A 68,362-nucleotide genomic window follows, 5' to 3' on the forward strand; every position below is an offset into this window, starting at 1 on the left:
GGCTATATGATCTGAAATTCCAGACAAGTGTTAATTTCACTAAGTCTGAGATCTGTTTTACCATTTGCGTTTTTGCCATGCTTGTTTGAACCTCCTAATGCATGAATTGGCCATGGCTCAGTGCTAGACTTTTGTTAAGCATCTTGTGTGCATCCCTGCCATGTATTTTGTTGTCATGTTTGGGTGCTGTAGCATGTTCATTTCATTGCATTTAGATGCCTACTTGCTGTAAATCACAGACCGGTGTCATATTTGAATCGCTTGCCATTTCCAAACCGTAACTCCGATTCCGGCGTTCTTTATATCGTTTTCAAGCGATTTCATCTCATCTTTCCAGTGGCACCCTTGTAATTCCAAGTTGAGGACAGGTTCATGCATTTCCTGTCATATCTTGCATTTTGCATCCCGCATCGCATCCCGCATAGCATATCATCTTTGCATCATGTTGCTTGGTCTTGCACGTGGTTGATTGTATCCTTGTTGCTTGTTTGTCTTGTTTGGGTAGAGCCAGGAGACGAGTTCGCTAACGAGGAGCCCGTTGAGTTTGCTCTTGAGGATCTAGTCAACTCTGACAACTGTGCAGGCAAGATGATCATACCCTCGAAATCACTACTATCTTTGCTATGCTAGTTTGCTCGCTCTTTGCTATGCCAATGCTACGATGTCTACCATTTGCTTGTCAGCCTCCCAAATTACCATGTCAAACCTCTAACCCACCATTGTCCTAGCAAACCGTTGATTGGCTATGTTACCGCTTTGCTCAGCCCCTCTTATAACGTTGCTAGTTGCAGGTGAAGATTGGAGGCCGTTCCTTGTTGGAACATTTATTTACTTGTTGGGATATCATTATATTGCTATGTTTTCTTAATGCATCTATATACTTGGTAAAGGGTGGAAGGCTCGGCCTCTCGCCTAGTGTTTTGTTCCACTCTTGCCGCCCTAGTTTCCGTCATATCGGTGTTATGTTCCCGGATTTTGCATTCCTTACGCGGTTGGGTTATAATGGGAACCCCTTGATATTTCGCCTTGATTAAAGCTTTTCCAGCAATACCCAACCTTGGTTTTACCATTTGTCACCTAGCCCTTTTCTTTCCCTTGGGTTCTGCAGACTCAAGGGTCATCTTATTTTAACCCCCCCGGGCCAGTGCTCCTCTGAGTGTTGGTCCACCTGTCAGCTACCGGTGGCCACCAGGGGCAACTCTGGGCTGGCCTACCCGTACCTACATCTGAGTGTGCCCTGAGAAGAGATATGTGCAGCTCCTATCGGGATTTGTCGGCACATTCGGGCGGTGTTGCTGGTCTTGTTTTAACCTGTCGAAGTGTCTTGAAACCGAGATACCGAGTCTGATCGGAACGTCTTGGGAGGAGGTCTATTCCTTCGTTGACCGTGAGAGCTTGTCATGGGCTAAGTTGGGACTCCCCTGCAGGGATTGAACTTTCGAAAGCCGTGCCCGCGGTTATGGGCAGATGGGAATTTGTTAATGTCCGGTTGTAGATAACTTGAACCTTAATTAATTAAAATGAATCAACTGAGTGTGTTACCGTGATGGCCTCTTCTCCGGCGGAGTCCGGGAAGTGGACACGGTGGAGTAATGTTTGCGCAGGTTGCTCTCTAGTTTCTCGCTCGTGCTTTGCCTCCTCTTCTCGCTCTCTTTTGCGAATAAGTTAGCCACCATACTTGCTAGTCGCTTGCTGCAGCTCCACATATTTACCTTGCCTTACCTATAAGCTAAATAGTCTTGATCGCGAGGGTGCGAGATTGCTGAGTCCCTGTGGCTCACAGATTACTATTACACCAGATGCAGGGCCTGATGATTCCGCTCCAGGTGACGCGTATGAGCTCAAGTGGGAGTTCGACGAAGACTCTCAGATACTATGTTTCCTTTCCCGATGATCAGTAGTGGTGCCCAGTTGGGGGTGATTGGGACCGTGGTCGCATGTTGGGTTCTCTTTTATTTTGGCGCCGTAGTCGGGCCATGAGTGTTTGGATGATGTAATGTTATTTATGTTCTTGATTGACGTGGCGAGTGTAAGCCAACTATGTTCTCCCCTTTATTATTCATATTACATGGGATGTTGTGAAGATTGCCTAACTTGCGACATATGCCTTCAATGCGATTATGTCTCTAAGTCGTGCCTCGACACGTGGGAGCTATAGTCGCATCGAGGGTGTGACAGTTGGGTGCGCAGCCCTCCCTCCCCCCTCTTTATATAGGGGTCCAGGGGGTGCCGGCCCCTCTAGATCCCATCTAGATGGGGGCGGCGGCCAAGGGGGGTGGCTTGCCCCCCAAGCCTAGTGGGGCGCCCCCCACCCCTAGGGTTTCCAACCCTAGGCGTAGGGGGATGCCCAAGGGGGGCGCACCAGCCCATCAGGGGCTGGTTCCCCTCCCAATTCAGCCCATGGGGCCCTCCAGGATAGGTGGCCCCACCGGGTGGACCCCCGGGACCCTTCCGGTGGTCCCGATACAATACCGGTGACCCCCGAAACTTTCCCGGTGGCCGAAACTAGACTTCCTACATACAATTCTTCACCTCCGGACCATTCCGGAACTCATCGTGACGTCCGGGATCTCATCCGGGACTCCGAACAACTTTTGGGTTACCGCATACTAATATCTCAACAACCCTAGCATCACCGAACCTTAAGTGTGTAGACCCTACGGGTTCAGGAGACACGCAGACATGACCGAGACGACTCTCCGGTGAATAACCAACAACGGGATCTGGATACCCATGTTGACTCCCACATGCTCCTAGATGATCTCATCGGATGAACCACGATGTCGAGGATTCAATCAATCCCGTATACAATTCCCTTTGTCAATCAGTACGTTACTCGCCCGAGACTCGATCGTCGGTATCCCAATACCTCATTCAATCTCGTTACCGGCAAGTCACTTTACTCGTACCGTAATGCATGATCCCATGATCAACCACTTGGTCACATTGAGCTCATTATGATGATGCATTACCGAGTGGGCCCAGAGATACCTCTCCATCATACGGAGTGACAAATCCCAGTCTCGATTCGTGCCAACCCAACAGACACTTTCGGAGATACCCGTAGTGCACCTTTATAGTCACCCAGTTATGTTGTGATGTTTGGCACACCCAAAGCACTCCTACGGTATCCAGGAGTTGCACAATCTCATGGTCTAAGGAAATGATACTTGACATTCAGAAAAGCTCTAGCAAACGAACTACACGATCTTGTGCTATGCTTAGGATTGGGTCTTGTCCATCACATCATTCTCCTAATGATGTGATCCCGTTATCAACGACATCTAATGTCCATAGGCAGGAAACCATGACTATCTTTTGATCAACGAGCTAGTCAACTAGAGGCTCACTAGGGACGTGTTGTGGTCTATGTATTCACACATGTATTACGATTTCCGGATAACACAATTATAGCATGAACAATACACAATTATCATGAACAAGGAAATATAATAATAACCATTTTATTATTGCCTCTAGGGTATATTTCCAACAGTCTCCCACTTGCACTAGAGTCAATAATCTAGTCACATTGTGATGAATCGAACACCCATAGAGTTCTGGTGTTGATCATGTTTTGCTCTAGGGAGAGGTTTAGTCAACGGATCTGCTACATTCAGGTCCGTATGTACTTTACAAATATCTATGTCTCCATTTTGAACACTTTCACGAATGGAGTTGAAGCGGCGCTTGATATGCCTGGTCTTCCTATGAAACCTGGGCTCCTTGGCAAGGGCAATAGCTCCAGTGTTGTCACAGAAGAGAGTCATCGGGCCCGACGCATTGGGAATGACTCCTAAGTCGGTAATGAACTCCTTCACCCAGATTGCTTCTTGTGCTGCCTCCGAGGCTGCCATGTACTCCACTTCACATGTAGATCCCGCTACAACGCTTTGCTTGCAACTGCACCAGCTTACTGCCCCACCATTCAAAATATACACGTATCCGGTTTGTGACTTAGAGTCATCCAGATCTATGTCGAAGCTAGCATCGACGTAACCCTTTACGACGAGCTCTTCGTCACCTCCATAAACGAGAAACATATCCTTAGTCCTCTTCAGGTACTTCAGGATATTCTTGACCGCTGTCCAGTGTTCCATGCCAGGATTACTTTGGTACCTTCCTACCAAACTTACAGCAAGGTTTACATCAGGTCTGGTACACAGCATGGCATACATAATCGACCCTATGGCCGAGGCATAGGGGACGACACTCATCTTTTCTCTATCTTCTGCCGTGGTCGGGCATTGAGCCGTGCTCAATTGCACACCTTGCAATACAGGCAAGAACCCCTTCTTGGACTGATCCATATTGAACTTCTTCAATATCTTGTCAAGGTACGTACTTTGTGAAAGACCAATGAGGCATCTCGATCTATCTCTATAGATTTTGATGCCTAATATATAAGCAGCTTCTCCAAGGTCCTTCATTGAAAAACACTTGTTCAAGTAGGCCTTTATGCTTTCCAAGAATTCTATATCATTTCCCATCAACAGTATGTCATCCACATATAATATGAGAAATGCTATGGAGCTCCCACTCACTTTCTTGTAAACACGGGCTTCTCCATAAGTCTATGTAAACCCAAATGCTTTGATCATCTCATCAAATCGAATGTTCCAACTCCAAGATGCTTGCACCAGCCCATAGATTGAGCGTTGGAGCTTGCACACCTTGTTAGCATTCTTAGGATCAACAAAACCTTCCGGTTGCATCATATATAATTCTTCCTTAAGAAAGCCGTTAAGGAATGCCGTTTTGACGTCCATTTGCCATATCTCATAATCATAGAATGCGGCAATTGCTAACATGATTCGGACGGACTTCAGCTTCACTACGGGTGAGAAAGTCTCATCGTAGTCAACCCCTTGAACTTGTCGATAACCCTTAGCAACGAGTCAAGCCTTGTAGAAGGTCACATTACCATCTGTGTCTGTCTTCTTTTTAAAGATCCATTTATTTTCTATGGCTCGCCGATCATCGGGAAAGTCAGTCAAAGTCCGTACTTCGTTTTCATACATGGATCCTATCTCGGATTTCATGGCTTCTAGCCATTTGTCGGAATCTGGGCCCGCCATCGCTTCCTCATAGTTCGAAGGTTCACCGTTGTCTAACAACATGATTTCCAAGACAGGGTTGCCGTACCATTCTGGTGTGGAACGTGTCCTTGTGGACCTACGAAGTTCAATAGAAACTTGATCTGAAGTTTCATGATCATCATCATTAACTTCCTCTCTAGTCGGTGCAGGCACCTCAGGAACATTTTCCTGAGTTGTGCCACTTTCCGGTTCAAGAGGTAATACTTCATCAAGTTCTACTTTCCTCCCACTTACTTCTTTCGAGAGAAACTCTTTCTCTAGAAAGGATCCATTCTTGGCAACAAAGATCTTGCCTTCGGATATGAGGTAGAAGGTATACCCAATAGTTTCTTTAGGGTATCCTATGAAGATGCATTTTTCCGACTTGGGTTCGAGCTTTTCAGGTTGAAGTTTCTTGACATAAGCATCGCATCCCCAAACTTTTAGAAACGATAGCTTAGGTTTCTTCCCAAACCATAATTCATACGATGTCGTCTCAACGGATTTCTACGGAGCCCTATTTAAAGTGAATGTGGCAGTCTCTAAAGCATAGCCCCAAAATGACAGTGGTAGATCGGTAAGAGACATCATAGATCGCACCATATCCAATAGAGTGCGATTACGACGTTCGGACACACCATTATGCTGAGGTGTTCCAGGCAGCGTGAGTTGTGAAACTATTCCACATTTCCTTAAGCGCGTGCCAAATTCGTGACTCAAGTATTCTCCCCCATGATCTGATCGCAAGAACTTGATTTTCCTGTCACGTTGATTCTCAACCTCACTCTGAAATTCCTTGAACTTTTCAAAGGTCTCAGACTTGTGTTTCATTAAGTAGACATGCCCATATCTACTCAAGTCATCAGTGAGGGTGAGAACATAACGATAGCCACCGCGAGCCTCAACACTCATTGGACCGCACACATCAGTATGTATGATTTCCAATAAGTTGGTTGCTCGCTCCATTGTTCCTGAGAACGGAGTCATGGTCATTTTACCCATGAGGCATGGTTCGCACGTGTCAAATGATTCGTAATCAAGAGACTCCAAAAGTCCATCTGCATGGAGCTTCTTCATGCGTTTGACACCTATGTGACCAAGGCGGAGTGCCACAAGTATGTGGGACTATCATTATCAACCTTACATCTTTTGCTATTCACACTATGAATATGTGTAACATTACACTCGAGATTCATTAAGAATAAACCATTCACCAGCGGGGCATGACGGTAAACATATCTCTCATATAAATAGAACAACCATTATTCTCGGATTTAAATGAGTAGCCATCTCGAATTAAACGAGATCCTGATACAATGTTTATGCTCAAAGCTGGCACTAAATAACAATTATTGAGGTTTAAAACTAATCCCGTAGGTAAATGTAGAGGTAGCGTGCCGACGGCGATCACATCGACCTTGGAACCATTCCCGACGCGCATCGTCACCTCGTCCTTCGCCAGTCTCCGCTTATTCCGCAGCTCCTGCTTTGAGTTACAAATGTGAGCAACCGCACCGGTATCAAATACTCAAGAGGTACTACGAGTACTAGTAAGGTACACATCAATTACATGTATATCACATATACCTTTAGTGTTGCCGGCCTTCTTGTCCGCTAAGTATTTGGGGCAGTTCCGCTTCCAGTGACCACTTCCCTTGCAATAAAAACACTCAGTCTCGGGCTTGGGTCCATTCTTTGGCTTCTTCCCGGCAGCTTGCTTACCGGTCGCGGCAACCCCCTTGTCGTCCTTCTTGAAGTTCTTCTTACCCTTGCCTTTCTTAAACTTAGTGGTTTTATTCACCATCAACACTTGATGTTCTTTTTTGATCTCCACCTCCGCTGATTTCAGCATTGAATATACCTCAGGAATGGTCTTTTCCATCCCCTGCATATTGAAGTTCATCACAAAGCTCTTGTAGCTCGGTGGAAGCGACTGAAGGATTCTGTCAATGACCGCGTCATCCGGGAGATTAACTCCCAGCTGAGTCAAGCGGTTGTGCAACCCAGACATTTTGAGTATGTGCTCACTGACAGAACTATTTTCCTCCATCTTACAACTGAAGAACTTGTCGGAGACTTCATATCTCTCGACCCGGGCATGAGCTTGGAAAACCATTTTTAGCTCTTCGAACATCTCATATGCTCCGTGTTGCTCAAAACGCTTTTGGAGCCCAAGTTCTAAGCTGTAAAGCATGCCGCACTGAATGAGGGAGTAATCATCAGCACGCTGCTGCCAAGCGTTCATAACGTCTTGCTTCTCTGGGATGGGTGCGTCACCTAGCGGTGCTTCTAGGACATAATCTTTCTTGGCAGCTATGAGGATGATCCTCAGGTTCCAGACCCAGTCCGTATAATTGCTGCCATCATCTTTCAGCTTGGTTTTCTCTAGGAACGCGTTGAAGTTGAGGGCAACATTAGCGTGGGCCATTTGATCTACAAGACATATTGTAAAGATTTTAGACTAAGTTCATGATAATTAAGTTCATCTAATCAAATTATTCAATGAACTCCCACTCAGATAGACATCCCTCTAGTCATCTAAGTGAAACATGATCCGAGTCAACTAGGCCGTGTCTGATCATCACGTGAGATGGACTAGTCAACATCGGTGAACATCTTCATGTTGATCGTATCTTCTATACGACTCATGCTCAACCTTTCGGTCTTCTGTGTTCCGAGGCCATGTCTGTACATGCTAGGCTCGTCAAGTCAACCTAAGTGTATTGCGTGTGTAAATCTGGCTTACACCCGTTGTATTCGAACGTTAGAATCTATCACACCCGATCATCACGTGGTGCTTCGAAACAACGAACCTCACAGTTAGGGGGAACACTTTCTTGAAATTATTGCGAGGGATCATCTTATTTAAGCTACCGTCATTCTAAGCAAATAAGATGTAAAACATGATAAACATCACATGCAATCAAATAGTGACATGATATGGCAAATATCATTTTGCTCCTTATGATCTCCATCTTCGGGGCGCCATGATCATCGTCGTCACCGGCATGACACCATGATCTCCATCATCGTGTCTTCATGAAGTTGTCTCGTCATCTATTACTTCTACTACTATGGCTAATGGTTTAGCAATAAAGTAAAGTAATTACATGACGTTATATGTTGACACGCAGGTCATAAATAAATTAAGACAACTCCTATGGCTCCTGCCGGTTGTCATACTCATCGACATGCAAGTCGTGATTCCTATTACAAGAACATGATCAATCTCATACATCACATATATCATTCATCACATCCTTTTGGCCATATCACATCACACGGCACATGCTGCAAAAACAAGTTAGACGTCCTCTAATTGTTGTTGCAAATTTTTACGTGGCTGATATAGGTTTCTTAGCAAGAACGTTTCTTACCTACGCCAAAACCACAACGTGATATGCCAATTTCTATTTACCCTTCATAAGGACCCTTTTCATCAAATCCGATCTGACTAAAGTGGGAGAGACAGACACCCGCTAGCCACCTTATGCAACTAGTGCATGTCAGTCGGTGGAACCAGTCTCACGTAAGCGTACGTGTAAGGTCGGTCCGGGCCGCTTCATCCCACGATGCCGCCGAATCAAGATAAGACTAGTAACGGTAAGTAAATTGACAAAATCAACGCCCACAACAACTTGTGTTCTACTCGTGCATAGAAACTATGCATAGACCTAGCTCTGATACCACTGTTGGAGAACGTAGCAGAATTTAAAATTTTCTACGCATCACCAAGATCAACCTATGGAGTCTTCTAGCAACGAGAGGAAAGGAGTGCATCTACATACCCTTGTAGATCGCGAGCGGAAGCGTTCAAGAGAACGGGGTTGATAGAGTCGTACTCGTCGTGATCCAAATCACCGATGACCGAGCGCCGAACGGACGGCACCTCCGCGTTCAACACACGTACGGTTGGGAAGACGTCTCCTCCTTCTTGATCCAACAAGGGGGAGGAGAGGTTGACGGAGATCCAGCAGCACGACGGCGTGGTGGTGGAAGCAGCGGGATCTCGGCAGGGCTTCGCCAAGCTCTAACGAGAGGGAGAGGTGTTACGGGGGAAAGAGGCAGGCGCCAGGGGCTTGGGTGCGCAACCCTCCCTCCCCCCTCTTTATATAGGGGTCCAGGGGCGCCGGCCCCTCTAGATCCCATCTAGATGGGGGGGCGGCGGCCAAGGGGGGTGGCTTGCCCCCCAAGCCAAGTGGGGCGCCCCCCACCCCTAGGGTTTCCAACCCTAGGCGCAGGGGGAGACCCAAGGGGGCGCACCAGCCAATCAGGGGCTGGTTCCCCTCCCACTTCAGCCCATGGGGCCCTCCGGGATAGGTGGCCCCACTCGGTGGACCCCCGGGACCCTTCCGGTGGTCCCGGTACAATACCGGTGAACCCCGAAACTTTCTCGGTGGCCGAAACTGGACTTCCTATATACAATTCTTCACCTCCGAACCATTCCGGAACTCCTCGTGACGTTCGGGATCTCATCCGGGACTCCGAACAACTTTCGGGTTACCGCATACTAATATCTCAACAACCCTAGCATCACCGAACCTTAAGTGTGTAGACCCTACGGGTTCGGGAGACACGCAGACATGACCGAGACGACTCTCCGGTCAATAACCAATAGTGGGATCTGGATACCCATGTTGGCTCCCACATGCTCCTCGATGATCTCATCGGATGATCCACGATGTCTAGGATTCAATCAATCCCGTATACAATTCCCTTTGTCAATCGGTACGTTACTCGCCCGAGACTCGATCGTCGGTATCCCAATACCTCGTTCAATCTCGTTACCGGCAAGTCACTTTACTCGTACCGTAATGCATGATCCCGTGATCAAACACTTGGTCACATTGAGCTCATTATGATGATGCATTACCGAGTGGGCCCAGAGATACCTCTCCGTCATACAGAGTGACAAATCCCAGTATCGATTCGTGCCAACCCAACAGACACTTTCAGAGATACCTATAATGTACCTTTATAGTCACCCAGTTATGTTGTGACGTTTGGCACACCCAAGGCACTCCTACGGTGTCCGGGAGTTGCACAATCTCATGGTCTAAGGAAATGATACTTGACATTCAGAAAAGCTACAGCAAACGAACTACACGATCTTTGAGCTATGCTTAGGATTGGGTCTTGTCCATCACATCATTATCCTAATGATGTGATCCCGTTATCAATGACATCCAATGTCCATAGTCAGGAAACCATGACTATCTTTTGATCAACGAGCCAGTCAACTAGAGGCTCACTAGGGACGTGTTGTGGTCTATGTATTCACACATGTATTACGATTTCCGGATAACACAATTATAGCATGAACAATAGACAATTATCATGAACAAGGAAATATAATAATAACCATTTTATTATTGCCTCTAGGGCATATTTCCAACACAAAGTAGCGTAAGTATTTCGCTCAGTTTTTGAGAACCAAGGTATCAATCCAGTAGGAGGCTACGCGCGAGTCCCTCGTACCTAAACAAAACAAATAAATCCTCGCAACCAACGCAAATAGGGGTTGTCAATCCCTATAGGGCCACTTACGAGAGTGAGATCTGATAGATATGATAAGATAATATTTTTGGTATTTTTTATGATAAAGATGCAAAGTAAAATAAATGCAAAGTAAATAGAAAAGCAAATAACTAAGTAGTAGGAGATTGATATGATAAAGATAGACCCGGGGGCCATAGGTTTCACTAGTGGCTTCTCTCGAGAGCATATGTATTCTACGGTGGGTGAACAAATTACTATTGAGCAATTGATAGAATTCAGCATAGTTATGAGAATATCTAGGTATGATCATGTATATAGGCATCACGTCCGAGACAAGTAGACTGACTCCTGCCTGCATCTACTACTATTACTCCACTCATCGACCGCTATCCAGCATGCATCTAGAGATTAAGTAAAAACAGAGTAACGCCTTAAGCAAGATGACATGATGTAGAGGGATAGACTCATGCAATATGAATAAAACCCCATCTTGTTATCCTCGATGGCAACAATACAATACGTGCCTTGCTGCCCTTACTGTCATCGGGAAAGGACACCGCAAGATTGAACCCAAAGCTAAGCACTTCTCCCATTGCAAGAAAGATCAATCTAGTAGGCCAAACCAAACTGATAATTCGAAGAGACTTGCAAAGATAACCAATCATACATAAAAGAATTCAGATAAGATTCAAATATTATTCATAGATAGACTTGATCATAAACCCACAATTCATCGGTCTCAACAAACACACCGCAAAAAGAAGATTACATCGAATAGATCTCCACAAGAGAGGGGGAGAACATTGTATTGAGATCCAAAAAGAGAGAAGAAGCCACCTAGCTACTAACTATGGACCCGTAGGTCTGTAGTAAACTACTCACACTTCATTGGAGAGGCTATGGTGTTGATGTAGAAGCCCTACGTGATCGATGCCCCCTCCGGCGGAGCTCCGGAACAGGCCCCAAGATGGGATCTCGTGGATACAGAAAGTTGCGACGGTGGAATTAGGTTTTTGGCTCCGTATCTGATCGTTTGGGGGTACGTGGTATATAGGAGGAAGAAGTACGTCGGTGGAGCAATAGGGGGCCCACGAGGGTGGGGGCGTGCCTGGTAGGGTAGGGCGCGCCCCCTACCTCGTGGCCTCTTGTTACGTGCCTTGGCGTAGGGTCCAAGTCTCCTGAGTTGTATTCGATGAGAAAATCACGTTCCCGGAGGTTTCATTCCGTTTGGATTCCGTTTGATATTCCTTTTATTCGCTAAAACAGGCAAAAAAACAGCAATTCTGGGTTGGGTCTCCGGTTAATAGGTTAGTCCCAAATATAATATAAAAGTGGATAATAAAGCCCAATAATGTCCAAAATAGTAGATAATATAGCATGGAGCAATCAAAAATTATAGATACGTTGGAGACGTATCAGGCGGAAAGGAGCGTAAGTCCTGAAATGACCATGGTACCAAGATTTGGATGGATGGGGGGATACTGACAGTTTTTGGGTTGGTCCGGGGCGTGAGACGCGTACGTGGCAGCTGTCCAGACGCCCGCAAAGCCCCTTCTAGTCTGTGTCCAATTTGTGGGATTTCAAACATCGTTCATGGACCGACACGTTGAATGGAAAACCGTGTCCGAACATCTGGAGGTATGCATGCATTTTAAGAGTTTGTGTCGAATATGCCCTATGGGGTGTGTGAGTGCCACCATCTAGTGCTCCGAGTCTCTCAATCAAGCTTCAGTCAAGATTTAGTGCTCTTAGGCTAGCCATAGTGGGGGTAACTTAGATAGTAACTTAACACATTCCTAGATAATTTTGCTTATGTGGCACATATTTAATGAGGAAAGAAGTGCTTGTGGTAACATAATATGTTACTGTAACATAGCGCTTCCCGAAATAGAATGAGTCTATGAGCTAATAAATGAAGCCATCTATGACACTACTACTATGTTACTTTGCACTATGGAGGTAGTAACTTAGACTAGTGTCATATGCATGACACTAGTATAAGTTACTCCCCACTATGACCAGCCTTAGCAAATGATATTATTTTTGCTTACATGCATTAATATTTTGTTAATTAATTTTAAGGTCAAAATTGAGAACAAAATGTGAAGGGGCCAATAAACCAGGACAAAGGTAGTACAAAACTAAAACACACTAGTTAAATGCATGTGCGTTGCTACGGGAAAATGATTGTAAATAAATTAAAGGGCACCTAACGTTAGGTGCCTGAAAAATTCTTTGCTTCAATCAAATTTTTTTCCATCAAATATACAATGGTTAGGAGCACGCTGATACGTCTCCAATGTATCTATAATTTTAATTGCTCCGTGCTATATTATCTACTATTGTGGACATTATTGGGCTTTATTATCCACTTTGATATTATTTTTGGGACTAACCTATTAACTGGAGGCCCAGCCCAGAATTGTTGTTTTTTGCCTGTTTTAGGGTTTCGAAGAAAAGGAATATCAAACGGAGTCCAAACGGAATGAAACCTTTGGGAACGTGATTTTCTCACCGAATACAACTCAGGAGACTTGGACCCTACGTCAAGCCAATTAACAGGAGGCCACGAGGTAGGGGGTGCGCCTGCGCCCCCCAATCGCGCCCTCCACCCTCGTGGGCCCCCTGTTGCTCCACCGACGTGCTTCTTCCTCCTATATATATCCACGTACCCCCAAACGATCAGAAACGGAGCCAAAAACCTAATTCCACCGCCGCAACTTTCTGTATCCACGAGATCCCATCTTGGGGCCTGTTTCCAGAGCTCCGCCGGAGAGGGCATCGATCACGGAGGGCTTCTACATCATCATCCAAGCCCCTCCGATGAAGTGTGAGTAGTTTACTTCAAACCTACGGGTCCATAGTTAGTAGCTATATGGCTTCTTCTCTCTTTTTGGATCTCAATACAATGTTCTCCCCCTCTCTCGTGGAGATCTATTCGATGTAATCTTCTTTTTGCAGTGTGTTTGTTGAGACCGATGAATTGTGGGTTTATGATCCAGTCTATCTATGAATAAAGTTTGAATCTTCTCTGAATTCTTTTATGTATGATTGGTTATCTTTGCAAGTCTCTTCGAATTATCAGTTTGGTTTGGCCTACTAGATTGGTTTTTCTTGCCATGGGAGAAGTGCTTAGCTTTGGGTTCGATCTTGCGGTGTCCTTTCCCAGTGACAGAAGGGGCAGCAAGGCACGTATTGTATTGTTGCCATCGAGGATAACAAGATGGGGTTTTTATCATATTGCATGAAACTATCCCTCTACATCATGTCATCTTGCTTAAGGCGTTACTCTGTTTTTAACTTAATACTCTAAATGCATGTTGGATAGCGGTCGATGAGTGGAGTAATAGTAGTAGATGCAGGCAGGAGTCGGTCTACTTTTCTCGGACGTGATGCCTATATACATGATCATACCTAGATATTCTCATAACTATGCTCAATTCTATCAATTGCTCAACAGTAATTTGTTCACCCACCGTAGAATACTTATGCTCTTGAGAGAAGCCACTAGTGAAACCTATGGCCCCCGGGTCTCTTTCTCATCATATCAATCTCCATCACTTTATTATTGTTTTGCTTTTTTACTTTGCCTTTTACTTTTCACTTTGCATCTCTATACCAAAAATACCAAAAATATTATTTATCATCTCTATCAGATCTCACTTTCGTAAGTGACCGTGAAGGGATTGACAACCCCTTAGCGTGTTGGTTGCGTTGAGCTATTGTTTTTGGGTAGGTAGGAGGGACTCGCGCATAGCCTCCTACTGTATTGATACCTTGGTTCTCAAAAACTAAGGGAAATACTTATGCTACTTTGCTGCATCATCCTATCCTCTTCGGGGAAATCCAACGCAGTGCTCAAGAGGTAGCAAGAAGAATTTTTGGCGTTCTTGCCGGGGAGTCTGCGCAAAAGTCAACATACCAAGTACCCATCACAATCCCTATCTCCAGCATTACATTATTTGTCATTTTCCTCTCGTTTTCCTCTCCCCCACTTCACCCTTGCCGTTTTATTCGCCCTCTCTCTCTATCCTCCCTCTCTTTCTTTATTTTCCTCTTTTTGCCTGTTTGCCTTTTGTTTGCTTGTGTGTTGGATTGCTTGTTTGTCGCGATGGAGCACTTCCCTAGAAAGAAAATAAAATTACCTTATGAATCTATTATGAGATCCACTTATGGATTGCCTACCAAAGATGGCAATACCTAGATCTATTGTTGCTTGTTATGCCTAGCTAGGGGCGTTAAACGATAGCGCTTGTTGGGAGGAAACCCAATTTTATTTTTATTCCTTGATTTTTGCTCCTATTTAGTAATAAATAAATTATTTAGCCTCTGTTTTGGTTGTGCTTTTTGTGTTTAATTAGTGTTTGTGCCAAGTAGAACCGTTGGGAAGACTTGGGGAAAGTCTTGTTGAACTTGCTGTAAAAAAACAGAAACTTTAGCACTCACGAGAACTGCTGTTATTTTTATTTGGAAAGTGCTATTTAGTTAATTCTCTATGAAGATGATTAATAGATAAATTCCTCACGTCCAGCAATTTATTTTAGAATTTTTGGGGTTCCAGATATTGCGCTATCTACAGATTACTACAGACTGTTCTGTTTTTGACAGATTCTGTTTTTCGTGTGTTGTTTGCTTATTTTGATGAATCTATGGCTAGTAAAATAGCTTATGAACCATAGAGAAGTTGGAATACAGTATTTATAACACCCATATAAATAAATAATGAGTTCATTACAGTACCTTGAAGTGGTCTTTTGTTTTCTTTCGCTAACGGAACTCACGAGGTTTTCTACTTTAAGTTTTGTGTTGTGAAGTTTTCAAGTTTTGGGTAAAGATTTGATGGATTATGGAACAAGGAGTGGCAAGAGCCTAAGCTTGGGAATGCCCATGGCAACCCCAAGATAATCTAAGGGCACCTAAAAGCCAAAGCTTGGGGATGCCCCGGAAGGCATCACCTCTTTTGTCTACTTCTATCGGTAACTTTACTTGGAGCTATATTTTTATTCACCACATGACATGTGTTTTGCTTGGAGTGTCTTTTATGATTTGAGTCTTTGCTTGTTAGTCTACCACAATCATCCTTGCTGTACACACCTTTTGAGAGAGCCATACATAATTTGGTATTTGATAGAATACTCTATGTGCCTCACATATATCTTTTGAGTTATATAATTTTGCTCTAGTGCTTCACTTATATCTTTTAGAGCACGGTGGTGGATTTGTTTTATAGAAACTATTGATCTCTCATGCTTCACTTAGATTATTTTGAGAGTCTTAATAGCATGGTAATTTTCTTAATAATAATATGCTTGGTATTCAAGATTTGTAAAACTTTCTTTTGAGTGCGTTGAATACTAAGAAAAAAATTGATGCTTGATAATTGTTTTGAGATATGAGGATGGTGATATTAGAGTCGTGCTAGTTGAGTAGTTGTGAATTTGAGAAATGCTTGTGTTAAAGTTTGTGATTCCCGTAGCATGCACGTATGGTGAACCGTTATGTGATGAAGTCAGAGCATGATTTATTTATTGATTGTCTTCCTTATGAGTGGCGGTCGGGGACGAGCGATGGTCTTTTCCTACCAATCTATCCCCCTAGGAGCATGCGCATAATACTTTGCTTTGATAACTTCTAGATTTTTGCAATAAGTATATGAGTTCTTTATGACTAATGTTGAGTCCATGGATTATACGCACTTTCCTCCCTTCCACCATTGCTAGCCTCTCTAATACCGCGTACTTTTCGCCGGTATCATACACCCACCAAATACCTTCCTCAAAACAGCCACCATACCTACCTATCATGGCATTTTCATAGCCATTCCGAGATATATTGCCATGCAACTTTCCACCGTTCCGTCCATTATGACACGCTCCATCATTGTCATATTGCTAGCATGATCTTGTAGTTCACATTGTATTTGTGGCAAAGCCACCGTTCATAACTCTTTCATACATGTCACTCTTGATTCATTGCATATCCCGGTACACCGTCAGAGGCATTCATATAGAGTCATATTTTGTTCTGAGTATTGAGTTGTAATTGTTGAGTTGTAAGAAAAATAAAAATTGTGATGATCATCATTTTTAGAGCATTGTCCCAAGTGAGGAAAGGATGATGGAGACTATGATTCCCCCAGAAGTCGGGATGAGACTCCGGACGAAAAATAAAAATAAAAAAAGAAAAAGAGGCCATAAAAAAGATAAGGCCCAAAAAAATGAGAGAAAAGAGAGAAGGGACAATGTTACTATCCTTTTACCACACTTGTGATTCAAAGTAGCACCATGATCTTCATGATAGAGAGTCTCTCATTCTGTCACTTTCATATACTAGTGGGAATTTTTCATTATAGAACTTGGCTTGTATATTCCAATGATGGGCTTCCCCAAAATGACCTGGGTCTTTGTGAGCAAGCGAGTTGGATGCACACCCACTTAGTTTCTTTTGTTGAGCTTTCATATACTTATAGCTCTAGTGCATCCGTTGCATGGCAATCCCTACTCACTCACATTGATATCTATTGATGGGCATCTCCATAGCTCGTTGTTGATACGCCTATTTGATGTGAGACTATCTTCCCCTCTTTTTGTCTTCTCCACAACCACCATTCTATTCCACATATAGTGCTATATCCATGGCTCACGCTCATGTATTGCATGAAGATCGAAAAAGTTTTGAAATTGTCAAAAGTATGAAACAATTGCTTGGCTTGTCATCAGGGTTGTGCATGATTTAAATACTTTGTGTGGTGAAGATAGAGCATAGCCAGACTATATGATTTTGTAGGGATAGCTTTCTTTGGCCATGTTATTTTGAGAAGACATAATTGCTTTGTTAGTATGCTTGAAGTATTATTATTTTTATATCAACATGAACTTTTGTCTTGAATCTTTTGAATCTGAATATTCATACCACAATTAAGAAGATCTACATTGAAATTATGCCAAGTAGCACTCCGCATCAAAAATTCTGTTTTTATCATTTACCTACTCGAGGACGAGCAGGAATTAAGCTTGGGGATGCTTGATACGTCTCCAACGTATCTATAATTTTTGATTGCTCCATGCTATATTATCTACTGTTTTGGACATTATTGGGCTTTATTATCCACTTTTATATTATTTTTGGGACTAACCTATTAACCGGAGGCCCAGCCCAGAATTGCTGTTTTTTCCTGTTTTAGGGTTTCGAAGAAAAGGAATATCGAACGGAGTCCAAACGGAATGAAACCTTCGGGAACGTGATTTTCTCACCCAATACAACTCAGGAGACTTGGACCCTACGTCAAGCCAATTAACAGGAGGCCATGAGGTAGGGGGTGCGCCTGCCCCCCCCCCCCAGGTGCGCCCTCCACCCTCGTGGGCCCCCTGTTGCTCCACCGACATACTTCTTCCTCCTATATATATCCACGTACCCCCAAACGATCAAAAAGAGCCAAAAACCTAATTCCACCACCGCAACTTTCTGTATCCACGAGATCCCATCTTGGGGCCTGTTCCGGAGCTCCGCCGGAGGGGGCATCGATCACGGAGGGCTTCTACATCATCATCCAAGCCCCTCCGATGAAGTGTGAGTAGTTTACTTCAGACCTACGTTCCATAGTTAGTAGCTAGATGGCTTCTTCTCTCTTTTTGGATCTCAATACAATGTTCTCCCCCTCTCTCGTGGAGATCTATTCGATGTAATCTTCTTTTTGCGGTGTGTTTGTTGAGACCGATGAATTGTGGGTTTATGATCCAGTCTATCTATGAATAATATTTGAATCTTCTCTGAATTCTTTTATGTATGATTGGTTATCTTTGCAAGTCTCTTCGAATTATCAGTTTGGTTTGGCCTACTAGATTGGTTTTTCTTGCCATGGGAGAAGTGCTTAGCTTTGGGTTCGATCTTGCGGTGTCCTTTCCCAGTGACAGAAGGGGCAGCAAGGCACGTATTGTATTGTTGCCATCGAGGATAACAAGATGGGGTTTTTATCATATTGCATGAAACTATCCCTCTACATCATGTCATCTTGCTTAAGGCGTTACTCTTTTTAACTTAATACTCTAGATGCATGCTGGATAGCGGTCGATGAGTGGAGTAATAGTAGTAGATGCAGGCAGGAGTCGGTCTACTTGTCTCGGACGTGATGCCTATATACATGATCATACCTAGATATTCTCATAACTATGCTCAATTCTGTCAATTGCTCAACAGTAATTTGTTCACCCACCGTAGAATACTTATGCTCTTGAGAGAAGCCACTAATGAAACCTATGGCCCCCGGGTATCTTTCTCATCATATCAATCTCCATCACTTTATTATTGTTTTGCTTTTTTACTTTGCCTTTTACTTTTCACTTTGCATCTCTATACCAAAAATACCAAAAATATTATTTATCATCTCTATCAGATCTCACTTTCGTAAGTGACCGTGAAGGGATTGACAACCCCTTAGCGCGTTGGTTGCGTTGAGCTATTGTTTTTGGGTAGGTAGGAGGGACTCGCGCATAGCCTCCTACTGGATTGATACCTTGGTTCTCAAAAAACTGAGGGAAATACTTATGCTACTTTGCTGCATCATCCTATCCTCTTCGGGGAAATCCAACGCAGTGCTCAAGAGGTAGCAAGAAGAATTTTTGGCGTTCTTGCCGGGGAGTCTGCGCAAAAGTCAACATACCAAGTACCCATCACAATCCCTATCTCCAGCATTACATTATTTGTCATTTTCTTCTCGTTTTCCTCTCCCCCACTTCACCCTTGCCGTTTTATTCGCCCTCTCTCTCTATCCTCCCTCTCTTTCTTTATTTGCCTCTTTTTGCCTGTTTGCCTTTTGTTTGCTCGTGTGTTGGATTGCTTGTTTGTCGCGATGGCTCAAGATAATACTAAATTGTGTGACTTCACCAATACCAACAACAATGATTTCCTTAGCACTCCGATTTCTCCTCTTACCGATGCTGAATCTTGTAAATTAATACTGCTTTGCTGAATCTTGTCATGAAAGATCCGTTCTCTGGCCTTCCTAGTGAAGATGCTGCTACCCATCTTAATAGCTTCGTTGATTTGTGTGACATGCAAAAGAAGAAAGATGTCAATAATGATATTGTTAAATTGAAGCTATTTCCTTTTTCACTTAGAGATCGTGCTAAAGCTTGGTTTTCATCTTTGCCTAAAAATAGTATTGATTCATGGAACAAGTGCAAAGATGCTTTTATCTCTAAGTATTTTCCTTCCGCTAAGATCATCTCTCTTAGAAATGATATTATGAATCTTAAGCAACTTGATCATGAACATGTTGCACAAGCTTGGGAGAGAATGAAATTAATGATACGTAATTGCCCTACTCATGGTTTAAATTTGTGGATGATTATACAAAAAAATTATGCCGCATTGAATTTTGCTTCTAGAAATCTTTTATATTCGGCCGCGGGAGGCACTTTTATGGAAATCACTTTAGGAGAAGCTACTAAACTCCTAGATAAAATTATGGTTAATTATTCTGAATGGCATACTGAAAGATCTACTAATAAAAAGGTGCATGGATAGAAGAAATTAATGTTTTGAGTGGAAAGATGGATGAACTTATGAAATTATTTGCTAATAAGAGTGTTTCTTCTGATCCTAATGATGTGCCCTTGTCTACTTTGATTGAGAATAATAATGAATCTATGGATGTGAATTTTGTTGGTAGGAACAATTTTGGTAACAACGTGTGTAGAGGAAATTTCAACCCTAGGCCTTATCCTAGTAATCCCTCTAACAATTATGGTAATTCCTACAACAATTCTTATGGAAATTATAATAAGATGCCCTCTGATTTTGAATCTAATATTAAAGAATTTATTTCTTCGCAAAAGAATTTTAATGCTATGATTGAAGAAAAATTGCTTAAGATTGATGATTTGGCTAGGAACGTTGATAGAATTGCTCTTGATGTTGATTCTTTGAAACTTAGATCTATTCCACCTAAGCATGATATCAATGAGTCTCTCAAAGCCATGAGAATTTCCATTGACGAGTGCAAAGAAAGAACCGCTAGGATGCGTGCTAAGAAAGATGCCTTTACAAAAGCGTGTTCTTCTAGTTCCTATGAAAATAATGATCAAGATCTAAAAGTTATTGATGTGTCCCCTATTAAATCTTTGTTTTGCAATATGAATCTTGATAATGATGGGACTGAATATGATCCACCCTTACCTAGAAGGCGTTCCAAGAATTCTGAATCTTTTGATCTTGATGCTAAATTTGATAAAAGTGGGATTGAAGAAATTAAAACCCTAGATGTTGCTAAACCCACTATTATGGATTTCAAGGAATTTAACTATGAAAATTGCTCTTTGATTGATTGTATTTCCTTGTTGCAATCCGTGCTAAATTCTCCTCACGCTTATAGTCAAAATAAAGCGTTTACTAAACATATCGTTGATGCCTTGATGCACTCTTATGAAGAAAAACTTGAATTGGAAGTTTCTATCCCTAGAAAACTTTATGATGAGTCCAAACGGAATGAAACCTTCGGGAACGTGATTTTCTCACCGAATACAACTCAGGAGACTTGGACCCTACGTCAAGCCAATTAACAGGAAGCCATGAGGTAGGGGGTGCGCCTGCCCCCCCCCCCCCCCGGGGCCCCCCCCCCCCCCCCAGGTGCGCCCTCCACCCTCGTGGGCCCCCTTTGCTCCACCGACGTACTCCTTCCTCCTATATATACCTACGTACCCCCAAACGATCAAAGACGGAGCCAAAAACCTAATTCCACCGCCGCAACTTTCTATACCCATGAGATCCCATCTTGGAGCCTATTCCGGAGCTCTGCCGGAAGGGGAATCCACCACGGAGGGCTTCTACATCATCACCGTAGCCCCTCTGATGAAGTGTGAGTAGTTTACTTCAGACCTTCGGGTCCATAGTTAGTAGCTATATGGCTTCTTCTCTCTTTTTGGATCGCAATACAGTTGTTCTCCCCCTCTCTCGTGGAGATCTATTCGACGTAATCTTCTTTTTGCGGTGTGTTTGTTGTGACCGATGAATTGTGGGTTTATGATCCAGTCTATCTATGAATAATATTTGAATCTTATCTGAATTCTTTTATGTATGATTGGTTATCTTTGCAAGTCTCTTCGAATTATCAGTTTGGTTTGGCCTACTAGATTGGTTTTTCTTGCCATGGGAGAAGTGCTTAGCTTTGGGTTCGATCTTGCGGTGTCCTTTCCCAGTGACAGAAGGGGCAGCAAGGCACGTATTGTATTGTTGCCATCGAGGATAACAAGATGGGTTTTTTATCATATTGCATGAAACTATCCCTCTACATCATGTAATCTTGCTTAAGGCGTTACTCTGTTTTTAACTTAATACTCTAAATGCATGTTGGATAGCGGTCGATGAGTGGAGTAATAGTAGTAGATGCAGGCAGGAGTCGGTCTACTTGTCTCGGACGTGATGCCTATATACATGATCATACCACAATTAAGAAGATTTACATTGAAATTATGCCAAGTAGCACTCCGCATCAAAAATTCTGTTTTTATCATTTACCTACTCGAGGACGAGCAGGAATTAAGCTTGGGGATGCTTGATACGTCTCCAACGTATCTATAATTTTTGATTGCTCCATGCTATATTATCTACTGTTTTGGACATTATTGGGCTTTATTATCCACTTTTATATTATTTTTGGGACTAACCTATTAACCGGAGGCCCAGCCCAGAATTGCTGTTTTTTCCTGTTTTAGGGTTTCGAAGAAAAGGAATATCGAACGGAGTCCAAACGGAATGAAACCTTCGGGAACGTGATTTTCTCACCCAATACAACTCAGGAGACTTGGACCCTACGTCAAGCCAATTAACAGGAGGCCATGAGGTAGGGGGTGCGCCTGCCCCCCCCAGGTGCGCCCTCCACCCTCGTGGGCCCCCTGTTGCTCCACCGACATACTTCTTCCTCCTATATATATCCACGTACCCCCAAACGATCAAAAACGGAGCCAAAAACCTAATTCCACCACCGCAACTTTCTGTATCCACGAGATCCCATCTTGGGGCCTGTTCCGGAGCTCCGCCGGAGGGGCCATCGATCACGGAGGGCTTCTACATCATCATCCAAGCCCCTCCGATGAAGTGTGAGTAGTTTACTTCAGACATACGGGTCCATAGTTAGTAGCTAGATGGCTTCTTCTCTCTTTTTGGATCTCAATACAGTGTTCTCCCCCTCTCTCGTGGAGATCTATTCGACGTAATCTTCTTTTTGCGGTGTGTTTGTTGTGACCGATGAATTGTGGGTTTATGATCCAGTCTATCTATGAATAATATTTGAATCTTATCTGAATTCTTTTATGTATGATTGGTTATCTTTGCAAGTCTCTTCGAATTATCAGTTTGGTTTGGCCTACTAGATTGGTTTTTCTTGCCATGGGAGAAGTGCTTAGCTTTGGGTTCGATCTTGCGGTGTCCTTTCCCAGTGACAGAAGGGGCAGCAAGGCACGTATTGTATTGTTGCCATCGAGGATAACAAGATGGGTTTTTTATCATATTGCATGAAACTATCCCTCTACATCATGTAATCTTGCTTAAGGCGTTACTCTGTTTTTAACTTAATACTCTAGATGCATGCTGGATAGCGGTCGATGAGTGGAGTAATAGTAGTAGATGGAGGAAGGAGTCGGTCTACTTGTCTCGGACGTGATGCCTATATACGTGATCATACCTAGATATTCTCATAACTATGCTCAATTCTGTCAATTGCTCAACAGTAATTTGTTCACCCACCGTAGAATACTTATGCTCTTGAGAGAAGCCACTAATGAAACCTATGGCCCCCGGGTATCTTTCTCATCATATCAATCTCCATCACTTTATTATTGTTTTGCTTTTTTACTTTGCCTTTTACTTTTCACTTTGCATCTCTATACCAAAAATACCAAAAATATTATTTATCATCTCTATCAGATCTCACTTTCGTAAGTGACCGTGAAGGTATTGACAACCCCTAAGTGCATTGGTTGCGTTGAGCTATTGTTTTTGTGTAGGTACGAGGGACTCGCGCATAGCCTCCTACTGGATTCATACCTTGGTTCTCAAAAACTGAGGGAAATACTTACGCTACTTTGCTGCATCATCCTCTCCTCTTCAGGGAAATCCAACACAATGCTCAAGAGGTAGCACATGCCCCCACATGTTCATCTTCTTACTCCTCACCCGCGACGATTTCTCCTCCGCCGTGGCCTACCCAGGCCTAACCGCCTGCATCCAACCACTCCCGCCAGCTATCACCGGCTCGCCCTCGCCGTGGTCGGCACTCCTCATGTCGTCCACATCTTCGGCCTCGTGCAAAGCAGAAAGTTGCTCACGCAACAAAATAATTCATGCCCATGAGATTTAGCAAAACTGATAAATCAAAGATTAAGCGGATTATACTTGATTCAGACACATACTTCATCGCACATTTACCATACATCAATCATAGAATAGTCCCTTGTCATTTTCTTTACCAAATCAATTACATCCAATGTTCCTAGAAAAAACGAAAGTGATTGTACAGATCCAGTTATCCCTTCTAGGTCACTCTGTCTAATGCGTGTGCACGACATATTGTTCCTTCATTCAACATAAGTAGTGAATTTGATCTTGGTCTATCCTATTTCTTCGTTTGACTTGATGGGACGAAAAAATGGAAGTGATTGTACAAATCTAGTATACCTATGAGACTCATCCCCACTATCTATTTATCTTAACATGCACCCTGTCCACCTCAGCATAGTTGCCACATCACCAGTCCCATTTGCAATGGATCATTTCCTTTCCAACCCTAAAAAACATAACGACCAATCTTTCCCCCGTGGGAAAAATCTACCTCGCGAGGCGCAACCATCTCACCGCGATTCACTTCCTTCCCCACTTCATTTTCTCCAGCAGATTCGCTCCCAATCATGGATGATCATTCACTTCATTCCTTACAAGGATGTGCGCTAAAAAATATCATGGCTTATAGTACCAATTCAACAACTCCAAATGTTTTTATCATTCTTTTCTTAATTAATTTTTGGCTTACTCGTTTCTGGTTTTGATTTTTAAGCAATTACTTTTAGTTCAGTCCTCTCATGTTATATTATGCTTATCCTGCACCTATTATCTTTATTATGTACTTACTTGTTAATCTCATCATCATGCCCACTAAGAAAGCAAAATTTATCAGCATTAACCTATGTTTACTTCTCCATTTTCTGATTGTAGGAATATTGCTATCACTGTCATACAAAGAAATAAGATAGACCAAGATATCTCTCCAAATGTACTGACCCATTTCTATTTCTCAATTTTCTAATTTTTGGATGTACAACAAGTCAAGTGGTATTATAGCAATGCAGTTTACTATATTTGTTGGCTCATAATTCGATTGTTTCCTCTAACCTTTCTCTGCCTGACCTATTTCGTGCAGGTATGTGATATTCGGAGACAAGGGTGTCAAATTTAGTCTTTTTGGGGGGGGGGGGGCTCGTGAGATATAAATCTCCTTTTCATGTGCATTTATCTCTCGAAGTGGTGTGTTACACATTCAGATTCTACTATTTTACTATGGCCTTTATCATGAGACTTATAATTTTTATATGCCTTGATTTTGTGAAAACTGGCATTTATTTTGTTTTGCATGATTTAGACTACTCTTTTTGTATGAATTGATCGGGGAAATTACCAGGTAACTTCCTTTCATTATCCTCGGTTAACTATTGTGTTGTTCTATTCTAAGTCTCACTGTAGCCTACTTGGAAACAACTGCCCTCCTAAGTGGAAGTCTCAATGTAATTCTTAAATCCCCTAAATGAGATATAAATGTACGATGCAGTTTCACTTTCATGAGACTGAATTGAGAAGATGCCACAATTTGAATCTTGTGCTTTGAAATGTGTCACTCGGAGCAACTATCAGACAATACAATTTCCCAAAAGAATCATATCTTTCCAAGTCATTGTTAAATTTCCCGCTGCAATGCGTGGGGAATCCTTTAGTTTACCAGTTATTTCATGTCTCATGGCTTGTCCTCCACGTCTCGAGATTACTCTACCAAACAGTCAGCTTCACAATAACCCCAATGATCATCCTCAATGAGTTTACTATCTTCCTCGACAACACTTGGCACAGGCATTAGACACACCAATTTCTGTATAAATAGTACTTGTCTTTCATCATGTACATCTCAAAGAAGACTTAGAATTAGACATACATCGATTAAAAAATCGAGTCTTTACCGAAGAAGCATGTGCTCGAAATAATCGAGCACGGGCTTTTCTGGTCAAAACGTATCTTGTCTTTATCATGACTTATTTTTCTTGGTTAACAATACTTGTTGTTTTGCCGATATTTCGGGTTCATTAATTTTTTTTACCTAGATCTTCAATGGAAAGAATAACAATAAGTAGTCGCCTCGTAGTATTTAAGTAAAAATGGACAAAAGGGCAAAAGATAGCTGACTCGCATATATTCTTGAAACCATCATGTTCTTGAGATATAAATAAAATACACTCAAGGGCTTGCCGTAGAGGCAGACATGGAAAAATCCATTGGCTCACACTGTTGTCCTAATCCACGTACACCTCCAGTACACACAATTGTGAAACATCCATAGCCACAATTGCCACTCGTAACCTACTGTAACTCGAAAGATGTATAATGCTGCTACTCCTATTACATAATTGTACAAGCACCAATCATACCAGGTCCATTATTCACATCCAATGAACCCAAAGATTAGCATACCCAATAGTTAAATAATATACAAAATGGCATTTTATTGATTATAGTTTAACGAAAAAATTCACCATTGCTTTTATTTCAGAATTAGCCTGCGGTTGTGATAAAATGATAATTCAGTTGCTTTAGTACTATGCTAAATTTCTACAAGAAACATTTGAAATCGTCACGATAGAATTGCTTCTATTTTGGAACTAATCAAAAAAATAGGAAGAACACAGTATTCTTGCTATGATTTGCATCAAGAAACTTATAAAAATGGCAATACATGAGATCGGTTCTTACCACAAGAAGTGGATGCCTTTAGTTTTGACTCGTTGAGGTAAGGAAGCAGCATCACCTGCCAGCAGGGATTCGAGGACGGACGAGATCGGAGGAAGTTGTGCCATGCATGGAGGAGGGCTCATGCACTACTAGAAATCCCCATATTTCCGACGGTGAAATCTAATAGCCGATGGACCATCGGGTATTACCGTAATAGCCGACGGTAGTTATAATGGCCGATGGTTAGTGTCTACTCACGAGTATTACCACTAATACCCGACGATATACTAGAATGCCCGACAGTGAAAATCCACCCCTCGGATATCCAACTTAATGCCCGACGGTTCATCGTAAAGCCCGATAGTTTTTCCTACACCCACGGGGATTACATGTAATGCCCGACGGGTTTCCCTACACTCACGGGGATTACATGTAATGTCTGACGGTTAATTGTAATGCACGACGGTTTTTGGTACACCCTTGGGGATTACATATAATGCCCGACGGTTTTTGCCACACCCAAGGGGATTACATGTAATGCCCGACGGTGAAATTTAATAGCTGAAGGTGAAAACAAAACTCTCACCTATGAGAGGACATGGCCGACGGTAGATATGTGCATCTCGGTTATTTGAGAAAAATACCCGACGGTGTATAGCGATAACTGATGGGTGACTTTCCCTCTCGATGATATGTTTCAATGGACAACATATGTAGAATGACTGATGTTATATTCCAGATAATTCAGTATAAGAAGATTCCATGAACTAGCATCTAGCATTACTATTGTAAGAGAGTGCATTATGTTGTTTTTCACAATTAATATATAGGATCCTTAAAAAATTGGTACAGGATAATACAAATATGATGTTTAAAAAATTTGCACTTACAAAAGTACTAGTTTGATAATTTCTTAGTCATGTACTTCTATAACTTGGCTTGTACGTATATTTAGTTTTTCTAATAAATGCAACTTTGTCTAGAAGGACCCCAACCTTCACGTATATTAATTATTAAATGCAAATGTGTCATGAAGTATTAATTACATCTTGAATTATAACGAGGATGAGTGTTGTATTTTAAAATTAAGAAAGTGGAATGCTATGCATACGATCCTATACGTACATATGATCCTTTTTGCCCGAAGCAGTGCGACCATTCTTTTTCCTCCTAACCAAGAAAGTAAAAGGGAGGCATCACCCTTTCTACAAAGAGTCTGCCACATGGAGCCATAGAGGCCTTACCGTTTCAAAGTGTTGTCGTCCCCTGCATCGGTGAGGCTATGTTCGTACAATATGAACCCGTTCGTATTCTTCATCACCATTTTAGGTCCTTAGTAAACACGTACGGATGGTCATGAAGTACTAGTACTATTGTGACTTATAACAAGCCCGAGTTACAAAGAGTCTGCCACATGGAGCCACAGAGGCCTTACCGTTTCAAAGTGTTGTCGTCCCCTGCATCGGTGAGGCTATGTTCGTACAATATGAACCCGTTCGTATTCTTCATCACCATTTTAGGTCCTTAGTAAACACGTACGGATGGTCATGAAGTACTAGTACTATTGTGACTTATAACAAGCCCGAGTTACAAAGAGTCTGCCACATGGAGCCACAGAGGCCTTACCGTTTCAAAGTGTTGTCGTCCCCTGCATCGGTGAGGCTATGTTCGTACAATATGAACCCGTTCGTATTCTTCATCACCATTTTAGGTCCTTAGTAAACACGTACGGATGGTCATGAAGTACTAGTACTATTGTGACTTATAACAAGCCCGAGTTCTATATTTCAAAACTAAAAAAGAGTCATTATATACAACTGATTCTTTACGTACAATCCTTATCAGACACACCACAAACACAACAAATCGACCATTAAGTTGTGGTCACTCTTTCTTCCTCGGGAAGAAAAAGGGCGATCTCGCCAGCGTCTTTCCCAAGGAGAGTTCCTTCGCCGCCGTCCTTCGGTGGCTCCCCTCCGCCGACGACCTCGATTGTCCGTGCTAGGGGGGTCGCCGGATCCACGTGTGTGTGTGTGTGTGTGTGTGTGTGTGTGTGTGGATAGTTTTAGGCTAAAGTAGCTTCTTTTTAGGTTGCTCATCGTTTTGGCTTCGGTGGCGGCGATGGCGGCTGAATAAAGATTCTTCAGATCCTTCCCGGACAAGTCGATCGGCCCTATGGTTGGGGTGGTTTTGAAAACCATCCTGTTCAAGCAAGGATGGTGTGTCGGTGGCATCCTTGTGGTGGACATGTGCCCTCGGGCTCCACCATTGTGACGATGTCCGCCCCAACATCGGCGCGAAGCTTGGGAGGTAGTCCAGGAGAGGATGTAGATTGTGGACTGCATCGACGACATCTGGAAGACGGAACGTGTGCTGGGTCATGGTTGATGGATGCCAAGTGTGGTTTCCTCCTTCGGCGTCTTAGTCGTGCTGGGGTGCTAGATCTTGAGTTCGATAGCGTGTCCGGGGTGTTGCCTAGATCTTATTCATTCAGCAACAATGACTTCAGTTTTGGTGAGCCACCTTGGAGGTCCACAAATCTGCATATCAGCGATTAAGCCGCGTCGAGCTTGGGTGTGTTGGAAATATGCCCTAGAGGCAATAATAAAATGGTTATTATTATATTTCTTTGTTCATGATAATTGTCTATTGTTCATGCTATAATTGTGTTATCCGGAAATCGTAATACATGTGTGAATACATAGACCACAACACGTCCCTAGTGAGCCTCTAGTTGACTGGCTCGTTGATCAAAAGATAGTCATGGTTTCCTGACTATGGACATTGGATGTCATTGATAACGGGATCACATCATTAGGATAATGATGTGATGGACAAGACCCAATCCTAAGCATAGCTCAAAGATCGTGTAGTTCGTTTGCTGTAGCTTTTCTGAATGTCAAGTATCATTTCCTTAGACCATGAGATTGTGCAACTCCCGGACACCGTAGGAGTGCCTTGGGTGTGCCAAACGTCACAACATAACTGGGTGACTATAAAGGTACATTATAGGTATCTCTGAAAGTGTCTGTTGGGTTGGCACGAATCGAGACTGGGATTTGTCACTCTGTATGACGGAGAGGTATCTCTGGGCCCACTCGATAATGCATCATCATAATGAGCTCAATGTGATCAAGTGGTTGATCACGGGATCATGCATTACGGTACGAGTAAAGTGACTTGCCGGTAACGAGACTGAACAAGGTATTGGGATACCGACGATCGAGTCTCGGGCAAGGAACGTACCGATTGACAAAGGGAATTGTATACGGATTGATTGAATCCTCGACATCGTGGTTCATCCGATGAGATCATTGAGGAGCATGTGGGAGCCAACATGGGTATCCAGATCCCGCTGTTGGTTATTGACCGGAGAGTCGTCTCGGTCATGTCTGCATGTCTCCCGAACCCGTAGGGTCTACGCACTTAAGGTTCGGTGACGCTAGGGTTGTTAGGAAGACTTGTATGTGATTACCGAATGTTGTTCGGAGTCCCGGATGAGATCCCGGATGTCACGAGGAGTTCCGGAATGGTCCGGAGGTGAAGATTTATATTTAGGAAGTTGACATACGGTCACCGGAAAGGTTCGGGGGCATATCGGTATTGTACCGGGGTCACCGGAGGGGTTCCGGGGATCCACCGGGAGGGGCCACCTCTCTCGGAGGGCCTAATGGGCTATAGAGGAAAGGGAACCAGCCCTACATAGGCTGGCTGCATCCCCCCTTGGGCCCATGCGCCTAGGGTTTGGGGGGAAACCCTAAAGGGGGCGCCCCCCTTGCTTGGGGGCAAGCCCCCTCCCCTTGGCCGCCGCCCCCCTCTAGATCTCATCTAGAGGGGGCCGGCCCCCTTCCTCCTTTCCCTATAAATAGAGGGGCAAGGGGAGGGCTGCACACAACATCCAAGGCGCAGCCCCTCCCCTCCCCAACACCTCTCCTCCTCCGTAAGAGCTTGGTGAAGCCCTGCCGGAGTACTGCAGCTTCACCACCACCACGCCGTCGTGCTGCTGTTGGAGCCCTCTTCCTCAACCTCTCCATCCTCCTTGCTGGATCAAGGTGTGGGAGACGTCCTCGCTCCATACGTGTGTTGAATGCGGAGGTGCCGTCCATTCGGCGCTAGGATCTTCGGTGATTTGGATCACGACGAGTACGACTCCATCAACCTCGTTCTCTTGAACGCTTCCGCTCGTGATCTACAAGGGTATGTAGATGCACTCCTCTCTCCCTCGTTGCTAGATGACTCCATAGATTGATCTTGGTGATGCGTAGAAAATTTTAAAATTCTGCTATGTTCCCCAACAGTGGCATCATGAGCTAGGTCTATGCGTAGTTACTATGCACGAGTAGAACACAAAGCAGTTGTGGGCGTTGATATTGTCAATTTACTTGCCGTTACTAGTCTTATCTTGATTCGGCGGCATCGTGGGATGAAGCGGCCCGGACCGACCTTACACGTACGCTTATGTGAGACTGATTCCACCGATTGACATGCACTAGTTGCATAAGGTGGCTGACGGGTGTCTGTCTCTCCCACTTTAGTCGGATCAGATTCGATGAACAGGGTCCTTATGAAGGGTAAATAGAAATTGGCAATTCACGTTGTGGTTTTGGCGTAGGTAAGAAACGTTCTTGCTAGAATCCTATAGCAGCCACGTAAAAACTTGCAACAACAATTAGAGGACGTCTAACTTGTTTTTGCAGCAAGTGTTTTGTGATGTGATATGGCCAAAGGATGTGATGAATGATATATGTGATGTATGAGATGATCATGTTCTTGTAATAGGAATCACGACTTGCATGTCGATGAGTATGACAACCGGCAGGAGCCATAGGAGTTGTCTTTATTTATTTATGACCTGTGAGTCAACATAAACGTCATGTAATTACTTTACTTTATTGCTAAAGCGTTAGCCATAGTAGTAGAAGTAATAGATGACGAGACAACTTCAAGAAGACACGATGATGGAGATCATGATGGTGGAGATCATGGTGTCATGCCGGTGACAACGATGATCATGGAGCCCCGAAGATGGAGATCAAAAGGAGCAAATGATATTGGCCATATCATGTCACTATTTGATTACATGTGATGTTTATCATGTTTTGCATCTTATTTGCTTAGAACGACGGTAGCTTAAATAAGATGATCCCTCGAAATAATTTCAAGAAAGTGTTCCCCCTAACTGTGCACCGTTGCGAAGGTTCGTTGTTTCGAAGCACCACATGATGATCGGGTGTGATAGATTCTAACGTTCGAATACAACGGGTGTAAGCCAGATTTACACACACAATACACTTAGGTTGACTTGACGAGCCTAGCATGTACAGACATGGCCTCGGAACACAGAAGACCGAAAGGTCGAGCATGAGTCGTATAGAAGATACGATCAACATGAAGATGTTCACCGATGTTGACTAGCCCGTCTCACGTGATGATCGGACACGGCCTAGTTAACTCGGATCATGTTATACTTAGATGACTGGAGGGATGTCTATCTGAGTGGGAGTTCATTGAATAATTTGATTAAATGAACTTAATTATCATGAACTTAGTCTAAAATCTTTACAATATGTCTTGTAGATCAAATGGCCCACGTTGTCCTCAACTTCAACGTGTTCCTAGAGAAAACCGAGCTGAAAGACAATGGCAGCAACTATACGGACTGGGTCCGGAACCTGAGGATCATCCTCATAGCTGCCAAGAAAGATTATGTCCATAGAAGCACCGCTAGGTGATGCACCCGTCCCACAGAACCAAGACATTATGAACGCTTGGCAGTCATGTGCTGATGATTACTCCCTCGTTCAATGCGGCATGCTTTACAGCTTAGAACCGGGGCTCCAAAAGCGTTTTGAGAGACATAGAGCATACGAGATGTTCGAAGAGCTAAAAATGGTTTTTCCAGCTCATGCCCGGGTCGAGAGATATGAAGTCTCTGACAAGTTCTTCAGCTGTAAGATGGAGAAAAATAGTTCTGTCAGTGAGCACATACTCAAAATGTCTGGGTTGCATAACTGCTTGAGTCAGCTGGGAGTTAATCTCCCAGATGACGCGGTCATTGACAGAATCCTTCAGTCGCTTCCACCGAGCTACAAGAGCTTTGTGATGAACTTCAATATGCAGGGGATGGAAAAGACCATTCCTGAGGTATATTCAATGCTGAAATCAGCAGAGGTAGAAGTCAAAAAGGAACATCAAGTGTTGATGGTGAATAAAACCACTAAGTTCAAGAAAGGCAAGGGTAAGAAGAACTTCAAGAAGGACGGCAAGGGAGTTGCCGCGCCCGGTAAGCAAGCTGCCGGGAAGAAGCCAAAGAATGGGCTCAAGCCCGAGACTGAGTGTTTTTATTGCAAGGGAAGTGGTCACTGGAAGCGGAACTGCCCCAAATACTTAGCGGGCAAGAAGGCCGGCAACACGAAAGGTATATGTGATATACATGTAATTGATGTGTACCTTACCAGTACTCGTAGTAGCTCCTGGGTATTTGATACCGGTGCGGTTGCTCACATTTGTAACTCAAAGCAGGAGCTGCGGAATAAGCAGAGACTCGCGAAGGACGAGGTGACGATGCGCGTCGGGAATGGTTCCAAGGTCGATGTGATCGCCGTCGGCACGCTGCCTCTACATTTACCTACGGGATTAGTTTTAAACCTCAATAATTGTTATTTAGTGCCAGCTTTGAGCATGAACATTGTATCGGGATCTCGTTTAATTCGAGATGGCTACTCATTTAAATCCGAGAATAATGGTTGTTCTATTTATATGAGAGATATGTTTTATGGTCATGCTCCGATGGTGAATGGTTTATTCTTAATGAATCTCGAGCGTAATGCTACATATATTCATAGTGTGAATACCAAAAGATGTAAGGTTGATAATGATAGTCCCACATACTTGTGGCACTGCCGCCTTGGTCACATAGGTGTCAAACGCATGAAGAAGCTCCATGCAGGTGGACTTTTAGAGTCTTTTGATTACGAATCATTTGACACATGCGAACCATGCCTCATGGGTAAAATGACCAAGACTCCGTTCTCAGGAACAATGGAGCGAGCAACCAACTTATTGGAAATCATACATACTGATGTGTGCGGTCCAATGAGTGTTGAGGCTCGCGGTGGCTATCGTTATGTTCTCACCCTCACTGATGACTTGAGTAGATATGGGTATGTCTACTTAATGAAACACAAGTCTGAGACCTTTGAAAAGTTCAAGGAATTTCAGAGTGAGGTTGAGAATCAACGTGACAGGAAAATCAAGTTCTTGCGATCAGATCGTGGGGGAGAATACTTGAGTCACGAATTTGGCACACACTTAAGAAAATTTGGAATAGTTTCACAACTCACGCTGCCGGGAACACCTCAGCGTAATGGTGTGTCCGAACATCGTAATCGCACTCTATTGGATATGGTGCGATCTATGATGTCTCTTACTGATTTACCGTTGTCATTTTGGGGCTATGCTTTAGAGACTGCCGCATTCACTTTAAATAGGGCTCCGTCAAAATCCGTTGAGACGACACCGTATGAATTATGGTTTGGGAAGAAACCTAAGCTGTCGTTTCTAAAAGTTTGGGGATGCGATGCTTATGTCAAGAAACTTCAACCTGAAAAGCTCGAACCCAAGTCGGAAAAATGCGTCTTCATAGGATACCCTAAAGAAACTGTTGGGTATACCTTCTACCTCAAATCCGAAGGCAAGATCTTTGTTGCCAAAAATGGTTCCTTTCTAGAGAAAGAGTTTCTCTTGAAAGAAATAAGTGGGAGGAAAGTAGAACTTGATGAAGTATTACCTCTTGAACCGGTAAGTGGCGCAGCTCAAGAAAATGTTCCTAAGGTGCCTGCACCGACTAGAGAGGAAGTTAATGATGATGATCATGAAACTTCAGATCAAGTTACTACCGAACTTCGTAGGTCCACGAGGACACGTTCCGCACCAAAGTGGTACGGCAACCCTGTCTTGGAAATCATGTTGTTAGACAACGGTGAACCTTCGAACTATGAAGAAGCAATGGCGGGCCCGGATTCTGACAAATGGCTGGAGGCCATGAAATCCGAGATAGGATCCATGTATAAAAACGAAGTATGGACTTTGACTGACCTGCCCGATGATCAGCGAGCCATAGAAAATAAATGGATCTTTAAGAAGAAGACAGACGTGGATGGTAATGTGACCATCTCTAAAGCTCAGCTTGTCGCTAAGGGTTATCGACAAGTTCAAGGGGTTGACTACGATGATACTTTCTCACCCATAGCGAAGCTGAAGTCCGTCCGAATCATGTTAGCAATTGCCACATTCCATGATTATGAGATATGGCAAATGGACGTCAAAACGGCATTCCTTAATGGTTTCCTTAAGGAAGAATTGTATATGATGCAGCCAGAAGGTTTTGTCGATCCTAAGAATGCTGACAAGGTGTGCAAGCTCCAACGCTCGATTTATGGGCTGGTGCAAGCATCTCGGAGTTGGAACATTCGTTTTGATGAGATGATCAAAGCGTTTGGGTTTATGCAGACTTATGAAGAAGCCTGCATTTACAAGAAAGTGAGTGGGAGCTCTGTAGCATTTCTCATATTGTATGTGGATGACATACTGTTGATGGGAAATGATATAGAATTCTTGGAAAGCATAAAGGCCTACTTGAACAAGTGTTTTTCAATGAAGGACCTTAGAGAAGCTGCTTATATATTAGGCATCAAGATCTATAGAGATAGATCGAGACGCCTCATTGGTCTTTCACAGAGTACGTACCTTGACAAGATATTGAAGAAGTTCAAAATGGATCAGTCAAAGAAGGGGTTCTTGCCTATATTGCAAGGTATGAGATTGAGCACGGCTCAATGCCCGACCACGACAGAAGATAGAGAAAAGATGAGTGTCGTCCCCTATGCCTCGGCCATAGGGTCTATCATGTATGCTATGCTGTGTACTAGAACTGATGTAAACCTTGCCGTAAGTTTGGTAGGAAGGTACCAAAGTAATCCCAGCATGGAACACTGGACGGCGGTCAAGAATATCCTGAAGTACCTAAAAAGGACTAAGGAAATGTTTCTCGTTTATGGAGGTGATGAAGAGCTCGTCGTAAAGGGTTACATCGATGCTAGCTTCGACACAGATCTGGATGACTCTAAGTCACAAACCGGATACGTGTATATTTTGAATGGTGGGGCAGTAAGCTGGTGCAGTTGCAAGCAAAGCGTTGTGGCGGGATCTACATGTGAAGCGGAGTACATGGCAGCCTCGGAGGCAGCACAAGAAGCAGTCTGGGTGAAGGAGTTCATTACCGACCTAGGAGTCATACCCAATGTGTCGGGCCCGATGACTCTTCTGTGACAACACTGGAGCTATTGCCCTTGCCAAGGAGCCCAGGTTTCACAGGAAGACCAGGCATATCAAGCGTCACTTCAACTCCATTCGTGAAAGTGTTCAAAATGGAGACATAGAGATTTGTAAAGTACATACAGACCTGAATGTAGCAGATCCGTTGACTAAACCTCTCCCTAGAGCAAAACATGATCAACACCAGAACTGCATGGGTGTTCGATTCATCACAATGTAACTAGAATATTGACTCTAGCGCAAGTGGGAGACTGTTGGAAATATGCCCTAGAGGCAATAATAAAATGGTTATTATTATATTTCTTCGTTCATGATAATTGTCTATTGTTCATGCTATAATTGTGTTATCCGGAAATCGTAATACATGTGTGAATACATAGACCACAACACATCCCTAGTGAGCCTCTAGTTGACTAGCTCGTTAATCAAAAGATAGTCATGGTTTCCTGACTATGGACATTGGATGTCATTGATAACGAGATCACATCATTAGGAGAATGATGTGATGGACAAGACCCAATCCTAAGCATAGCTCAAAGATCGTGTAGTTCGTTTGCTGTAGCTTTTCTGAATGTCAAGTATAATTTCCTTAGACCATGAGATTGTGCAACTCCCGGACACCGTAGGAGTGCCTTGGGTGTGCCAAACGTCACAACGTAACTGGGTGACTATAATGGTACATTACAGGTATCTCCGAATGTGTCTGTTGGGTTGGCATGAATCGAGACTGGGATTTGTCACTCCGTATGACGGAGAGGTATCTCTGGGCCCACTCGGTAATGCATCATCATAATGAGCTCAATGTGATCAAGTGGTTGATCACGGGATCATGCATTACGGTACGAGTAAAGTGACTTGCCGGTAACGAGACTGAACAAGGTATTGGGATACCGACGATCGAGTCTCGGGCAAGTAACGTACCGATTGACAAAGGGAATTGTATACGGATTGATTGAATCCTCGACATCGTGGTTCATCCGATGAGATCATCGAGGAGCATGTGGGAGCCAACATGGGTATCCAGATCCCGCTGCTGGTTATTGACCGGAGAGTCATCTCGGTCCTGTCTGCATGTCTCCCGAACCCGTAGGGTCTACACACTTAAGGTTCGGTGACGCTAGGGTTGTTAGGAAGACTTGTATGTGATTACCGAATGTTGTTCGGAGTCCCGGATGAGATCCCGGATGTCACGAGGAGTTCCGAAATGGTCCAGAGGTGAAGATTTATATGTAGGAAGTTGACATACGGTCACCGGAAAGGTTCGGGGGCATATCGGTATTGTACCGGGGCCACCGGAGGGGTTCCGGGGATCCACCGGGAGGGTCCACCTCTCTCGGAGGGCCTAATGGGCTGTAGAGGAAAGGGAACCAGCCCTACATGGGCTGGCCGCATCCCCCCTTGGGCCCATGCGCCTAGGGTAGGGGGGGAAACCCTAAAGGGGGCGCCCCCTTGCTTGGGGGGCAAGCCCCCTCCCCTTGGCCGCCGCCCCCCTCTAAATCTCATCTAGAGGGGGCCGGCCCCCTTCCTCCTTCCCCTATAAATAGAGGGGCAAGGGGAGGGCTGCACACAACATCCAAGGCGCAGCCCCTCCCCTCCCCAACACCTCTCCTCCTCCGTAAGAGCTTGGCGAAGCCCTGCCGGAGTACTGCAGCTTCACCACCACCACGCCATCGTGCTGCTGTTGGAGCCCTCTTCCTCAACCTCTCCCTCCTCCTTGCTCGATCAAGGCGCGGGAGACGTCCTCGCTCCGTACGTGTGTTGAACACGGAGGTGCCGTCCGTTCGGCGCTAGGATATTCGGTGATTTGGATCACGACGAGTACGACTCCATCAACCCCGTTCTCTTGAACGCTTCCGCTCGCGATCTACAAGGGTATGTAGATGCGCTCCTCTCTCCCTCGTTGCTAGATGACTCCATATATTGATCTTGGTGATGCGTAAAAAATTTTAAAATTCTGCTACGTTCCCAACAGGGTGAGGAGGTGCTTTTCTTCAGTGGCTGTTGTGGTCGTGCTGGAGGCAGGTGGTGGAGAGTTGGTGTCTAGCTAGCTCAGAGATGTTCTGCTATCTTTTTGTTTTTTTCATGTCGATCCTTATGTGGCTTGTACTTTCATCTTTATGATATGAATGAGACACGTATTACCATGCAAAAGAAAAAAAATCCGGTGCGCGGCGGAACCAAATACAACACATCAATGGATCATCCAAGGCATTATGACCATTTTTCGCAACAAAAACCCGTATTATGATCATCCAAGAATCGTGTATGTGCCATGTCAAAAACAAAGGAACCGTGTATGTGCCAAACGAATTGTGAGAAATAGAATAAAAATAAAATTAAAAAATGGCCCAAAAATAGAAGTTAAAAGTTATTGTACTCTTATATGATTTCATCTACTATCTAGTACCCCTATAAAAGAAAGAGAAGGCAGATCCAACTTAAAATCTGGACCGTCTAATCACATCATCAACGGCCTAGATACGTTGTTAACGAAATAGTCTTCGTTAACGAAATGCTAATCCCCCGCTTCGTCTCACCCTGCACGTACTCTGTTCAAAACCACCGCCCCGCCGTTCAAAAAAAGAGCAAACAATGCACACCCCCACGTCCTCTCGCCTCGCCCGCACGACCTCGACCTCTCGCCCACTCCTCCTCTCCGTTCCTCCCGCAGCCGTTAGCCGCCGAAGACGTCCGCCACGCCCTTCGCCGCGGGAGCCGCCGCCGAGCCCGTTCGTCGCGCCTGAGCCACTGCCCTTCGCCGCGGGAGCCGCCGCCGAGCCCATCCATCGCACCCGAGCCACCGCCTGGCACGGGCCAGGGTGCTGGCAACGCGACGAATCGTCCACATCGGCCCCTCACCGATCTATGTTGGCTTTTGCATCGCCATGCCGTCATCTTCATTGACCTCTCACTGCGTACTGTTCTGGGTGGCTGGCAAACAAACCCACCTACTGCCATATTCGTCTCAAGATTGAACGCACCTCACCCATCCTTCATTTCACAAGTCAGCCCCCAATTTGTTGTGCCACCATCCCTGTCACTGGTACAGCAGATCCATTCGGTTTTTTTTCAAATTTGAGAGAAGATGGATAAGTAACAAATCTATGTCCAGATTATCTTCAGTTCATGCTATCTATCCATCAGTTTGTCATAATCATGTTTTGATTCCAGAGACCCATATCCCAATGTGTTTATGTATTTGTGGTTCAAGAGATGAACAAATGCGCTCCTGTCTGATCGATATTTGTGAATCTGCAAGCAAGGGTGAGCTCCAAGGTAGCGACGTCGTGGGCGGCGGTGGCGGGGCTGGGCAAAATTGATAAATTTGACCTATGGATAAAATCAAATCACAGAATGAACTACTCGTGAAACTATTTCACGCGGCTGATCTTTTTGTGTGACGCCCGACACGAAGGCGCCACACTACATTGTGCAACGCCTCATAGATAGGCGCTACACGCCTAGCCAGCGTCGCATCCGTGTGATCCGAAAATTACTAAGTCAGTGTGCAGCGCCTGAGAGCTAGGCGCCACACTATACATTGTAGCGCCTAGCTTCTAGGCGTTGCACTAGTGGTTGCTTCATTTTGTAGTGCAACCACTAGTGCAGCGTCTGAGAGCTAGGCGCCACACTATACAGTGCAGCGCCTAGCTCTTAGGCTCTGCACAATGACTTAGCAATTTTTAGACAGTCTGGAGTGCAACGCTGGCCAGGCGTGTAGCGCCTATCTGTGAGGCGTTGCACAATGTAGTGTGACGCCTTTGTGTCGGGCGTCACACAAAAAGGTCAGCCGCGTGAAATAGTTTCACACACAGTTTATTCTATGATTTTATTTCGTCCACGGGTCAAATTTGTCAAATTTGCCGCGGGGCTGGCCGCTGTTGGCACCAAGAATTCACCATCGGCCCTCAAATCCACCATACTACGCTGCTGCACAATCTCAACCAGGTGGGGAATTCTTCTTATGTGGCGCACACTAACACTTATCTAGGTGAAAACCCATTCTTGAAGAAGAATTTGCCAATTGACCCATCCGGCAGTCAGCTTATTAGGGACGGTGCCATTTTCAGACCATGAGATGGCTTTCTAGATAGCTACAGAGTCATGCTCATTTACTCTTTGCACATAAATTATCTGCTAGCCGTTGCTTATGTTAATTCATTGCTGGATCGTTTGTCAATAGGTTGATCAATGTAGCTATACCTGGAACCATTGATGAGAGAGCAATAAATAAGAAAAGAGTTCTTAACCCATGGAACAGGAATGAAAATCATACGCTGTGCCTCAATTCTGCACAGGCCATTGGATGTACTGTGTCAACATTGGCAGGCATGATTTAGTGGAAGGATGGGTATGTCTTCTACTCCCCACTTGTTATCTTTCTTGTAGCTTATGATGTAGCATGATTGGTATAGACTATTGCGCATCTCTAAACTATCTGTTTCGAAGTAACCTTGTGTCTCCCTTCAATTTTGTCATGTCCTGTATAGTGATATTTAAATTTTCTGTGATGAATTGGCAGGTATATTTTGGTATCGAATACTCTTGTCATTGCTAAATGTTGTGTATCCTTTGGGTTTCTTCACTGTATCCCAACAAATAAACTAGCATGAGTACTATATAAGCAACAGTTATTAAATACAGTTTTTTTGTTCGGCGGGCTAATTGAGTTGTAGGACCAAGTAGAATTTTACCAAGGGCACTTAATTGGAGATGGAAAGAACAGGTGCATTGGAAGTAGATTACACGATGGGTAAAGAACAATCCAGAGTTCGGACTTCATGTGCACCTTTGTTGTTGCTAGATGCTTACTTGTCATGGGAATGTTCATGATCCGCGAGCTAGGGCATTCGGTACTAACCAGTGACCAAGAAAAGGTAACAGATGGGAGCTCTTATAATCTCATTTGTAAATATGTTGAACTATTGATATTGTTTGGTCTGCAGAGTTGAAGGGGCAACACATTAGGAGCACGATAGCATTTGAGGACTAGCCACATGGTACCAACAAGCAGTTGGAGTTTAATGGCTGGCGGACTCTACTCAGTAAGTGGCATTTGTTTTTGTTTAATGAACCTTTGTAACAGAGAGTTATGTTTTTTTTAGAAACTAACGGAGGTGCAAGTATACGCCCATGTGTACTCACTAGAAGGCTAATGCTAAAGTCTGCATCCAAGCGATTATTGCATCTACATGTACACATGTATGTTTTTTTACAAAATTTTAGGTAGCATTCCCATATAATGTTAAATTACCTTCCTCACTTCAATTTGGCTTTGGTCAACAATTTAATCAAGCCAGGCCCATTTCCATCATTGTGTTTATCTAAGGCTGCTCTATCATGACTGAACATTATGGTGTGCTCGGCTATGAGAAACCTTGTTAGTACTATGTAAATGTAGCCCAGAAGACAAATGCATCACGATACAAGGACGAAGACCACACTTGATAGCCTACAGTTGTCATGCTTGTTTCTCTGTACATATGCCTTGTTTGCTTGTTTCTCTGTACATATGCGTTGTTTGCTTGCATATCTAAATTTGCCATCATTTCTTATGTGCAAAACTAGATAAACTGAACCATGTTAATTCGAAAATCATTAATAGTAAAACATATGAAAGTATGAACAATAGTTTATTTGTACTTCATGTATAATTTATTCAGGTCGCAGCGAACGAATGAGTAGACATGAAAGAATTTAGGCTAACCATCCGGAATAATTTTCCTTTATCTAAGCATTGCTGAACCATGTTCGGTAAAGCCTCCGTACATATGCATTTCAATTATAATACATATACATGCAAAGATTATTTCACCTTGGGGCACCTGCTGCTAGTTTATGCTTTTGTACATGCCATTCTTAATTAGTTTACTATATGCCCAAACTAGCCAATAGAGGTATGTTAGTTTACTTGTTCGGCTTTGTCACATGACTGCGAAATCACTGTTGATTGTGGGGTCGCAGATAGATATGCACTGTACATGGAAAATGTGTATGGAATATGTGTTCCTGCTGATTCATGTTTCCTCTGAAAATTTCATGTGAAGGATCAAAAGGTGAATAGGAATCATATTGTTGGATAGTCATACTGTTATGTAGCAGCTAGCAGCTAACCTGTCAATTAGAACAATTAAGTTTGATCCCTGTAGGTCACTTAAATTTCAGCTACATTATACTGACAACTAGTCTTGTCATTACTTCGGGAATGGGAAGCAAGACTGGAGGCAGTACGAGTCATGTAAATGATGATGAGGATGACTACTATGGCAATGGGGGATATGATAACTATGGCGAGGGTGATCTGTATGGTGATGAGCACTATGATCACTATGGCGATGGGGAATATGATGACTATGGAGATGAGGATGACTATGGCATGGCGATGGCGGTGGCGATGGCGATGGCCATGATGATTGGCTATAAAAGTCTAATGATCTTCAAGTCATGCCAAAATGTTGGTATGTTAGATATTTGAAACACTTTATTATCTTATGGACAAATTTGTCTTAGTGGACAATTTATCTTATGCAAAATGTGACCTATCTCAATTACTATTTTGTTCTACATTCGACATTTGATAATTATGGTTAATGCAATTTGGATGCAACTCAATACCTTGTGCTTGTGTATGAGATGCATTTGTTGGAATGCCAATGTTCTGAATTAATGCTATGGAGTGAAACACCCCTTGGTGAAAGAAATATATGAGGGGTGAGTAATGACCTATGGTGGAAAATATGTCTCGATTACACAGAATGCCAATGGGGACCTCAGACTCTTGGTGAATTTATAAATTGACTGTGTTTGCTCACCCTCGACTAATAGGTTTCCTGGCGGTGTTCGCTCACGCTCGACTAATAGGTTTCCTGAAAGGCTGTATACACTGTCGACCGTCTAATGAGCTGACGGTTTGGTTCTCCTCATGGTCATAACTAAATCCAGTGGGACAAATGTACCGTCGACTATTTTGAAAACCGACGGGAAGCAATAACCGTCGGAGAGTAAATGCCCGACGAGAAACCGTCGGCTATAAATGTCGTCGGGCTAAGATAAGCCAGCAGGTCACAATAACATGCCCGACGGCTCACCGTCAGCTTACTACCGTAGGTGATAATATTACCCGACTGTACCGTCGGCCATTACTGTAATGGCCGACGAAGCAAGGCCGACGGGAGATGGCCGACGGTGTACCATCGGTTTTAGTAATAGTTGACGGTGATAAAAAATATCCGACGGTGATTGGACCCTCGGTTATAATGAAATATCTAGTAGTGATGGCATGACCTGTCCACCTCGAGAATAACAGCAAGCAAGCACGCACAACTGTTACCCCTGCCCTCGACCAAACCTCATTTCCTACTGGAAGGAGCGGCTATGGTGGCTCGATGGCATGGCCGTGCTGCATGTCATCTAGCAGATCGGCGACGGCGCGACGCCAGTTCTCCCCAACCCTCACTTCTCTGTAACTCTTCCATGAATTGTGTTATCTGGGAGCAGCACACAACCTGTTGAAGATACTCGGGGACGGCGGCCAGCTCGCACACAACCTTCAATGACGCAGGTGCGGCACTGGGAGGAGGAGGGCGTTGGATTATGCAGGGACGACATCTGAGAAGGACTGCAAGGTCAGGAGGATCCGCGATCTGAGGCCTACCACGCTCGTTGCCTCTCAATGTCCACCTCTTTAAGGAGAACATGAGCAAGGGAGAAAATCGGTGGCTACATCCTAGGAAAGGAAAGAGAGCGGGAGAGATGAAGGGGATTGACGCCCATGCATATATTTCCTTTTCCGAGTTTGTTTTCCTTTTTCTTTTCTTCCCTTTTTACGTGTGTACCGAAGAATCTCTAATCAATCTCTGAAAAATCAAATCTAAATTAATCAACTATACCATAAGTTCCTCAATCACATTAATTAATATTTTGGGCAAGGTATGGAAACGATAATTAATGTAATTTTTGAGAAGTATGAAAATATTATTTAATGTGATTGAAGAACTTATGGTATAGTTGATTAATTTAGATTTGATTTTTCAGAGATTAATTATAAATTAATCATAATTGATTTTTTCACATAAATACATTACGAATAAATGGAAAGAGTATCAGACGCGATTCGGTTTTAGCATGGAAGGGGTGGTGGGAGATGAGACAAAAATAAACCAGATGAAAATAAACTGGGACTATTCAACCAACTCATGTATTAGAAGTAGAGAAAACGAGATGCACTGTCAGTATTACGCGACTGACTGACGTATAGCCGGCAGGTCCGCTCTGAATCCATGGATTCATTCACAGCCAGCTATCCGGGAGTCCGATGTTCTGGAACCTAAAGGACGAGCCCTTGCCCCCCTTGCCGGCCGCGATCTCCGGCCCGTCGCCATCGATCTCCTCGTCGTCGCCTTCGGACGACAGCATGAGCAGCGGCGGCGCCGGCGGCGGGGGCAGGGCGAGGGCGCCCTCGTCCCACGTGAGGAAGTGCAGCGTGATGGGGCGGAGCGCGTGGCGGTGCAGCGAAAGCTTCTGGCTCAGCGACACGGTGTCGTAGCACCTGACGTCGCCGGCGGTGGAGACCATCCACGGCAGCACCTTCTCCCCTCCCACCCTCGACACCACCAGCAGCCTGCCCGCCCGCCTCGCCGCCCGGTGCAGCTCGAGCAGCCCCGACCGCGTCGACGCCACGCCCGGCGTGCTCTCGTCCGCCACCGACGACACGTAGATGAACCCCTCCTCGGTCCGGCTGATGGCGAAGCCGAGCCTGGTGTCCCCCTGCCGCAGCGCGATCTCCACCGCCATCTCGCCGCCGGGGCCCGACGGCGCGTACCACAGCCGCACCGCGCGCACCACGCCGATGTCCACGCCGTGGTAGTCCTCGAACCCGTACAGGCTGACGTTGGACATGTTGGCCAGGTCGGACAGGGACCCCATGTTCACCGTGGACACCGCCGTCTCGCCGGAGATCTTGGTGAGCAGCGCCTCCGTCTGGACGCTGGCGAGCTCGACGGGGACGCCGGAGGCGCGGGACGAGGCGAGCCAGGCGTCGGCGCGGGCGAGGGTGTCGTCGAGCGTGTTGTAGCGGGTGTGGGTGCCGTCCGTGGCCTTGGGCAGCAGCAGCAGCGACAGGAACCGGCTCGACTCCGGCACCGGCAGCAGCTCCTTCATCTTCTTCTCCCACGGGAACGTCTCGTACGCCGACGCGATCTTCCAGTCCCGCAGCGCCGCCAGCATCTTGTCGTTCTTGGAACCTTCAGTTCACGTCATCAAATCTTTCCAAAGTTAATCTAATTTGCACCCCAATTTACTTTCATCTCATGTGAGAATGTTTCACTAAATGTAAACTCGATTCAAACAGTGCAAATCTGACAGAAGAATGTGAGGTGACAGATAGAACCAGCTGCCCAAATGGACCCAGAATGGAACAGTTCCGTGGTATTTCTTTAACAAACAATCAGTAGTTTACTGGAGCAGATGCAATGTTGGTATTTGGTTCTTTGGCCTTCACAAGTGATCTGTCAAACAACCATATGCTTGCAAGTGGCACTTTAATTTAAATTCTGAGCTGCAAACGTTGCAACAAGCATGAGAGATCGTGCCGACGTGTTGGAGATCTGCGAGGGTTCGTAAACAAAATCATGCTGACAGAAATATAATTGTGTTGGGCAAGGGAACCTTCGTCATGTCCCCTCGCCCTCACTGGTTTCGGAGAGGACAACAAGAACTCCAGTGGTCTCTTCAGCTGCAAATTTTTGCGACAGCTATAAACTACTTCCTCTGTTTCAAAATAGATAACTCAACTTTATATTAACTTTAGTACAAAGTTGAATCATCTATTTTGAAACGGAGGGAGTAGGAAGGATCTTGGTTTATGACACAACGTCTTGTGATTGCCATGGCCATTTCTTGGCTCCTCTTGTTTTGAAGTGGAGAAGGAGCTGCTTAATCATTGGTCACCATTTCAGCTAGTCACCGGAAATTACTATGATAAAAACTTGTAGCCACGTGGGAATGATGTCAGTACGTTTATATTCCTAAGCATGGAGGTGCTATGACGAAATCTCATAGTTAAACAAAAGAATTAGGCCAGAGAAACATACACAGAAATCAGGACAGCTCCGCAATCAGCCTATATTTCCAGGGCCAAGAAATTCCAATGAGAACAAAAAAAACATCAACTCTTCTTGCTAATTCTCAATCAGCTAAGGTTTGATGATGAATCGTTGAGATTCATGCAATCTTTAACATTTTTTAAATTTTAAGTACAAATGCTACATTTTCCTTGTACTAGATAAACAAATTAATATGAGACGGTCATTATTTTATATATCTTCATGAAAAAATGCAATGGTGTAAAGGAAAATGAGACAATACTTTTTTTGCACCACAATACTGATCCTGTTTTGGCACCGAAGCATTACAAAAGGATGAACTGTAGGTGGCTCTTCAAGTCCATCGCCAAATCTCAGGGCTCAACCCTGGACAGGCAGTGGAAACTACTCCCTCCGTTCTAAAATAGATGACCCAACTTTGTACTAGCTTTATATTAAAGTTAGTACAAAGTTGAGTTACCTATTTTGAAATGAAGGAAGTACCAAGTTGGGGTACATAGGGTAGAGAGAATTTTTTATGGAGTGGTGAAATGTATTGAGATCAGAAAAAACACTAACGGCGAAAGCACTCTGCTGGGGATGCTTTTGATTTTTATATATGTCCAAATTTGTAAAATTAACGGATTCCCGTAGAAAAAAAATACCTAAAAGCATGAATTGTTGGTCCATCAATGGAGAAAACATGATTCGTATAAAGGAGGAGCATTGAAATAGGAGTGTTGCTATGCAGGGCTGATTCCTAGACGATGCTATCGATCGAACCATGCATGGGTACGAGTAAGTGTTGCACAGCTGTTGGATCAATTGTCGTCTGGAAATCGGGCATGGAGTGTCGGGCACCGAGTAGTTCCGTTGATATAGCGTGAGATACTTGTATTCTTTTTCCTACTTTCTACTCCCTCCGTCGCAAAAGTTAGTACAACATTGAGTTACTTATTTTGAGATGGAGGGAGTATTTTGCATTAGTGAAATTCACTTTGAATTCATCCCACTTTCGAAACGAGGGAAAAAAAGATCGGTGCCTTCGGCCACGCTCCGCTTAAATTAGAGTTAACATAAGCCAAATGCACAAGGGAAGGGAGCTCAACGAGATTTGTTTCACCTTCAGCGTCGAGCTCGATGCTCTCGCGGCTGGACCGGTCGCCGACGTCGTCGCCTCGGGCGACACGCCTCCCCGACGACGTCCGCCCGCTGCCCGAGCCAGAACCCCTGGACGCGGACGGGCTGAGCTCCGGCTCCTCCCCGGCCGCCTGGGCCGGGGAGTCGCCGCGCTTGAAGGCCGACTTTAGCAGCTTCTGCATCTTGCCGCCGTTGTTCCTGCCGGTCGGCGCCGGCGAGAGGGCGGCGTCGCTGGGCATGGCTCCTCCCGCTGGTGGCGCGCGATGGAAGAGGAGGCAGCGCTACGTCTGGTACAGAGCTACCGACGCGATATGGGATCACGGGGTTGGTTCCATGCGCGCACGACTTAACATCCCTTCTTCTCGGTCCGATTGGCCGCGGCAGCAACTGGCCATTTTTGTATGCTGGGAGGAGGAGGCTCCGGCGCAGAAGCCAAAACCATAGCTCCGGACATGCCAGGGGAAAATCCAAATGAATTCTCCGGCAAGGCGTCATTGATTCACCAGGATTTTCTTATTTGATTTGCAGGGTTTGAGATCTGGTTATTTTTTGCCGTGGTCCACTATGCACTCAGTCTATTTATAAAGGAAAAATGCTCGCCCAACAACTAACCTCTTCGGGAAAGTTCATATGTCTGATCAGTTTTTCTGTTGTTAATAAAATGGCCGCATGCATTGTTCTGATGCAAAGGCAGGGGGGGGGGGGGGGTGGGGGGGGGTCTTTCCTCATTTTTCTGTTGTTGTTGTTGTTTATGTGGTGTATCAAACATACTTTCCTTTTGATTTCTGTGGTTTTGAATCTACGCAAATCAAGAGAGCATACTGCAAGTATCTTGCATTTTTCGAATTCATGCGAATCAAAGAGGTTGTGACATGTGGTTTTGGAGCGTCGAATATTTTCAACCGGCAATCATTCTCACCTCTCCGAAACAGAGAAATTTTGTTTGTGTTTTTATTATTTTTATTTGATGCACTATAAAATTACCGGTTCCTTATTTTTTGCCAATGCTAACATTTTTTACATTCGAGTCTATAGGATTAACTAGATCCTTGTTGGATGCACTAATATAATTTGAAACTCCTCCTGTTGGTCAAATGCTGACATATGTTCGAATCTGCTAGGGGATTAAATAGATCTTTGACATGCTGCCCTTAAAGGATATTTTGTGTATTCTACCTAACTACTCTTGAAAGTCAGAAACCAGGGAGAAGATAACATGTTGACCAGGAGGGTTCAAGTAAAGCCAGCAGAGCACTGCACGTAGAGTCCATGAATATCATGGTGCATTGCATCTGGAAACTACTAGTACAATAATTAAGATGATGCATTGTTGGCAGAAAATAATGCAGATGCTGCAGTAACCAGAAATAATCGACAGGTAATTTGCTAAAGGTATTCATATAAAATCTCATATTGAAATGCAAGGTTGTAAAATCACTAATTCAAATGGAGTTCATAGAATATAAACAAAATTTAAACAATTTTAGAAAGCACACCCAATTCATATCAAATATCAATTTTGATCTATTTGCCAGCGTGGAAACCAGAACCGGTTACTCCCCCAATTTTATAAAGTACCTTTCTCCAGAAAATAATACTAGTAATGAGAAATCTCAGTTTCAGGAGGGACCAGCACAGCTCATGTTTTTGTAACATTGAGATTAGAGAAACGATGAATTCTGGTGCCAGAATTCTGCACAGCTAAGCTGCCTTGGGATCTCCAGACAAAGAACTTGCTTTGTTTTTCAAGGCCAAGAAAACTTTCTTTGACCTCCCTGATTGTGCCCAAAAACATTTCCTTGGTTTCCGTGCATCGCTTCGGTATCAAGTTTGCATTGCACAAAGAAAAGCAAAAAAAAATCCTATGGCTATCTGGTTTGGCAAGCTGAATCATCTCTGATCTCAGTCATTTTGCACCACATATGTTTCATTTGCATAGAGAAAACAAAGAGAGGAGAAACTAAAGGAAAGTAGAGGGAAGTGGACAACCAAATGAATTACCTTTAGTCGGACTCGTAGGCGATCCGTTCTTGAGCTTAGGCACGCTCTTCGATCGCTTCAGTTTCCAATCCATGCCGGTCTGAGTTCAAGTTCTGGGAGAAGAATCTGAACTCAGGGTTCCTGTGTTTCCCCTTATGAACGAACAGCCATTTAGCTATGATCCTATAGACGATCACAAAAGGGTTTATGCTGTAACAACAGACATGCCTTTTGGGTTGTAGAAGCCTCCCCTCAACTGATGAAATTTCTCTTGCAGTTCCTTAGTCTGTTGAAGCATTGGTGCATCTGATTTTACCAAGATTGTAAGGCGCCACAAAGTGCCAGCTTTTCTTGTTCCAGTGCTGATTTTATTCCTAGAAGCTGCCAAGAGCAAAGTGTCATTTCTTCCAATGCAATTGGCTTGTCTTTTCCTAAAGCTTGGAGCTTCTACGGTGTTCCATTTTCCGACATAATGTCGCTGTAAGATGGTAATTCAATAAAAATATGTTATGCAAAATTTGTTATTTCGCAATCATGCAAGAACAATGATGGAGACAGGATGGTGCACAAAACTGTTCCACACTGTCGCAGGCCTAGATTTGAACTTCTCAAACATCAAAAGCTCAATGAAGACTATTGGCTACTACCTCCATCCCAAATTATAAGACGTTTTGTTAGGCCATTTTAGCCTACCAAAACATCTCATAATTTGGAACAGAGGAAGTAGTTCCCTGCTACCATGTCAGAAATTCTTTTGTTAGATTGCTTCGTGTATCACTCAGAGGCAGCTGTTGCTCCCTGCTCCTGTTATTTGTTTTGTTGGGTCATGTGAGCCAATTGCTCCTTGTGATGCCTTTCTGTGGCTGCTATTTCCTTCTATAAAGCAAAGATGCACATACTTACGAGAATTCGACGAAAAGAGACGACACTACAAAAGGAACACATTTTAAGTTGTGCGACCAAACACATGGAATATTTTCAGGACAAATGCTTGATATTTCTTTAGATGTGCAATTTTCAGTCTGTTCCTCAAACATGTATATTTTTCAAGTACCAGCTCAAGGCTATCTGATGTAGGGGTGTTCAACGGGCACAGCGAACAGAGATATAATTATTTCAAAAAGATATCAGGAAAGAGCTATTTCCTAACCAAATGAGGTCTGCCAGCCATTTAATGAGAAAGGTGGTCTTCATTTCCTAACCAAGTTTGGAAGCTTTTGAAGCAACACAGCTACAGTCACTGGATTTGGAACAAACCATCCACACTGTGCATGAATACCCCTACTTTCAAGTGTTGCTCCAACCAGTGATACGATACTGTTAATACCAATATATTACGAACTGTATCACTGGTATCCATGTTTGATATTGGAAACGTAAGGCAACTGGGACTGAATATTACAATGCTGCATCAAGCAGCGTCATTGGCCTTAGGGAATTGGAAGTGTTGAATTGTTCTGCACTCCTCAAGGAAACACACCTAAAAAAACGAGCAACCAGTATCCGGTGCTGAGTGTAATACTATATTCGATTGTAAAGTGCAGCAGTAGTATGAATTATGAAGTTACATAGGACTTTGCTTTGGAAGTGCAGACCGATGCAAGATCCCTCATGGTAATGATGGAATCACTGAATATTCCTCTCTCCTTTCGTGAACTATAACTACTTTAAATCATTTTCTAACTTGGGGTAAGGAAAAGCCAGAAGTAATGCTGGAATAAATATGGATTTTTTTTGTTTGGTTTATTTTACTGCTTGCTGTATGATTTGGTTCAAAAAATATTAGCTAGGTTTATTTCGATAAAGAATAGTGCAAAACAGCATATCAAACACAAGAAAAGAATGAAAAAAAGAAAGCGAGAAAAAAAAAGAGCTATGGATTGTCAGTCCTAGAAATTTTGGTAACTCAAACGTGACTTTTGAAAACATTTGAAGATAAAATAGCATATGCTAACTGAATAAAATATCGTTTTTTTACTTTGATGTTAATAGATTTTTAATATGTTAGTACGTACTTTCTAGTCTTCTTACATCAATTTATTTAAGAGTGGTTTTATTTCACAGATGAACTCAAAGTTGTTGTATTTATACTGTATATAAAGGAAGCTATTTTTGTTCTCATTTTTAAAAGAAGTCTCATCTTTAAAATATCATTTTATTTCACAGATTTTGCGGGTCTCGAAGATCAATCGGCAACTGGACAGAAACAAGGGGCTGTTCTTGGACAGTCCCCCGGACCATGTTGGCACTAGATAAATAGAAGCTTCTCTTAATTTGCTTCCCGACATACGAGGAAGGCTCATCAGGTAAGATACGATGATGCTAAACAGGTATAGGAACATGACAGTTTCTGATTTCTGAAGAAATTTCACTTCAACCTGCATACGACGTGCAATGGGTTTCACTTCAGGTTGAAGTGAAATATTTGTAGGCTCTCTTCACCTTATGGTTTGTGAAAAAAAGGGTTTGCATTTTCCTCACCTGTTGCTGAATACAGTGTGCCCAACTGACCAAGGCTGGACTGTTCCTCTTTTTTCTTTTCCCTTTATTTCTTAGGAAAACAGGTTAGCTTGCAAAAACGTCTTATATTATGGGACGGAGGGAGTAGTATTTATTGCCAAAGAGTGCCCTGTTAATTTATCTCCAAAAGAAAACGAAACTAATAAACCTGCAATGTTCTATTGGAAAAAATAAATGCACAACATCCTGAATAAACCTGAAATATTCCGCAGATCTATAATAGTATTGGCAGCCTGGCATTATTCATCCTAGGGAATTCTGGACCATATTATAAGGCAAAGCTTGGCAAACCAGGATGTGCCATTTGGGATCAATTCATACAACATCAAGGCAGGATCGGTGACGGGTATGAGGGGGGAGGGGAGGCAGACTCTTAAGCAACTGTTTATAAGAACATCTCCAATAGATGTAAAATTTGCTGCCCTAAAACGATTATAGGGCAGGAGGGAGGTTTTTGGGCACCATGGCTGTTGTTGCTTTAATGGATGATGTAGAATTGGTGTCCAAAATTTTTGGCTTTCCTCTTTTTTACTCCACAATTGCATACATATTGAAACACAACATGACATGTCGTTGTATCTTACGATCAGGCCTGGAGCAAAGGATTTGACCTGGCCAACGTGGCTAGTCGGACTGACGACAAAGGTGATGCCGACGAAGGCGAACATTTGTCCCGGTGTGAAGATTGCGCCGGAGCCGATCTAAGCGTTGATTCGAATTTCCATCAAACCACGACGATCACCTAGCAGGACCTGCATGGGCCATCACTGTCAGAGCTAAATCTGGCAAATCCCTTGGTAGGGGCTCTAAGTAGGTGTCTTGGGACGATGGTAATAAGGGCACATATTTTCCTAAGGTTCAGATTCTCCAAGGAGATACTCCCTCTGTTTCTTCTTAGTTTGCATATAAGATTTGGTCAAAATCAAACTTTATAAAGTTTGACCAACTTTATAAAAAAATTTAGGAAAACACTTCAGTCCCGCCGGCTGATTCACTCGGGGAATCGGCCTTGCTCGCTGCCGTTCGATCAAATGTGATCAGATTGTCAGAGCACCGTTTTTTTTTTTGCAAGAAAGTCAGAGCATCGCTTCGCTCAATCTAGTTCTCCAATCGGTCATGGCGTACGTATTCTCTCCCCCAAAATTTCGATGTGGCGTTGAAAGCTTCCTCTCTATTGCACGAAAGTTTTACAGTTTTTCAGTAACATCAGTCATGTTGCAAAGCTTTCTACGGTTACGTTATATGAAGGTGAAGTCTGCCCCCACAAAAAATATCAACATCTACAATACAAAAGTTATATGTTATGAAAATTAATTTTATCATCTATCTAATAATATTGATTTCATAGTATAAATATTGATATCTTTTCCTACAAAGCTAGTCAAACTTTACAAAGTTTGACTTTTGATCAAATCTTATATGCAAACTGAAAAGAAATTGAGGGAGTAAAACACTATATGTCCCGCTTTTGCTTTATTGTGTTGGAGGGAGGTGAACGACACTCACCCCGAGTCGGGCGTATGCGAGTGACGCAGCCCCGTAGGGGCGAACGACGCTGACAACCTGGCCCAGGCTCACCTGTCATGGGCGGCTTAGCGCGCAATATGGCGCCCACTAACACGACGATAACCCCACAGGAAGGTGGGCCCGGGCACGCCCACAACCCACCCGAAGGAATAGAAATAGGTCACCGAGTTGTGGATCCCCGAGGAAAACCGGCCGAGGGCGGGGCAGCCACGGAGATGGCACGAAGCGTGCCTAGGAGACATCGGCGCCACGCGCGTGTGAAACGGACAATGCGGATGTCACTCTAGCGCGGCAAAGCCCCAAGAAGGCGGGTACTCACCATCCTTTATAGAAGTAAATGAGATTTGATTGGATGAAACATGAATTAGAGTAATTATATGAGAATTAAAATTCAAAATAGCGATGATTTATTTGTTTGATCATTATTGTATAGTTGCAAAATATTTATTTGATTCAAACACAAGCAGCATCCACATATGACAGGTGCTCATAATCCGTTGCACTTAGTAGACCAACAAAAAGAATGACAAGATAAAAGAAACACGGAAAACAATATCACAAACATCCACGTAGCGCCTTTGTAACACAAGGTGCAACACATTTTTATTTTGAACGACCACGTGCAACACTTACGCAATGTTGCCAGAGGTCACCGACGCATGCACGTTGAATCGGCCGAGTGGGCAGTGGCTCATGGGTTGACGTAGATGTCGAGCTCCAGCAGGTCGGGGCGGACGGTCTTCCACAGCACGTAGCCCTTCGCCATCCGGAACTGCCCCGTGCCGCCGACCACGGCCAGCTCGCGCACCGCCACGCCGGTGTCGTCGCGGCCCATCACCGTCACCGAGCTCCCCGCGTAGGCCCCCGACGTGAGCACCACGTTCATGGTCACCATCAGCTCGAACCCGCCCTTGGAGGAGGCGACGACGTACTGCCCCTGCGCGCGCCCCACGGCGGCCGACGACGCCGACGTGCCCTCCGTCAGCACGTCGTCCATCACCACCGTGTTGCCGAAGTTGCCCCGCGGGCCGCGCACCACCATCATCGCGCTGTCGCCCATCACGTCGTGCATGTACACGTGCAGGTGCGCCGACGCCCCGGCCGCCGGCCGCGGCGCCGCCACCGCCAGGATGACGGCGACGGCTGCGGCGAGCGCGACGGACGTGGGGTTGAGCTTGAAGCAAGCCATGACCGGGATGAGTAGTGGAAGACAACAGGGCTTGCTAGTCCGTATCACTGCTGATGCAGCACGTTCGGGTTTGTTGTTTATATACAAAAACAGTAGGATTGCATCTGTGGTTCTGGAGATTTGCGGGTCCATGGTCCCTTGGTTGGTCCTTGATAATGGACATGAGGCGTATTATTTGTCGATCCAATTGCGCTGTGCACGTCAGGTTTTAATTGTCGCATTCGATTATTTACGCTTAAATGTAGAACAAAAAATTGGTTGGTGCCTCTCAAGAAACAACGGAGAAAGTTTGTAGGAGTACGTGCATTGCATGGACGAAAGAGCGGTTGATGCGTCGGTGCCCATGCATTGCTGGCCGTAGATCAGAATGCAGTTGGGTGAGCTGTCTTGTCAGTATTGTCTCTCTTGATGGACTAGATCGAGATCTACGAACAGCCATACATCATTTACATGTTAATCTCCAACAAAATGGGTACATATATGATGTGATTGTAACTTGTAAGATGTTCATGGCATCCAAATGCGAGTACAGTTGCTAATCTGTTCAGTAATTTGTCTGGTGATCCGCGCCTTCTTGTCATTTGCCTTCTTTACATGCTATTGTGAGGATCCAGTGAACAGACGCATGTGCACAAGGCACGTCAGTGACAGTGAGGTGTCGTGCCAGGGCCCCGGATCTTTAATTCCTGTTGTTTTTTTCTGGATCGATACAGAGAGCAAGACTAGCGAAAGAGATGCCGCAGAAAAAATATACTCCTGTGGTTCATTCTAAACATGTCCATACGACAAAATTGTGGCGATGGACTACCGTAAAGAGGATTTTAGGATCTTCTGATGTACTCCCTCTGTCTGAAAAAGTTTGTTCCTTAAATAGATATATCTAGCACCAAGTTAGTGTTAGATACATCCATTTGAGAGACAAGATTAAGACAAGTTTTTTTGACGGAGGGAGTAACTCTTTGGCTCGTCACAGCTATTCGCTACTCGAGGACTACATTTCTGTCCACTCCCCCTATCTTGTTTTCGTCACAGACGTACATGCGTCCAATAAGCGTTGGAGGACAACAGTTGGGTCCTGGACGTGGAGGGTGATCTAACTTTCAAAGCCCATATGCAGTTCCAAAACCTATGCCATGTCATTGCCCCCCCTCCCTCCCCGCCGGATACGAACTCCCCAGACATCTTCGCATGGCTGGCCGACGCTTCTGACGGCTCGATCTGTGTATAACAGGTTGTGTCAAGGATTGAGAGGGTACCCTTTGTAGCGTGCGTATGGAGGAGCTGGGAACCGTTGAAATGCAAAATTCACGTCTGGCTGACAGTTCAACATCGGATATGGACGTTGGATCGACGTGCTAGACATGGTTACAAGACAAACCATCAGCATGCTTTACGTGTTTGCAAGAGTAGGACAATGTGAAGCAGATACACATACAATGTATATATGCCAGACAGATTTGGCACAAGTGCCTCGACGGTCTGAACTTGGAGGTGCTTCACCCGCAAGTACAAGCTAGAAGAAGCTTCACGGGTGGGGGAAAGAGAGGTTTTGACATGTTTGTTATTGTGGTGGCTTGGTCGCTTTGGAAACAAAGGAATGCTTGGGTGTTCAATTGGACAAACCAACAAAAAACCGTGGACGAGCTACACACCCACATCATGAACGAGATCAAAAAATGGAAGGAGACTGGACTCAGTGTTCGAGCTCAAGACAAGACCGTTCTGTGAGAGAGTAGGCTTAGGATTAGGTGTTGGTGTAGGCGTTGTAGCTCACTTGTGTTGTTGTTCGCATTGCACACAAGTTCTTGTAGATAACTTTATATCTTCTATAAAAATATGGCACGCCATTGGCGTACTTTCAAAAAAGGAATTACTAAGTGTTGGGGAACGCAGTAATTTTAAAAAAATTCCTACGCACACGCAAGATCATGGTGATGCGTAGCAACGAGAGGGAGAGTGTCGTCCACGTACCCTCGTAGACCGTAAGCGGAAGCTTTATGACAATGCGGTTGATGTAGGCATACGTCTTCATGATCCGACCGACCCAAGTACCGAACGTACGGCACCTCCGAGTTCAGCACACGTTCAGCTCGGTGACGTCCCACGAACTCCGATCCAGCAGAGCTTCGAGGGAGAGTTCTGTCAGCACGACGGTGTGATGACAGTGATGATGATGCTACCGACACAGGTCTTCGCCTAAGCACCACTACGATATGACCGAGGTGGATTATGGTGGAGGGAGGCACCGCACACGGCTAAAAGATCAATGATCAACTTGTGTGTCTATTGGGTACCCCCTGCCCACGTATATAAAGGAGGGGGGAGGAGGAGGCCGGCCCTAGAGGGGGCGCGCCAAGTGTGGGGAGTCCTACTAGGACTCCCAAGTCCTAGTAGGATTCCCCTTTTCCTTTCCGGAGTAGGAGAGACGAAAGAGGGAACGAGAGAGGGAGTAGGAAAGGGCAAGGGGGGGGGGGCGCCGCCCCCTTTCCCCTAGTCCAATTCGGACCCATGGGGGCGCGCGCCTCCTTCCCTTTGGCCTGCCTCCTCTATTCCCGTATGGCCCAATAAGGCCCAATACTTCTCCCGGCGAATTCCTGTAACTCTCCGGTACTCCGAAAAATACCCGAATCACTCGGAACCTTTCCGATGTCTGAATGTAGCCTTCCAATATATTGATCTTTACGTCTCGACCATTTCGAGACCCCTCGCCATTTCCGCAATCTCATCCGGGACTCCGAACAAACTTCGGTCATCAAATCACATAACTCATAATACAAATCGTCACAGAACATTAAGCGTGCGGACCCTACGGGTTCGAGAACTATGTAGACATGACCGAGACACATCTCTGGTCAATAATCAATAGCGGAACCTGGATGCTCATATTGGCTCCTACATATTCTACGAAGATCTTTATTGGTCAAACCGCATAACAACATACGTTGTTCCCTTTATCATCGGTATGTTACTTGCCCGAGATTCGATCGTCGGTATCTCAATACCTAGTTCAATCTCGTTACCGGCAAGTCTCTTTACTCGTTCCGTAATGCAACATCCCATAACTAACTCATTAGTCACATTCCTTGCAAGGCTTATAGTGATGTGCATTACCGAGAGGGCCCAGAGATACCTCTCCGATACACGGAGTGACAAATCCTAATCTCGATCTATGCCAACTCAACAAACACCATCGGAGACAACTATAGAGCACCTTTATAATCACCCAGTTACGTTGTGACGTTTGGTAGCACACAAAGTGTTCCTCCGGTATTCGGGAGTTGCATAATCTCATAGTCATAGGAACATGTATAAGTCATGAAGAAAGCAATAGCAACAAAACTAAACGATCATCGTGCTAAGCTAATGGATGGGTCAAGTCAATCACATCATTCTCTAATGATGTGATCCCGTTAATCAAATGACAACTCGTGTCTATGGTTAGGAAACTTAACCATCTTTGATTCAACAAGCTAGTCAAGTAGAGGCATACTAGTGACACTCTGTTTGTCTATGTATTCACACATGTACTAAGTTTCCGGTTAATACAATTCTAGCATGAATAATAAACATTTATCATGATATAAGGAAATATAAATAACTACTTTGTTATTGCCTCTAGGGCATATTTCCTTCACTAAGCAATATTGACCAAAGTCCATGGAGATAAACTAATAGCCGCCAACTACACCTCTTCCCCCCATCCCCTTCCGTCGCCGCCTCTGGGCAAAGCTCTGATAGTGGCGGGAATCTCCTCCCCTTCGCTCAGTCTATGGAGGCTGGCACGGGATGACCTAGCTACACGAAGGCGTCATGGGTTGTAGAGCGGCAACAGGCATGGGTGGCAGCGACATTCGCTCCAGGGCAGGAGGCATGGGGTGAGTGCTTGTTGTGCGGCGACTGTGCGTGGGTGATCAGTGGGAGCTTGTGGCGTCTGGTGGATGTCGATTTGGGGACCTGGCCATGGCGGGTGGAGCAAGGTGATGGTGGTGACCCTGCGTGGTTGCCGCACGAGTCGCGGACCAGAGGGCTCGGTCTGGTGCTTGCTCGACGGTTTCCATCAGTAGTCAGTGATTGTGTCCCCTCAATACACCGGGTCTGCTTGGAGAGGCGGTTGCGAGCGCTTTCTATGGTGGAGGCATTGGGTCCACACCTATTGGCTGATGCCAGGCTAGGAATGGAAGCAGTGACTTTCTGCTCCTACTGTGGTTGGCGCGTTGTGATGCAGAGGGATAGCTGTGGCTCGAACCATGAATGTCAGTCAGCATGGGTGGCTGTATGGCGATCTCCATGGCAGCGGCGGTGGGTATCCCTCTTGATCGTCTGGGCAAAAAGAGGTGTTGCTCCAGGAGGCTCTGCCTCTCTTTCTGTCGTTGGTAGCGGTGGCATCCAAATTCGGAGCCTGAGGCTTGTGCTCATCGCAATTATCATAGATACCTCATGGTGGCTGCTACCTCCTAAGCACTGCATTGGTTTTCCCTTGAAGAGGAAAGGGTGATGTAGTAAAGTAGCATAAGTATTTCCCTCAGTTTTCGAGAACCAAGGTATCAATCCAGTAGGAGATCACACTCGAGTCCAATGCACCTACACAAACAAATAAGAACCTTGCAACCAGCGCGATAAAGGGGTTGTCAATCCCTTCACAGTCACTTACGAGAGTGAGATCTGATAGATATGATAAGATAATATTTTTGGTATTTTTATGATAAAGAGAAATAAAGACGCAAAGTAAAATAAATGGCAATAGAAATAGCTAAGTGTTGGAAGATTAATATGATGGAAGATAGACCCGGGGGCCATAGGTTTCACTAGTGGCTTCTCTCAAGAGCATAACTATTACGGTGGGTAAATGAATTAGTGTCGAGCAATTGATAGAATTGAGCATAGTTATGAGAATATCTAGGTATGTCATGTATATAGGCATCACGTCCGCGACAAGTAGACCGAAACGATTCTGCATCTACTACTATTACTCCACAGTCCACACATCGACCGCTATCCAGCATGCATCTAGAGTATTAAGTTCATAAGAACAGAGTAATGCTTTAAGTAAGATGACATGATGTAGAGGGATAAACTCATGCAATATGATAAGTAAGATGACATGATGTAGAGGGATAAACTCATGCAATATGATATAAACCCCATATTTTTATCCTCGATGGCAACAATACAATACGTAACTTGCTGCCCCTACTGCCACTGGGAAAGGACACCGCAAGATTGAACCCAAAGCTAAGCACTTCTCCCATTGCAAGAAAGATCAATCTAGTAGGCCAAACCAAACTGATAATTCGAAGAGACTTGCAAAGATAAACCAATCATACATAAAAGAATTCAGAGAAGAATCAAATATTGTTCCTAGATAAACTTGATCATAAACCCACAATTCATCGGATCTGACAAACACACCGCAAAACAAGATTACATCGAATAGATCTCCAAGAAAATCGAGGAGAACTTTGTATTGAGATCCAAAGAGAGAGAAGAAGCCATCTAGCTACTAGCTATGGACCCGAAGGTCTGAAGTAAACTACTCACACATCACCGGAGAGGCCATGGAGTTGATGTAGAGGCCCTCCATGATCAATGCCCCCTCCGGCGGAGCTCCGGAAAAGGCCCCAAGATGGGATCTCTCGGGTACAGAAGGATGCGGTGGTGGAATTAGGTTTTCGTGGTGCTCCTGGATGTTTGCGGGGTACGTGGACTTATATAGGAGGAAGAAGTAGGTTAGTGGAGCAACGAGGGGCCCACGAGGGTGGAGGGCGCGCCCCCTGCCTCGTGGCCTCCTCAATTGTTTCTTGACGCCCACTCCAAGTCTCCTGGATCACGTTTGTTGAGAAAATCACGTTCCCGAAGGTTTCATTCCGTTTGGACTTCGTTTGATATTCTTTTTTTGCGAAACACTGAAATAGGCAAAAAAACAGCAATTTGGGTTGGGCCTCCGGTTAATAGGTTAGTCCCAAAAATGATATAAAAGTGTAAAATAAAGCCCATTAACATCCAAAACAGATAATATAATAGCATGGAGCAATCAAAAATTATAGATATGTTGGATACGTATCAAGCATCCCCAAGCTTAATTCCTGCTCGTCCTCGAGTAGGTAAATGATAAAAAAGAATTTTTGATGTGGAATGCTTTCTAACATATTTATCAATGTAATTTTTCTTTATTGTGGCATGAATGTTCAGATCCAAAAGATTCAAGATAAAAGTTTAATATTGACATAAAAATAATAATACTTCAAGTATACTAACTAAGCAATCATTTCTTCTCAAAATAACATGGCCAAAGAAATTTATCCCTACAAAATCATATAATCTGGCTATGCTCTATCTTCACCACACAAAATATTTAAATCATGCACAACCCCGATGACAAGCCAAGCAATTGTTTCATACTTTTGATGTTCTGAAACTCTTTCAATCTTCACGCAATATATGAGCGTGAGCCATGGCCATAGCACTATATGTGGAATAGAATGGTGGTTGTGGAGAAGACAAAAAAGGAGAAGATAGTCTCACATCAACTAGGCGTATCAACGGGCTATGGAGATGCCCATCAATAGATATCAATGTGAGTGAGTAGGTATTGCCATGCAACGGATGCACTAGAGTTATAAGTATATGAAAGCTCAACAAAAGAAACTAAGTGGGTGTGCATCCAACTCGCTTGCTCATGAAGACCTAGGGCATTTTGAGGAAGCCCGTCATTGGAATATACAAGCCAAGTTCTATAATGAAAAATTCCCACTAGTATATGAAAGTGATATCATAAGAGACTCTCTATCATGAAGATCATGGTGCTACTTTGAAGCACAAGTGTGCAAAAAGGATAGTAGTATTGTCCCTTCTCTCTTTTTCTCTCATTTTTTAGGCCTTCTCCTTTTTTATGGCCTTTCTCTTTTCTTTTTTTCGTCCGGAGTCTCATCCCGACTTGTGGGGGAATCATAGTCTCCATCATCCTTTCCTCACTGGGACAATGCTCTAATAATGATGATCATCACACTTTAATTTACTTACAACTCAAGAATTGCAACTCAATACTTAGAACAAAATATGACTCTATGTGAATGCCCAGCGGTCTACTGGGATGTGCAATGATGCATGAGTGACATGTATGAAGAATTATGAACGATGGCTTTGCCACAAATACGATGTCAACTACATGATCATGCAAGCAATATGACAATGATGAAGCGTGTCATAATAACAAAATGGTGGAAAGTTGCATGGCAATATATCTCGGAATGGCTATGGAAATGCCATAATAGGTAGGTATGGTGGCTGTTTTGAGGAAGGTATATGGTGGGTTTATGGTACCGGCGAAAGTTGTGCTATACTAGAGAGGCTAGCAATAGTGGAAGGATGAGAGTGCATATAATCCATGGACTCAACATTAGTCATAAAGAAATCACATACTTATTGCAAAAATCTAATAGTTATCGAAACAAAGTATTACGGGCATGCTCCTAGGGGGATAGATTGGTAGGAAAATACCATCGCTCATCCCCGACCGCCACTCATAAGGAAGACAATCAATAAATAAATCATGCTCCAACTTCATCACATAACGGTTCACCATACGTGCATACTACAGGAATCACAAACTTCAACACAATTATTTCTCAAATTCATAACCACTCAACTAACATGACTCTATTATCACCATCTTCATATCTCAAAACAATTATCAAGCATCAAACTTCTCATAGTATTCAACGCACTTCTATAAAAGTTTTTATATTATTCCTAAAAGAAAATTTCCATGTTGTTCTAAAGGAATCTCAAAATAATATAAGTGAAGCATGAGAGATCAACTATTTCTATAAAATAAAACCACCTCCGTGCTCTAAAAGATATATGTGAAGCACTAGAGCAAAAACTATATAGCTCAAAAGATATAAGTGAAGCACATAGAGTTTTCTAATAAATTTCAAATCATGTGAGTCTCTCTCAAAAGGTGTGTACATCAAGGATGATTGTGGTAAACTAAAAATCAAAGACTCAAATCATACAAGACGCTCCAAGCAAAACACATATCATGTGGTGAATAAAAATATAGCTCCAAGTAAAGTTATCGATGGACGAAGACGAAAGAGGGGATGCCTTCCAGGGCATCCCCAAGCTTAGGCTTTATGTGTACTTGAATTTTACCTTGGGGTGCCATGGGCATCCCCAAGCTTAGTCTCTTGCCACTCCTTGTTCCATAATCCATCAAATCTTTAACCAAAACTTGAAAACTTCACAACACAAAACTCAAAATAGAAAATCTCGTGAGCTCCGTTAGCGAAAGAAAACAAAAAACCACTTCAAGGTACTGTAATGAACTCATTCCTGATTTATATTGGTGTTAAACCTACTGTATTCCAACTTATCTATGGTTTATAAACTCTTTTACTAGCCATGGATTCATCAAAATAAGCAAATAACACACGAAAAACAGAATCTGTCAAAAACAGAACAGTCTGTAGTAATCTATAGGTTTTGACCACTTCTAGAACCCCAAAAATTCTAAAATAAATTGCTGGACGTGAGGAATTTATCTATTAATCATCTTAAAATATAATTAACTACATATCACCTTCAAAATAAAAATGGCAGCAATTCTTGTGAGCGCTAAAGTTTCTGTTTTTTACAGCAAGATCAAAAAGACTTTCCCCAAGTCCTCCCAACGGTTCTACTTGGCACAAACACTAATTAAACACAAAAAACACAACCAAAACAGAGGCTAGATAAATTATTTATTACTAAATTGCAGCAAAAATCAAGGAATAAAAATAAAATTGGGTTGCCTCCCAACAAGCGCCATCGTTTAACGCCCCTAGCTAGGCATAAAAGCAAGGATATATCTAGGTATTGCCATCTTTGGTAGGCAATCCATAAGTGGCTCTCATAATATATTCATATGGTAATTTAATTTTCTTTCTAGGGAAGTGTTCCATGCCTTTCCTTAACGGAAATTGGAATATAATATTCCCTTCCTTCATATCAATAATTGCACCAATCGTTCTAAGGAAAGGTCTACCAAGAATAATAGGACATGAAGGATTGCAATCTATGTCGAGAACAATGAAATCTACGGACACATAGTTCCTATTTCCAACAATAAGAACATCATTAATTCTTCCCATAGGTTTCTTAATAGTGGAATCCGCAAGGTGCAAGTTTAAAGAACAATCATCAAATTCACGGAATCCTAGCAAATCACATAAAGTTTTCGGAATCGTGGAAACACTAGCACCCAAATCACACAAAGCATAACACTCATGATCTTTAATTTTAATTTTTATTGTAGGTTCCCACTCATCATAAAGTTTTCTAGGGATAGAAACTTCCAACTCAAGTTTTTCTTCATAAGATTGCATCAAAGCATCAATGATATGTTTAGTAAAATCTTTATTTTGACTATAAGCATGAGGAGAATTTAGCATGGATTGCAACAAGGAAATACAATCTATCAAAGAGCAATTATCATAATTAAATTCCTTGAAATCCAAAATAGTGGGTTCATTGATATCTAAAGTTTTGACCTCTTCAATCCCACTTTTATCAATTTTTGCATCAAGATCTAAAAACTCCGAATTTTTGGAACGCCTTCTAGGTAAAGGTGGCTCATCTTCAATCCCATCATTATCAAGATTCATATTGCAAAACAAAGATTTAATAGGAGACATATCAATAACTTTTAGATCTTCATCTTTATTTTCATAAAAAAATCCGGCTTAGCGGCCATCGTATTAACTAAGGTGGCCTGCTTATCCGAAACTTCAGCAATTAATTCTTCGAGATGAGCAATCTGAGATTTCAAACCATAAAATTGTTTAGATATATCATCGAGCTCTTTATTCATATAACCCATAAAGCTTTTTTGTTCCTTAAGCTCGTTCCTAAAGAAATTATTATGCTCAAATTGTAAAGTCATAAAACTCCTCACGTTGCTTTCGATCTCTTCTAACCTTTTAAGGTGAAGATCACCAAATCTAGGTAGAGACATCGTGACAAGCAAGCAATCCAACACACGAGCAAACAAGAAGCAAGCGAAAAAGAGGCGAATGGAAAAAATAGAGGGCGAATAAAACGGCAAGGGCGAAGTGGGGGAGAGGAAAACGAGAGGCAAATGGCAAATAATGTAATGCGAGGGATAAGAGTTTGTGATGGGTACTTGGTATGTATTGACTTGTGCGTAGACTCCCCGGCAACGGCGTCAGAAATGGCTCATTGTCGGGAGTCAAATCTTGACTTGACTTGGCGAGAATCTCCCCGGCAACGGCGCCAGAAATCCTTCTTGCTACCTCTTGAGCACTGCGTTGGTTTTCCCTTGAAGAGGAAAGGGTGATGCAGTAAAGTAGCGTAAGTATTTCCCTTAGTTTTTGAGAACCAAGGTATCAATCCAGTAAGAGATCACGCTCGAGTCCCACGCACCTACACAAACAAATAAGAACCTCACAACCAACGCGATAAAGGGGTTGTCAATCCCTTCACGGTCACTTACGAGAGTGAGATCTGATAGATATGATAAGATAATATTTTTGGTATTTTTATGATAAAGAGAAATAAAGATGCAAAGTAAAATAAATGGCAGTAGAAATAGCTAAGTGTTGGAAGATTAATATGATGGAAGATAGACCCGGGGGCCATAGGTTTCACTAGTGGCTTCTCTCAAGAGGATAAGTATTATGGTGGGTAAACAAATTACTATCGAGCAATTGATAGAATTGAGCATAGTTATGATAATATCTAGGTATGATCATGTATATAGGCATCACGTCCGCGACAAGTAGACCGAAATGATTCTGCATCTACTGCTAATACTCCACACATCGACCGCTATCCAGCATGCATCTAGAGTATTAAGTTCAAAATAACAGAGTAATGCTTTAAGTAAGATGACATGATGTAGAGGGATAAACTCATGAAATATGATATAAACCCCATCTTTTTATCCTCGATGGCAACAATAAAATACGTGCCTTGCTGCCCCTGCTGTCAGTGGGAAAGGACACCGCAAGATTGAACCCAAAGCTAAGCACTTCTCCCATTGCAAGAAAGATCAATCTAGTAGGCCAGACCAAACTGATAATTCGAAGAGACTTGCAAAGATAAACCAATCATACATAAAAAAATTCAGAGAAGAATCAAATATTGTTCATAGATAAACTTGATCATAAACCCATGATACGTCTCCAACGTATCTATCCTTTTTGATTGCTCCATGCTATATTATCTACTGTTTTGGACATTATTGGGCTTTATTTTCCCCTTTTATATTATTTTTGGGACTAACCTATTAACCGGAGGCCCAGCCCAGGATTGCTGTTTTTTGCCTGTTTTAGGGTTTCAAAGAAAAGGAATATCAAACGGAGTCCAAACAGAATGAAACCTTCGGGAACGTGATTTTCTCAACGAACAAGACCCAGGAGACTTGGACCCTACGTCAAGACACAAAAGAGGAGGCCACGAGGTAGGGGGGCGCGCCTACCCCTCCAGGCGCGCCCTCCACCCTCGTGGGCCCCCTGTTGCTCCACCGACGTACTCCTTCCTCCTATATATACCTACATACCCCCAAACGATCATATACGGAGCCAAAAACCTAATTCCACCGCTGCAACTTTCTGTATCCACGAGATCCCATCTTGGGGCCTGTTCCGGAGCTCCGCCGGAGGGGGCATCGATCACGGAGGGCTTCTACATCAACACCATAGCCCCTCCGATGAAGTGTGAGTAGTTTACCTCAGACCTATGGGTCCATAGTTATTAGCTAGATGGCTTCTTCTCTCTTTTTGGATCTCAATACAATGTTCTCCCCCTCTCTTGTGGAGAACTATTCGATGTAATATTCTTTTTGCGGTGTGTTTGTTGAGACCGATGAATTGTGGGTTTATGATCAAGTCTATCTATGAACAATATTGGAATATTCTCTGAATTCTTTTATGTATGATTGGTTATCTTTGCAAGTCTCTTCGAATTATCAGTTTGGTTTGGCCTACTAGATTGATCTTTCTTGCAATGGGCGAAGTGCTTAGCTTTGGGTTCAATCTTGCGGTGTCCTTTCCCAGTGACAGTAGGGGCAGCAAGGCACGTATTGTATTGTTGACATCGAGGATAACAAGATGGGGTTTTCATCATATTGCATGAGTTTATCCCTCTACATCATGTCATCCTCCTTAAGGCATTACTCTGTTTTTAACTTAATACTCTAGATGCATGCTAGATAGTGGTCGATGAGTGGAGTAATAGTAGTAGATGCAGGCAGGAGTCGGTCTACTTGTCTCGGATGTGATGCCAATATACATGATCATACCTAGATATTCTCATAACTATGCTCAATTCTGTCAATTGCTCAACAGTAATTTGTTCACCCACCGTAGAATACTTATGCTCTCGAGAGAAGCCACTAGTGAAACCTATGGCCCCCGGGTCTATCTTTATCATATTAGTCTCCTACTACTTAGTTATTTCCTTTTCTTTTTTACTTTGCCTTTATTTTACTTTGCATCTTTATCACAAAAATACCAAAAATATTATCTTATCATATCTATCAGATCTCACTCTCGTAAGTGGCCGTGTAGGGATTGACAACCCTTATTCACGTTGGTTGCCAGGATTTATTTGTTTTGTGCATGTACGAGGGACTCACGCGTAGCCTCCTACTGGATTGATACCTTGGTTCTCAAAAACTGAGGGAAATACTTACGCTACTTTGCTGCATCATCCCTTCCTCTTCGGGGAAAACCAACGCAGTGCTCAAGAGGTAGCAAGAAGGATTTCTGGCGCCGTTGCTGGGGAGGTCTACGCAAAAGTCAACATACCAAGTACCCATCACATACCCTTATCTCCCGCATTACATTATTTGCCATTTGCCTCTCGTTTTCCTCTCCCCCACTTCACCCTTGTCGTTTTATTCGCCCTCTCTCTCTATCCTCCATCTCTTTCTCTATTTGCCTCTTTTTGCCCGCGTGTTTTTTGTTTGCTTGTGTGTTAGTTTGCTTGCTTGTCACGATGGCTCAAGATAATACTAAATTATGTGACTTCACCAATACCAACAACAATGATTTTATTAGCACTCCGATTGCTCCTCTTACCGATGCTGAATCTTGTGAAATTAATACTGCTTTGCTGAATCTTGTTATGAAAGATCCATTTTCCGGCCTTCCTAGTGAAGATTCCACTACCCATCTAAATAGCTTCGTTGATTTGTGTGATATGCAAAAGAAGAAAGATGTGGATAATGATATTGTTAAATTGAAGCTATTTCCTTTTTCACTTAGAGATCGTGCTAAAGCTTGGTTTTCGTCTTTGCCTAAAAATAGTATTGATTCATGGAATAAGTGCAAAGATGCTTTTATCTCTAAGTATTTTCCTCCCGCTAAGATCATCTCTCTTAGAAACGATATTATGAATTTTAAGCAACTTGATCATGAACATGTTGCACAAGCTTGGGAGAGAATGAAACTAATGATACGTAATTGCCCTACTCATGGTTTAAATTTGTGGATGATTATACAAAACTTTTAGGCCGGATTGAATTTTGCTTCTAGAAATCTTTTAGATTCGGCCGCGGGAGGCAATTTTATGGAAATCACTTTAAGAGAAGCTACTAAAATCCTAGATAAAATTATGGTTAATTATTCTCAATGGCATAATGAAAGATCTACTAATAAAAAGGTGCATGCGATAGAAGAAATTAATGTTTTGAGTGGAAAGATGGATGAACTTATGAAATTATTTGCTAATAAGAGTGTTTCTTCTGATCCTAATGATGTGCCCTTGTCTACTTTGATTGAGAATAATAATGAATCTATGGATGTGAATTTTGTTGGTAGGAACAATTTTGGTAACAACGTGTGTAGAGGAAATTTCAACCCTAGGCCTTATCCTAGTAATCCCTCTAACAATTATGGTAATTCCTACAACAATTCTTATGGAAATTATAATAAGATGCCCTCTGATTTTGAATCTAATATTAAAGAATTTATTTCTTCGCAAAAGAATTTTAATGCTATGATTGAAGAAAAATTGCTTAAGAT

The 68,362-nt window shown here is 43.5% G+C and overlaps 2 protein-coding genes across 2 annotated transcripts; both read right to left on the reverse strand.

The window, feature by feature from the left end:
- Positions 1 to 43,955: 43,955 nt before the first annotated feature.
- Positions 43,956 to 47,778, reverse strand: LOC125508991. Its single transcript, XM_048673818.1, has 2 exons — positions 47,103 to 47,778; positions 43,956 to 45,139 (listed from the first exon to the last, which is right to left on the reverse strand). Exons 1-2 carry the CDS (start codon positions 47,356 to 47,358, stop codon positions 44,187 to 44,189), a joined length of 1,209 nt encoding a protein of 402 aa, XP_048529775.1. The 5' UTR covers positions 47,359 to 47,778; the 3' UTR covers positions 43,956 to 44,186.
- Positions 47,779 to 53,623: 5,845 nt separating this feature from the next.
- Positions 53,624 to 54,399, reverse strand: LOC125508992 (dirigent protein 2-like). Its single transcript, XM_048673819.1, has one exon. The coding sequence runs from the start codon at positions 54,333 to 54,335 to the stop codon at positions 53,838 to 53,840; it is 498 nt and encodes a 165-aa protein (XP_048529776.1). The 5' UTR covers positions 54,336 to 54,399; the 3' UTR covers positions 53,624 to 53,837.
- Between the last annotated feature and the right edge of the window lie 13,963 nt (positions 54,400 to 68,362).

The sequence above is a fragment of the Triticum urartu genome, chromosome 5 (genome assembly GCF_003073215.2).
Source record: "Triticum urartu cultivar G1812 chromosome 5, Tu2.1, whole genome shotgun sequence".
NCBI lineage: Eukaryota > Viridiplantae > Streptophyta > Magnoliopsida > Poales > Poaceae > Triticum > Triticum urartu.

Coding starts and splice junctions, on each gene's coding strand:
- LOC125508991 (XM_048673818.1), bottom strand. CDS start 47,358: ATGCCCAGCGACGCCGCCCTCTCGCCGGCGCCGACCGGCAGGAACAAC. Junction 45,140..47,102: donor CATCGAGCTCGACGCTGAAG/GTGAAACAAATC, acceptor CGTGAACTGAAG/GTTCCAAGAACGACAAGATG.
- LOC125508992 (XM_048673819.1), bottom strand. CDS start 54,335: ATGGCTTGCTTCAAGCTCAACCCCACGTCCGTCGCGCTCGCCGCAGCC.